This window comes from Gambusia affinis, linkage group LG22, assembly GCF_019740435.1.
Source record: "Gambusia affinis linkage group LG22, SWU_Gaff_1.0, whole genome shotgun sequence".
Taxonomy (NCBI): domain Eukaryota; kingdom Metazoa; phylum Chordata; class Actinopteri; order Cyprinodontiformes; family Poeciliidae; genus Gambusia; species Gambusia affinis.
This window is the reverse complement of record NC_057889.1, coordinates 12,296,806-12,357,753: the sequence shown is the minus strand read 5'-3', so window position 1 is coordinate 12,357,753 and position 60,948 is coordinate 12,296,806. Positions and strand designations below refer to the sequence as shown.

At 37.7% G+C, this 60,948-nt stretch overlaps 3 protein-coding genes and 1 non-coding gene across 5 annotated transcripts; all 4 read left to right on the top strand.

Annotated features, from left to right (window-relative positions):
- Positions 1-1,606: 1,606 nt before the first annotated feature.
- tdh (L-threonine dehydrogenase) lies at positions 1,607-7,636 on the top strand. Of its 2 annotated transcripts, none has more exons than XM_044106538.1 (9): positions 1,607-1,762; positions 3,091-3,285; positions 3,651-3,693; positions 3,833-3,903; positions 4,199-4,348; positions 4,591-4,763; positions 4,885-4,975; positions 6,230-6,499; positions 6,638-7,636. In XM_044106538.1, the coding sequence occupies exons 2-9, from the start codon at positions 3,099-3,101 to the stop codon at positions 6,775-6,777; spliced, it is 1,125 nt and encodes a 374-aa protein (XP_043962473.1). In that variant the 5' UTR covers positions 1,607-1,762; positions 3,091-3,098; the 3' UTR covers positions 6,778-7,636. The 2 variants fall into 2 exon arrangements, with proteins under 2 accessions (XP_043962473.1, XP_043962472.1); XM_044106537.1 differs by lacking the exon at positions 1,607-1,762 and adding an exon at positions 2,823-2,868.
- Positions 7,637-10,241: 2,605 nt separating this feature from the next.
- On the top strand, positions 10,242-34,831 carry pinx1 (PIN2 (TERF1) interacting telomerase inhibitor 1). Its single transcript, XM_044106528.1, has 7 exons — positions 10,242-10,391; positions 11,276-11,385; positions 11,688-11,780; positions 12,018-12,099; positions 12,474-12,563; positions 17,961-18,043; positions 33,198-34,831. The coding sequence occupies exons 1-7, from the start codon at positions 10,373-10,375 to the stop codon at positions 33,813-33,815; spliced, it is 1,095 nt and encodes a 364-aa protein (XP_043962463.1). The 5' UTR covers positions 10,242-10,372; the 3' UTR covers positions 33,816-34,831.
- A 2,737-nt stretch (positions 34,832-37,568) lies between these two features.
- Positions 37,569-40,827, top strand: sox7 (SRY-box transcription factor 7). The gene is made up of 2 exons (XM_044106875.1): positions 37,569-38,049; positions 39,028-40,827. The coding sequence occupies exons 1-2, from the start codon at positions 37,827-37,829 to the stop codon at positions 40,008-40,010; spliced, it is 1,206 nt and encodes a 401-aa protein (XP_043962810.1). The 5' UTR covers positions 37,569-37,826; the 3' UTR covers positions 40,011-40,827.
- An 8,738-nt stretch (positions 40,828-49,565) lies between these two features.
- trnal-cag lies at positions 49,566-49,648 on the top strand. The gene has a single exon. It is a non-coding gene; the product is annotated as a tRNA-Leu (tRNA).
- The last annotated feature ends 11,300 nt before the right edge of the window (positions 49,649-60,948 follow it).

Sequence of the window (60,948 nt, the reverse complement as noted above, 5' to 3'; positions counted from 1 at the left end):
CTTTGTAGATAAACACTGAGGGCAACTTTATTTTCACACAATTTAATTGGATTTCAAGTCTGCAAATGTTGGAACCTTAAAGTGTTTTTAATTTTAAAAAAATCTACTCACGTTTAGTAACAGAGCTAATCTTTCCTTTACAATTCTGAAATTAGGTAATTAAATTATAGTATTGTAGAGATCCATACTAACTAGGGAAAATTGGCCGTTTATCCCACAGTGTAATGGTTAAACATAATTTAAGAATAATTTATCTGTGCACATTGACAAGAAGTTGGCAATTATTCTATGTCGATTGTTATTTAAATCGTCATTATTACTATTATGTATCCATAGATTTTTCTCACCTTATGAGTTAGTTTGTAACTATTTTGTCTATGTAATATAGTGTATTTGTTGGCTCATTAGCACAGTATATCGAATAGGAACATGAATATTATAACATGGTTTTAATTACAAGTTTTTGATAATTAGGGCATTGTAATTGGGTCATTAAATTGAGATAAATGATAGGATTAAATAAGTGTTCTTCCTACTCCTTTTCAAACAGAAAAGTAGTGGTAAGCTAACTATTTTGTTCTTAGTTCTGTATGCATGGTATTTTCTGCCCTGCAAATTGCCTGTTTTTAAATACCTATTTGAGATAAATCAAATATTTGTTACTTTGAGTCAGCTAGAAGCACTTACTGCTATAACTGTATGCTAGAAGTCAGCTAAGGTGAAATTATTTGCTTGTTCCAGGTTGTAAATATTTATTTTGAAGCAGGTCAAAGAGAATTCAGTGCTGTAACGGCTGTTAATTAATGGAGATGCTCATTGTTGCTCTCATATCTTGTCTATCAACAATCGTCCTTAATAATAATAATAATAAAAAAAAAACCCCGCAAAACAACAGATTAATAATTTGTGTGCATGTTGGTAGCGATATTTTGTGAGATATTGAAGTCGTTTAAATACACGGTAATTGTTTATATTAAGCACATCCCTTCATTTGAGTTGCACTGTGACCTGTGCAATCCGGTGGATACATTGTGGCTACGCTGCATTTGTGAACAGACTGCCATACAACGTAGGCTATTAATGCGCAAGAAAGAACTTGCGCTGATCTGTATTGTAGATGTCTGAGTTTAAATGAATTTCAATAAAAACCTTTCACCCGTCTGAAACAGATACCTCTGTATTTAAAATATGTTTTAAAAGGTAGAATATTTTCATAAAAGGATTAGTACAAAGATCTGCGATAGCTTTTCATTTTAAACGGATAGAATATTCCGAGGAAGGAAGTGATATTTTTGTGTATTTGTCGTGTATAAATTCAATACTATGCTAAGCATAACTCCTAAGCTTCCACTTAAGTCTCGTCACTCAAAGAAAGTTATCCAGCGATTATATTTAACATCAACGCAACCTGCTATAGTTTTCGGTTTGTAAACATCACGGTAAAAGTTTTAGACGCGTGGCACCGCTACAGTAGGAAAATCTGATGAGGTTGCACAGCTAGTCAGAACACCGCACCTCCGAGCCTCGACCAATCGGAGTCAAACCCGGGCGGGCCCCCTGGAAGCAGATGGACGCTGATACATATATAGAAGAAGGCGAGGCTGATGCAACACCGAGCGGAGATAACACCCGAGCATCACGTCAGCGCGCAGGAGGAGCAACTCAAAGCAGGAAACCGCATCACTTATCTCGCTGTCTTTTAAAACCTGGTCAGTCATTTTTGTTTCTTCTGTTTTTTCCTTCCCATCGATTCTCATAACTGGTGAGCATTTTTTATTTATTTATTTTTGTCCATTCAAGCTGCATTTCTCCGTTTAATTTTAATTTATGCAGGTATTTCAAAGAATTGTACGAATTAGCATATTCTCTACCACGTGTGCTTTTTATCACAATAAGGTAAGCGTGCTCCCTCTAGGCTACATATTTGTTTTCTTAAATGTTAAAAATAAATAAAACATAATCTTATTGGGGAAAAGCCTATCAGCCTAACAGAAGGTTTAAGATGACTCAGACATCTTCACCCGGCTTTTCGGCCTGCTTTTTATATTCATTGAGAAAAGGAAGAAAATAATTTAAAATATTGTAACCCGCTATATCTAATTAAACGCTGAATATTGTGATACATAATGTTTTAAAACTATAAGTAAGGTAGCGAACGTTTATTAAACATATCAAAATGAGGCGGAGGAGGAGGTCTCGGGTATTACACAATTGGCTCTCGTGATGTCTACGTAAATTCCTGTGAACCTTACTGGAACTTGCGTGAAGAAAGTTGAAGAGCGAGTAAAAATATCTTGTTATCAGTAGTGTTATTCCTTGGAAGGTTGGGTTTTTTCATCTTTATTTGTGTCCTGTATTAGAGAGGCCCTTGTTTCGCTTTGAGGTGCTCAAGACAGAGTAGTTTAAGTGATTCCTAATGCGTTCCAAAAATATTTCTAAATCCGGTCATTGAGGTCGCCAACTTGTTCTTGGCACCGTTTTCCTCTGTCTCTGTATGTCGCTGTACGCCCTCTCTCTCTGATTGGCTCTTTCTGAAGGCAGGACAGTATAAATACTCTCAAGTTACATGCTTTCCAACTTTTTGGAAGCCCCCAGTTAGCACCCTGAAGTAAGTTCACGTCTGTCACGTCAAGGATGCGTTGCGCAAAAGTCGGGTCGATTAAATAAATGCAGAAACACAGGCTTGCAATGGCTTACACCATGAGCCATGATCATTACATAAAATATCTGATGAATAAAAATTTTATAAAAAAATAAAGGAAGGGGGGGGGGGGGGGGGGAAGAAAGAAATAGGAAAGTTTAAGAGTGAAAGAAGTTTTCAACCCAGCTGTTGCTACATGCTGCTGGTCAGCTGGCTGACAAGAAATGGTAAATAAAATTCAGGTATTTTGACGTTTTTGCTTTCTTAGGTCTATGATTGTGACAGAAATAAGCCAATCTACCCTATAGTTAGCATTATAACGGCAAAAAAGAATCAATTATTTCAGTTTCAATGCAGATCATGTTATCAATTTTTACTTCACTCTGGTATTTTACTGAAGGCAATCTTCTGTAAAAGTCTTATACCTATTTTTTTTTTTTATTCCACAGGTACCAACATGCCTGTTATTAGGAATCTCACCAAGGTAGCCAAGCAAGCCCTGCTGAGCACCCCGGGGTGCAGCTGCCAGCCCCTGACGGTGGCTGTGCGTACCATCAGCTTCTCTCCCCGGCAGGTTACATCGGATGCAAGCTTCCACTCTGTGTCTTTTTCAGAAACAGATCACCCCAAGGTGCTAATCACAGGTATGGGGCATCTCATTTAGACAGAATGTTGCTCTGTAATGTAAAGCATCACAATGACTTCCTGAAAAACAGTCTCCTTTTATTGCTCCTCAGTTAAGATGAGATTTATGAATGTAACATGTGAGCTCGAACAAGCTGTGCTCTGAAGGGACCTAAACAGTGGTGGGATTTGTAAGGGGTTTGGCAAAGAAAGCTGGAAGCAGCTTCTGTTTAAGCACAAAGAGTTGAAGTCAAGTGCAGCAGGAGGGTTTTCTTATGGCCCTCTTTTGCAGTTGCTTAAATCTCCATGGAAATAGGCGCTGGAGATCATTAGCTGCACCTCATTGTCTCAGTGCCATGTCCTCACATGACTGCATCATTTGCAGGTGGCCTTGGGCAACTTGGAGTCGGGCTGGCCAAACTTCTGAGGTCAGAATTCTCATTCGTTTTACCAATCAAACTCTGCAAATTGTTTCACAACTAGCTTCATGTGTTATGCAAAATGTAACAAAACAGTGCACCCGTTAGTAATGAATTTTATCTCTCCTAACTCTTAACTCCCTTGCAGGAAGAGATTTGGCAAGAACAATGTCATTCTGTCTGACATCAGGAAACCTCCCAATAATGTGTTTCACAGCGGTGAGTAAGCTTCAACTGTTTAACAGAGATGTTATTTCCTTAGTGTTTGGTCAATAGATAACTTCATGGTTCAACAAAAGTTCCTTGAGTGAGTGTGTGACTAATGCTGAAAACTTGAAAAAAGTCCTTTATTTCACAACATTTATCTTTGCAATCATTACAACAGGCTGTTGGCTTCCTTTAAAATGTTCTCATGTAGAAATGTTAAAACATTAAAAGCTCTTATATGAAAATCAGTGAGCGTAATCAATTATTGAATTAACATTGACTTTTTACATTAATCTGCCACCATCAGGTCCCTTTATCTACTCAGACATCCTAGACTACAAGAACTTAAGAGAAATTGTGGTGAACAACCGCATCACTTGGCTGGTTCACTACAGCGCCCTCCTCAGTGCAGTCGGAGAGGCTAACGTGGCCTTGGCACGCTCTGTGAATATCACTGGTGAGTAAACTAACATAACATACTTAGATGTGGTAGCTAAAAAGAAAAACTTTACTTTTCCAAACCCAATGAGGATTAACTATAATGCTATAAGATTAGAAGCAGGACATTTGAACCCAAAATATTGTACAAGTTAAATTGCTGAAAATACACACAATCCACTTTCTTGAAACATAATTTTAGAATGAATTAAAATGACTTCATTTCAAATAATGATGGCATTCTCAAATTTTCCTATTTAGGGCTTCACAATATCCTGGACATTGCTGCAGAGCATGGCTTGCGGCTGTTTGTCCCAAGCACCATCGGAGCTTTTGGTCCCTCTTCGCCCCGTAACCCAACGCCAGATCTGTGTGTGCAGAGACCTCGCACTATCTATGGGGTGTCTAAAGTTCATGCAGAGTTAATGGGAGAGGTGGGTGCTTTATTCCATATATCTGTTGCCAAATTATCATCAAATTATAATGTAATTTTCTACCAATTCTAAACTTATTGAAGTGAGCATTTTCTAATACACCTGTTTTTTGTCTTTTTAGTATTACCATCACCGCTATGGCCTGGACTTCCGGTGTCTCCGTTACCCAGGAATCATCTCTGCAGACTCCATGCCAGGAGGTGGCACAACAGGTAGGAATGATGAATGAATCTAAAATTAACTATGGGAGTTCCTTAATGTCATTATTTATCTCATCATTTGTTTTTTCGTAAAACAAAAACAAAAAGCTTTAAGCTCTACAAGGAGCTTAAAGAGATTTAAGCTCTTTTTGAGGCTTCATAAAAAACTTAGTTTTTTGGAATGGGTTGAAGAATATAGAATGATGATCATTTTTAGATAATAAATTTGCTTGTTTAGTTCCTCTATAATTCCTATTCCATGTGCCAAAGATTCATTGGGCAACATATCAGCACAATCCTGTTGCTCTATTAATGTAGCTGGAGAATGTTTGAGATGTAATGAAAGTTGTCCGCATATGTTATTAGATCCAACCCAGTCAGATTACCATCACAAGCTGTTGGGGAAAAGCACCGTGGGGCATGTACCAAACGTGACACCAACACGTGGAGCTGTCACAAGGCTAATAAAAAAAAAGTACATCTGACATTAGGGCCAATGTTTGTTTTGAATGGTTTTTATTGGTAACAAGTTAACATTTTAAATTGGATTTCAGAGTTTAAAAGAAGTGGCATGGATATTATATTAAAAAGTAGTAATTACAAATGCTTCATCTTCTGGGTTTTGCTAGATAAATCAATATGCAGATGACATGCCTGTATACTTGAAAAAAAAAATCATGTAAATTTGTGGTAGAAGTCTATAGCTAATGAGTGAATTATTATTCAAAGTAGTGGAACTAATGTTTTGGACAAAATTAAAGTGTCTCCTAGTGGGTGTACAAAGGGATTTTTTGTTTTTTGTCAGTGTACCAGATAAACTTTATTGACCGCATGTAAGCAACCCTAGTTGGTGGCAGACAAAATGACATTTGGAAATGTGTTTAACATACTTCATGTTATTAAAACATCACTGGGAAGTGAAGCATGAGATGAATAATGACCTCAGCGAGTGTAATACCGTTCACATTTAATGAGGTCTATTTCTGTATTCTAGTCCTTGTCATGTTGCAAACTTCGTAGGCAGCCAAATTCAGAGTTATTGCATTTTTATGGCTGTAATAATTTTCTTCTATCCTTGTCTGCATATTTCTTTTCACACAAATAGACAGCCACCTCAACCAAACTCTTTCTGTCAGCAACTGGAGCATTTATTTGTAAAGTGTCTTGCACTTTAATTTCTTACATGTTATTTCAAGATGACTAACATCGGAACTGCTAATATAATAATGAAAACAACAATAATGATTTTATTTTGTTCTTGTCCAGACTATGCAGTTCAGATTTTTCATGATGCAATCAAGACTGGCAAGTTTGAGTGCAACTTGAGGCCTGACTCGCGGCTACCCATGATGTACATCGACGACTGCCTACGCGCCACCCTGGAGGTGTTGGAGGCACCTGCTGACTCTTTGAGCATGAGGACATACAATATCAACGCCATGAGTTTCACACCTGAGGAACTGGCCCAGGAGCTCAGGAAGCAGATGCCGGAGCTGGAGGTCACATACAACATCGACCCAGTGCGACAGGCAATTGGTAAGAATCTTTAAACTAACATATTTTAGGAATTTTTGTGCAGATAGTGATGTTTTTTTGTCCTTTTGGTAAGAATGGATGCTTGTGTTCAAAACTCATCAACAAATTTTCTGTTTTATCAAAATCCTTTTTTTGCAGCTGATAGCTGGCCCATGGACTTTGATGACTCCAACGCACGGAAGGACTGGGGATGGAAACACGACTACGATCTCCCAGAGCTGGTCCAGACAATGCTTAACTACTTAGGAGTGGAAACGTGCATGGCTCATGCCAATTGAGATGCCCCATTAAAGTATATATATTTTTGTATATAATGTAAAATATTTACCCAAGAGAATAGAGAAACTTTGTCTGTACATAATTGTTCTCTCAATTCTCTGAGCAAAAAACAGAAGCAAAGGGCTGTGCTTGTCTTCTACATGGTTACCATCTCTACAGAATGTAAAGGTGCAGTACAAGAGAAAGATAACTTTCTGTTGAACATCTTGTTTGCTCGCCTTTCCCTTTTACTTCTTGAACATTTGGGTTACAAGTGAAAGGGTGGAGAGTCTGTCAGGTTGAACCGCTTGATCAGTAGAAATCAATTACTAGGAGATTGACCTGCATCTGGAGGGAGTTGCACATCATTTTTGCAACATTTTCTTATAATGATTTTCAAAAATGCTGATTGTACTATTTTTTTTTTTTCCTGGATCAGGGTTTTTGTTTTTCAGGAATTAAAATTAGGAATCCAAGTTGTATTTTTGATTGTACTGTATGTGAGGTGACTGAAGGTAAAGATCCGGGGAAATGATTATCTGATACTACTCCGTAATTAGTGTATTTTTCATATTCTGTTATTTATTCTTTCCCCGTTAAATGTTTGGAAGCTCTATTGCCCCAAATCATTTGATGCTCTGTTATGTGTTTCTCTTCAGTTTTTGTTATTTAATGTTTTTTTTCACCAGCGCTTACATTATTTTGACAAAAAAAGAAAAAAAAAAGAAAATGGTTAATGTGACTCCACATGGCACATTCATGCTTGGGAATAATTAGGTAGTGTCTGCAAAAGAGATTACTTATTTCTGTGTGTATGTGAGAAATTCTGTCAGTTCTTTCAGCCAGGAAAGAAATTTCACAATAAATATTTTCCATATATCTTCTTGTGTATGTGTAATTTTCTTTGGGGAGGAAGGTCATGTGAAAAAATTTGTCAGAAGAACAACTTAGTCGCACACTACATAAATAGCTAATCTTTGCAATTTCCCTCAAGTCATGTGCCCAACATACCAAATACAGTGGCTGACAACTAACACTCCAAATACACCTGCAGTATGGCATAACATTATGGTACCCAGGTCACACGGAAGGGATTCTTTTCTTCAATATGAATAGAGACGTTGGTCATAATTGAGCTAAAAACAAGATAATACTGAAATGAAATCCCTGTTAAAGACTGAGAATAGTCTTGTGATTTGTGCTGAGGTTCAAACAGTTACCCTAATCTGCCAGAGCTGAAATTAACTGGAGTCATTTTAACACATTTGTATGTTAGAATGACTTAATTAATGGCCAAACTCAAATTAAACAAAGGATTTGTGGCAAGATTTGAAAAACTAATGTCCACAGATACACCTTACGTAAACTAGTCTTGAACTGTTTTGCTGTTTTTAAATAAATAATTTGGGTATGTAAAATAAGTGTAGAAATAAAAAAATATAAATATTAAAAAAACAATCAACATTTTCCTGTCACTTCACCAGGAAAGTTGATAAATATCAAAGGATGTAAATACTTCTGCAAGAAACTGTATTCCTCACAGGCTGTACCATTATGTGCACACATTCTGTTCTTACTTACTGGCTAAAGTTTGTGTGGTCAAGGAAGCAAAATACACCCACATGCAAATGTAGATTTGTTTGTTTTCAATGGAAATGTGAGTCAGCCTGAGGGAATTGCATTTAAAGTTTTCTGAGACAAAGCATAGCAAACAAGGAAACTTTTTAAAATTTATTTTGTGGCTTAACCTGTTGAAACTTAGTTATGTAAGGTGTCTCTGAGAAGTATGCACACATACTTGGAACCTAGCTTCACACTGAGCTCCTCCTTGTTCCCTGTGGGCCTGGTATTTTGTTTGTGCATTGTTTAATAAAATTCCCACAGAGTGCTGCAGATTATGTTTTACTGCAGCCAAAAGTAAAGGACAGGAACACCATAACAGCTGACGTTCTCTGTGGGGTCCTGTCGCCATTGCAACGACAACTGTCTCTTACCCCACACATTCATGTAGGGGTGATTTACTGGAAAGTGTAACACTTACAGTTAGAGTGACCAGTCTGCTGAGTCATTCAGGCTAGCATGACTGTGATACTTTTTTCTCTTAGACTGAACATCACAAATATTTTATCAATATATGCAACTTCCTGACTGTATATCTAAATAATTAAATCTCACACTGGTGCACTTGACAGTCTTGGTGTATGAAGACAACAGCATTAACCAGTCAAGCCTGTGTTATGCAACTTTGCTCTAATCCCAGGAAATGGTTTAGGTGTAGTTTTTGTATTAGATAAGAGTTTCACACAAATCCAGTCCAATCCAGTTTGAACCAGTATGATCTGAAAATGATATTTGTTATTAGAACAACAGAAGAGGGGAATCACGTTTACTTTAATCCAACAAGGGAGACTGTGCAACTTGGATAGGATTTTGTATCCGGAAAGAGTGCGATATATTGCAGTTTTAAATTTGCAATATGTCAAACTTTTTCTTTTAGAGCAAAGAAGTAACTTTAGGACTCTAAACAGCAGTTATCTCAAGCACATCTAAACGGAGAGAGTGCATGTGTAAGATAGATCAAAGTGATAGCCAAGTCCCACCACAGGGTGTGAGTGTAAATGTTGTCTCCTGTTACTTTACAGACAGGAGCTATGTGTGTCTCACAGGAGTACAGGTTATGTAAGAGTGACTTTCATATTCAGTCTGGGTGTTTACTCTGAACAAAAAGATTTTGTTGCAAAAAAAAAAAAAATATAGAAGTGCAACGTCTTTTATGAAGCTGGTGAAATTTTTTTATTTTATTTTGGAGTTGTTGATTAAAAAAAAAAAAAAAGAATATATTGCCATAAAAGTGTAAGAAAATACAACATAAAACAAGCAAACTAAAAAGATTTACCTAAACAGTTTGCTGTCTGAATTCTGATTATAATTTCTTACATAAGATGTTGTTCATGCTTCATTCAATCACATCTCTACCCAATCCTTCGTAAGAAACAAATCCTTACCCTATTAAGGATTTTGACACAATATTTTGTCTGCCAGATTTTTACACAAGGGTGATGTGATGCGGTGTTAGTTTTCTGTTACATATAGTGATTTGGATGTATTTTAAAAAGTTACATTTTGGTCTCATCTGACACCTTCCATATATTACCATAGCATTAAGCCTCTCCACGTCTGCAGAATACTATTTCCTAGTGTTCTGTGACAAACATGTTAGGCCTTCATAGATGAATGGCATTATACTGAGTGTAAATAACAGAGTTGAACTGTTTATCTTTTCTGCTTTATTATTTAGCTGATTTCTTTTGTGTGAAACCAAGCACAAGTGGGTCTCATGCTATTATAGTTTCTAGCCTGGAGCGCCCTCTGCTGATAAGTGTCGATACAAATTAAACAGGAAAATAATAATACTTTGAAAAATTGACTAAGTTGAATAACCTACCGGATTTGATCTCTTGATTTTCTTATGTATCTTTAAAAAATTTTAATTATTTCCCTGTTACATATTTACTGTGTCTTCAGGCACCGTAAGCATGTACAGTAACGGGAAAAAATTGTCTTCAGGCATATTTCTCGGAGCCATCCCATGCGTCATCTGTTAAAGGACCCAGGATGTCCATGCTCGCCGAGCGTGCGTATATTTCTCCCAGTTTTGATACATTGTCTATGTTTTCTTTGTTTTTTATGCTATCTTTTATGCCTTCTGTTGCTTCCGAAACTATTTCCACTCTTCTATAAATTGGTGGTCAGAAAATATTCAGTTTTTCTTAGAAAAGTACTCCAGTTAGCATTAGCATTTCACAGTCGGTGATTTAAACACGTGCGTGCTACTGTACTCTGACTCATTAATAACGTTTCAACAGACTATTTACTCTACTAAGGTCCTGTCTGCCTTTTAATATTAAACTATGACAGCCCAGTGAGGCGTTTTAACTGCTTCCTTTAGATCTTACTATCGGCTTGTTGACAAACACCTGTTATTTTTTATTAAGCTATATCGTTGAATAAAATTATTAATGCCATTATTAGCACACTCCCTGGCTAAAAACATTGAAGCAAACCACACTTACAGGATGTTGAGTCCCAGTTAAGACATACAACTGTTTGATGGGATAGATGGACATTACCTGCAAGTCTCAAAATGAAAAACATCCATGCCGCACTTCGCCCAACAGTACTGACTACATGTTTTTGTTAAGGGTTGTATGTATGTGGTTAGTGTTATAGTTTTAAGAAACACTTCTATAACTGGCACAGGGTATTTGACACAGTGCAGCTATTCTCTTACATAATTAAAATGTGATACTTCACAATAGAGCTAACTTTAGCCTGTGGGTACCACACTGTGTATGATGCCTGTGGGCACTCTACTAAGTGCATGATGTATGGTGCCTGTACATGTATACATGTAAGTGTAGCTCCGTACACTTAGATAAGGAAGCTTGTTCTCATCTTTCATGCAAGCTCTTGTTGGCGGACTGTTGTGTAATCACATTGCTGCTGCTCCCTGTTCAGCCCGCAAGAAACAGAAGTGGTCTGTAGACCCTAGGAACAGCGCCTGGAGCAATGATGACAACAAATTTGGCCAGAAAATGCTGGAGCAAATGGGCTGGTCCAAGGGCAAAGTGAGTGAGGTTTCTTCACATAGAATATGTAAAGCAATTAACTCTGCACTTTTCTGTTTGGGATGGGTTTTTGTACAGGAGAATACTTGTGTCATAGACCAACAATTGAAATATAGTTTATTTCTTGATATAAAGCTCAAAGTCTTGACTTAATTGTAGTTTCAGATTTATGATAATGAAGTTGCATTGTTGTCTCACAGCTTGCAATATAATAAGTTATGTGTAATTGTAAAGAAATATGCTAAGATTGTACAATTAGGAACATGTGTTAGTATTCTCTCTTTATTTGTCATCCTTCTCAGGGACTAGGGAGGAGTGAGCAGGGATCGACGGATCACATAAAAGTCAAAGTTAAGAACAACAAACATGGCCTCGGAACAAACGCCAGTCATGAGGTCAGTTCTGTTAGAAATAAAAATGTACTTTTGGACAAAAATTTGCATGTACTAAGCATTTATTTTTTTAAATCAGAACATTTATTAATTCTAGGGCAAGAAAGGACAACAGTTTATTTTAAATATAACGTTGCATTATGACCCTGCTCAAATAAAAATTATTCGTTTTTTCATGTAAGTTCAAAGAAGTGTGAAGCTTGAGTATATATTGATCTGTGGTTCTTTTTTTCCCCTCAGGATAATTGGATTGCTCACCAGGATGAATTCAATGAGCTTCTGGCCCAGCTGAACAACCACCATGGTCAAAACACAAGTAACGGTAAGCACAGGAAGCATGGTTACAACGTTTTACTGCAGTAAGTGGTTTGCAGCTACATATATGAGAATCCAACAGGAATACAATAATTTTGGTAATCCTATTTGACTGCATTTACTCTGATTTACTGTCATACACTAGGGTAATTTATACCTTGCATACAAGACTTTAGACGTATCCTTAGCTTTTTCAACAGCAGAGGGTGCTACACTGCAACATTTTATAAAGTACAAGGATTTATGTGCTCACTTATCATGTTTAAAACATTAGTACCACTATGCTAGGAATCTTACATGTATAATAACTTCTCACTTGTTGATTTATTCATTTTTAGTGGGTTGATGTGCGTAACATAGTTTGTGTTTTGACATCTGTAGAAGTTCCTCCAAATGAGATGAAGAGCTTCAGTCTGGAAGAAAAATCAAAGATTTCTAAGAAGAGGGTTCATTACACAAAATTCACAAAAGGTGAGTATCTTCCTTTTAACCAGCTGTGTTTTTCAACTTTAAACAGTTTTAACTCATCTTAACTAATCTGTACCTGAAAGCTACACATTTCTTTTTACATATTTAAAGCAAGACTTCATACCAGTAGTTGATTCAGAATGAGAGCGAAATGGTGCTGCTGCTTTCATGGCTTTCTGCCAGAGCTCCCCTGCAGCATACACTTGACCTCTTATTAAAACTTATGCTGTCGTCTCAGACCACAGACGCTGATCAGAGTCCGGTCGGTATCTGCTGGGTCAGTTGACCCAGTGAGTGCTTTGGGAGGTTATTTATAGGCCTTCCCACTCCTTTCATTACCCTTTACACGTCAGGAAGTTAAGATTTGCTGGTCAAGGTCGGTACACTGATAGACTCGCAGCACGATGTGTGTTCAGAACTACTGGAAGGTAAAGCAGAAAACTATCATATTACACTGCATAGTATCATGATTACATGATTGATTAGTAGAATTTGCATTGTAAATAATGACCTGGAGTCCAGCATACACTTTACACTTTGAATGGGGGCATTTAGAGTTACATCAGTCATCTGCCATCCTAAAACTAAACAAAATATAACATTATTATTATGTTTTTTTGTCTTTGGACTTACTTGCTTGTGCTAATTAAAATGTTTTTAATTGTATACAATATATATAATAGCGAGTCACTGAGTAATCTGCCTCATCAGATCTGAACACTTGAAAAAACAAACATCTCAGTTTTTGCTTCACCTGGAAGAACCTTTAATATTTTACGTCATTCAAAAGCAACTTCCTGTTTCCTGTTTGGAGCATCTGGTATCTGCATTTACTCCCCCCAGCAGAAACAGAACTCTCCTGACCCATTAGATGACCCTGCCTGATAGGACCTGGCCCCTGTCTCTCCCCCACTTGCACCTTGTTTTTATGTTGCAAATGTGAAGCGAGTCAGAAAAAGGTGCACACTTGAGCATGACAATCTGACTGTTTCAATGTGCTTGTTTCTTTAATTTCTTCCAACATTTATATTCTGCTGCCATTTTTTAATTGCCAAGTTTTAGTCAGGTTAAGCTAATTCTGACTCACACAGTTCTATCATTATCTAATGTGACTTGAGGTGAGTATGTTTGCCAACTACAGGTGCATTCATGGCAGCTCTAACTAATATTTCTAATTATCATTCATGCAGCATAATGCATACATTGTTCTGCTTCTGCATGTCCACTCACTATTCATTTTTGGATATTTGCTTTCAGGGCCAACTGGGATGATTGGAAAATGTTAGTCCAACAAATTTAAAGACTTGGCCTGTCACACTTTATATTACATAATTGCTCAATCATTCTTATGTGAACTAAGCAGATTCACGTTACATGATTTCAGTATTTTTTATTCACCTATATAAAAATATTGGGGACACTTAAAATTTAAGACCTGTTTGATGTATTTTTCAGTAGTTAAAAATGCTACAGTTTTTTTTTCTTTTTTTTGCTACAGTACAATAATGTGCACAATAGAGTACACACTGGAGAGCTTGTTTAGATGTGAAATTATTTAGTTGAACAGCCAACTTTGAGAGTTTTCTTTTTATCTTTTTTATATTGGGTTTAAGCCAGACATGGAAAAAATACAAACTTTGGATGAAAATGATCAAATTTATTTAAATGTAGAGGTGCACAATATATTGAAATACAATTATAGCAGTTCTAGTACAGTTGCAATATTTGGCTGGCTATTATTACACTCAATGTTCCCAGAATAGTTTGCTTATTCATCTTTGAATTCAGGTATTCCAACCACATCCGTGACTACAGTTGTATGAATCAAGCACCAGGCATGTACACTGTCTTACAAACATTTGTAAATAATGGCTTGGGGTCAGGATCTCAGTAATGTCCTGCATTGTATAGTAGGGTGCCACCTGGCCATTAATACCAGTAGTGCAATTTTTTGCCATTTAAAATTTCATTTTTCACTCCTAGTTTAATTTTTATAAAGTGGGAGCAAATGACAATGTCAACAAATTGACCACAAAATGATAGGCCAGATTACAAAAGAGGGGAATAGAAGTTGCTGCTTGTACAGACCTGACCTCAGCCTGATGAATTGTAGTTTTCAGTCATTAGAGTGCTGCCTTTTAGCCAGGCTCTTTAGTCTGGGCTCACACAAGAAATTCTGGTAAAAAAAAATCTCTTTTAACACATTCCTAAAACTTATGGAAAGCTTTCCCAGAATAATTGAAGTTGCCATAACTTCAAAGACAACTGATGCCAGATCATAGACCACATGGATTAAGATTTGTATGTCACCCAAATTTACATATCTATGAAAGCAGGCGAGTAAGTACAGCATGTACAATTACAGGTTTCCTGCCTTATTGGCCAAGTTGCACTGAAACCTTTACTCATTAATGTTCGCATCCAACACAAACTTTGGTGACTACGATACTGAAGCTCTCAGAGAGTAGAGCAGATGTTGTTGTGATGGCAAATAATGAGGAAAGTGTTGAGGTTTTGTGCAGAAATTGAAGGGAAAATTTTTCTGTTTTGTTTACCAGTAGAGATTTGTAGTTAAGTAACCTGCTTTATATAGAAAAACTGACAAATGAACTGAAGTTGGGTAGGGCTCACAAGGAAATATGAAAGGGGGCTTGATCCCTGGTTTTCCATCTTTGCAACTCTGACTGCTTTGTGCCATCAAATAATTTCTCATGCATGAGGTGATCCAATCTCCATTTTTTTTCTATCAATGTTTTTGACATCTAGTTCTGGAGAAGTACTTTTGTTCTTTTTTTAGTGTTGACTCTAAGAAGGAACAGATTAAGAGGTACAACATGCAGGAATGTTTACACTGCCAATCAGCCTTTTAAGGCATTGACAGATTTGGCACCAGTCTTAATAATTTAACTGTCATTTACAATGTGACTATTATATGCTGTCCCTTCTCAGAAAGGGCTGAATTCTTTCCAAGCAACAACAAAGTCTCAAAGATTAGATTGGAAATTTGAGCGTTTGCATCTTAGGGCATATGTGTTGAGTTAATAAAAGGTCATATTTATGTATTTGTGTTCCCCTAGGCGTCAGCCACAATAATAAAAAAAAATTACCTTTTTTTTATTTTCTCCCTAAATGGAGGTGGACTGCCACTATAGTTGCCAGTAGCAATTTGTAATCACCTAAAAAGAGCTGCAGGGTAACATGTAATCCACCACGCCTCTTTGCATGCTTCTACAGACTTCTCCAACGCCAACTCCCCTTTTTGTGAGGTTGTTGCCAAGTAAAGGCTTGCTAATAGATTTACTGTTGTTAAGCTTGTTATGTGAGTGGCTGGTAAGGTCAGGTAATACTCTGATAGTTTTTAATTGTAAAAGAGGTCAACCAGTTTAGTAGATGATGCTATAAATACATGTTGTATCATGACTTGTTAGTTTATAACTTTCAGTGAAAATGTTGTAGCTTAAGTAGCAGTAGCCTTCCTTCCTCTTCCTCTCAGTTCAGGCCCTCTGTTTACTGTCCTGCCTATTTTTTCTATGGATATCTCGTTTATGCTGGTTCGCTCTTTGCCAACACTGAGGATTGATGGCCTTTGTTTGCGGGGAAAGGCACCGAAATCTCCACTGCTTTGGTCCAGGCTCCACAGCATAAACCAGTAACCCAGTTTTAATTGCTGCCTCCATCTATCACTTGTCAGGACAGCCAGGGTGGTTGATGCAGAATTTAACTACAATTTTTCATCCCCCCCTCTCTGTGTGGTGGCTTCATTGCTGCTTTTGGGTTTTTAAAGAGTATAATTTTTTGTTGTTTTTAACAGATCTTGACCAATTAAAAATCACACAAAAAATTAATTCAGTTTTTTTTATTGTGGAGGTACTTGGCAATAAATCTTCTTTTTGAAAGTCTGTTTATTTCCATTTAAATTGCACCACATTGCAAGGAAAATGAATTTGTGGGTTGAACAGAATGTTAAGTTTAGTATGTGGGTTGCCCCCATGAAAAACCTGCCAAGTCCTTTTCTGCAAATAGCAAACATCATCTTCCCGACTGGAAAAACAGGGTTTGCCATCATTGTTGGCAGTGCAGAGATTTCAAGATGAGATTCAGCAGCTAGTGTCCATCCCACATCTCAACTCCTTGGAACCAGACCAAGATGTCAATGCAAATAAAGACAGCGTTTGGAAGTAGAGAGGCTGAAACTGGCAACAATCCTGACCCCACTAAATTGGCTGGGTTGAACAGATCCTGAGGAATAGGATTCCATCCCACAGCATTGTGTGACCAAGTTGGTTACCAGCATAATGAGGAGGTGCTAGGTTGTTGTGGTTGTATGTGGTACTACTAAGGCCCCTGCTTGTTATATAAATGAATTGTTAATTGCCAATAAGTTTTGTTTCTTCAAACTTTAATAATCCAAGCCCATAAACACCACCACATTACAAACAGTTGCTGACTAAGCTGTTGGCAGGAAAAACTGGATAGTTTATTGTGGCCAGATAATCAACTCTGTTGATGCATTTTCCTTACAGATGTGAGATCATTTGCAAAAAATAAACTTTCTTTGCAACAAGAAGCATACTTGCAACAGAGAAATAGTTAAAACCAAGTTCTTTATAAGTTTAGTACAACGAAATTAAACGCTGTGTCAGTAAATGGGACTATGTTTATTTTAGTCTTGGCACTCAGTAATTTGATGTCAGTTTTGCATATCAGTTAGTGCATTGTAAACCTTGTTTGACTGGTTATTTGATCTGATGATTTCTACCATTTTGAACTTCTCTTTGCCCATTCACCTGAAAACCAGGAAATGTATACGTGTGCTCCCTTTTCCAAGCAGTGAGAAAATCAAATCCAGTATAATTTTTACGTCTGACCCAAGTCCAGTAGGTGACAAACACCAAATGACCTCCTTCCCATTTGTTTTAGTTTTCAGCATACTTTCTTGGTTTTTACCTCTTAAGTGTGCCCTGTGCTGTGAGTTTCAAAGTCAAAAGCAGGGAGATAGGGTCTTAAAAGCAATAAATAACCAAATGTTATCAGAGTCCCGCTGAAGGAAGAGGATGCAGCTGTTTGAACAGGACCCAGGCTTGAGACAGACGACTGCATGCTTCAGGAGCCTTTGAGGCCCAGTCTTGAGAACAGGAATCCGGAGACTTGGCGGACCTTGTCGTCAGTTTATTTTTCTTTGCTGTTTTATCCCTGCTGCCTAAGTGAACCGTGCACAACTCCTCCTTTCTTTAACCAGCTACCACATTTTAAGCACACACACACACAAAATGTGTCATATGTTCTTTAGTCTTTTCACTCTGTTTGTTTGTTTTTGATATATCCAATAAAATTTGCTAATAAATGCTGATGTTGAGTCCAACAAACTGTTAAATGTTTTACTTTCTTGTTTTATTTTAGGCAAGGACTTATCTTCCCGTAGTGAAACAGACCTTAACTGCATCTTTGGGAAGAGGACCAAGTCTACCAAAGACCAAGAACAGGTAATGTGTTGAACTTTGTTGTGTGAGTAAGAAGAAACTTATTTTATTTTTTGACTAACATCTGAGGATTTCTTGCTTCAAATATAATTGAGCATTTCTCAGTCTTCTACCTTAATATTCCTAATTAATTACTTCACTTATGCTGAAAAAAGCCTGTCATCTGAATTGAGCAGGCTGATCCATGATCTTTCTAAGCCTAATCAAAGTCAGGACTTGGAGGAAGACAGCATACCTCTAGCCAGGTGGCTCAGGCTTATCAGTCTCAGTAATTGCTGGTGACCATCAGTTCTGATGTCCTCAACATTTACTCTGGTACAGTGTGATCCCTGAGGTTTTGCAGGTCCCAGCTCCCAAGCTGCCTCTGGCTGAAGATTAGCCATGTTGCAGTGAACAGCTTTAACGCTGCCAAAGGGCCACTGATGGTGGCAAGAGCACTTAAATCCAGTTAAGAGATTTTCACTCTTACCTCTTCGTCCCCCTCCTTCACACTTTCCCCTTTTTTTACTTCTGCCTCAGACCATCACATCAGGTGGTTCTGCCTGCCAGAAGGTTTTATTAAAGTAAAAACCCAAATTGTGTTGAGGTTTGCAAAATTCTAAAGTGATGATGCTTACAGAAAAGTTCTTTTTTTTGCTCTTGCCGTCAGTGGTTGGACCCTTCAGTTGTCACTTTGCCATTTGATGCCACGGTAATAGTCTAATAGTTTTGAAACTTACAGGCTCCAGTGGGTCCAGCTTGCATTTTATTTTCCTTTGTAAATAAAAACGAAAAATGCATGAAATCTTCCTGTTTGTACATAACTTACAGGAGTTATGATACATTTTAGGCCTATATTTGCTTTCATAAATTCACATTACCTGATTTACAGATGGACCATGATACGTTAGATTGCTAAAAAATTTATGTATTATTAAAGGTCAGTAAAAGGTAAAACATGTAGGTTCATTCCCACACACATATTTTAAGTGTTTCTCCTTGTTTTGATGATTATTATTTAGTCACTAAAGATAACTCAGATTTTTGTTTTTCTAAAGAGTACTTCACATAGGAACTTTACAAGGAAAAAAAAAATATTTTCAATACAGATGCCTTTTTATATACTAGCTATTCTGTCATGTATGGATTCCACACCCTAAACCAGTAACCCAGTTTTAATTGCTTCCTCCATCTATCACTTGTCAGGACAGCCACAGTGTTTGATGCAGACTTTAACTACAATTCTTTATCCCTCCCTCTATGTGGAGAGAAGCAATTATTCCATTACAGAAACTGCTAAAACCTCCATTTATTATATTTAAAATATTAACTATTTTTTATTTATTTTTACTCATCTTACTAAGAGCTATTATGGAAGGTTAAAAAAGCCATTTGCTGCTCCAGAGCCTTAAGTCTCCGACTTAAGAAAAGTTACTTTCCTTAAGTCTCCGACTTAAGGAAAGTAACTTTGTCACTTTCCTTAGGATCTCATAAAATTAATTTTAAACCTTAAAACAGATATAGACCATTTGGATCATTACTTTAACATGTTCATATACCTTTATGTCAATAAATTACCAATATCTGTCTCTTTGGATGAAATAGCTTTATAATGAGAAAACACAAGATAAAACTTTGCTTTGCAGCCAGAGGAATTACAACTAACAATTATTGCACCACTTTTACATTTGTATTTTATGGTGACTTAAGCATTTTCACCCATTGTGTTGTAATGAATTAATATATTTTCATGTTGCAAACCAGGTTTGCTTCCCCAAGTTTAATCGACCGAGTACAGAAAGCCAGTCAGATGGTAAAATATCTACCTTTTAGACAGCAATACACAAAAAACCCTTTTGCTGGATTCCTTTGTTTATTTCAAGCACTTGGCTTGAAGAAATTGGCATCTTGAAAATCCATAAATTGTACACAAAAACCCTTCCTCTATTCCCCTGCAGGTGCTCTGCCATAACATGACAATAGGAGATGCTCCCTGGCTGATTAACATTGGAAATGCAAGCAATACACACCATCATTTTTTCCCTAATCGTTTGGTTATGGGTTCTTATTTTTCAGCCAGGTGGGACACCATTGACCACATTGAAAGCACCAGTAACAATTACAATGGTTTCCCACGAGCCCTGTGTTAAAGCCCAGCAACATGCGAGGTTGCAGGGAATAAATAAGAACTGTGATTGACCAATCAGGATCTAGGCGTTTTGCCTGATATTCTATGAATCTGTCTGTGACACTGGAATGAACCTTTGTCTCACACTCAGTCATTTGACATGTTACACATGTCATCTTGTATCAGTCATTTGACATGTCTATATTGAATAATTTTACTACTCCATAACATTATACTGATACAGATATGGGAGTTTTGGTGTGTTTGATTATGGTATTACACAAATGTCCATCTTGAATAAGCTCGTCTGAAGCTTCATGGACTTCTCCAGGCTTGCCCTCTTTCCCACTCATGAATCTCCCAGCTCTTCAACCACCACCCACGGCTGTCTCTCCAGCATCCCTTCCACCAGTCCCCCCACTGCGGGTGTTTTCCTTCCTCCACAGTGATGTTTCCTGCTCGTCCCTTATCGCTGTGCGCAACGCTCCATGAAACAGACAAGTGCACGCACACTCAACACACAGGTTTCTGTTCATCAAAGGCAACTCTGGATATGAGAGCATGCAAACATTTTTATTTGTTTTTAATACGTAGTTGCTGTTGCTTAACAATTATGGCATTACACCACACCTGAATTACTATCTGAAATTAATAATTAACCTTTGAGCCATTCTGACTCACTCTGACTGGTTGAAGCTTTACCCCTGACACCAAACATGTGAGGGGTAAAGTTTTGGAGCTATGTCTCAAACTTTTAACATCTTTTTGGAACACAGTCCAAACAGTCATCCAAAAATACTGCTAACCTACCAAGAATCCTAAGCAGACACTAATCAGGGAAACCCATGATAACTCTAGAAGATCTGCAAATCTTTTAAGAGGACAGTGATAGAGTGAAAGAAAGAGAACATGTTTTTAGATTATATATTCCAGTTAGCAATTATTTGTTTACAAAATTAGCTGACAATTATTTGAATAATTATTAATCCGATTAATTGTTTCAGCCCTATTCTGGTCAAATGAGACTAAGCCAAATGTACTGGCAGAGGTGCGATTTAATGTTTTAGCTTGAATCTCGGTCAAGATTTCAAAGAAAAGCTAAACATATATTTTCATACAATCTTCCTAAGTTTGAAATATAAGTCTGTAGTTTACAAAGCTGTTGGAGACATACTCCAAAAGACCAAAAGGTGATTTTTATTATTTAAAAAAATATGTCATTTATCGTCTTCCTTTCACTTCAGAATATTACATCAATTAGGTTGACCACATAAAAATCCAATGATATACATTGGAATTTGTGGTTATAAACTAGTGTAAAACAAAATGTAAAATAAAAAAAAGGGGGGGGGGGGTGAATACTTTTGCATTGCACTGCAAAATGGAAGAGTTACTTTTCCCCAAAAAATGAGATTTTAAGTATGTTTATCATACTTATTTATTGTAGACATTCAGCTTTGTTTTACTGGAGGAAAGCTATTTGCAATGTACAAGTGACTAACTTAACAAGATAAATTGCAGGCTGCTGCTTTCACCCACAGCTTCTCTTTTTATTGTCTAGCCACCTAAAAATGTAAGGTTGCAGCCATTATTTATGATGTGTGTTGGGGTATAGCACCTGTCCATCTACTTGGCTCTCTGTTATCCATCATCTATCCTATACACTCAAACCTCTTCCGTCTCCTGCCTCCTCTTGAGCTCCTCAACATAATTACTCACCACATGACAAATGACAGACTCTCACTGCCGAGATATCAAAAAGCCCCGGCCGTTTTTAAATGCAGGGACATTGGCACCCCTGTGCTCCCCGCGCTTATCGGCGGGCGAGCAGTGCCCCTGGCTGTCCTGCTCTCCTCCTTCCCCCTTTCTCCACCACCCCTGCTCCTCGTGCCCTCCTCAGGGGGTTTAGTTAGGGGAGCCACATGGAGGGCCAGCCCAGCTTGATTTATCTCCCTCGCCCCTCTGCCCAGCCACTCAGGCAGTCCGAAAGAGCCGACGAGGCTCCAACGGGCCTCGGCTCGAAAGCCCGGCATTAGCTGAAATAAACCATTCTGCCGCCCAGTGAAAAATGTCCTCTGATTGGCTAATTAATCAGTCAAAGGGGAGCGACGCGGCTTGTGGCTTGAGGGACCCAAGCGGGCGACCGCAGAGGGCCCGCTGATAAATAGACTCCCCGCCGATTCATACATCAACAAAAGTTAGTCATTTTTTATAGGCGCCAGCTCAGTTGAAAGGTGGAAACAAGCTGGAGTTTTTTTTTTTCACCTACATTTCATTCTTTTTTTTCTTTTTTTTTTGGAAGGAGTCAAAAAATAAAAGCTTTTAAGCTTTTTATTCAAATGACCTGCTTTTGTAATTGTGATTTTAATTTAATATTTAAAAGAAAATGAAGAAAATCTTTATTTTCCACATTTCAAATAACTCCATTTATGCACTAGTCTTAATTAACCATTACTCCTTTTTATTTTAATTTGATTTCAGTAAGGGCGCATCCACAGTTTTAGTCTTATGTTGATTGCTTATTCTGTTTGACTTCAGCAAAACGTTAGAGGTGCTCCAGCATTCACCCATTTATTATTTCTCTACTCCCTTGGTGTCAGAAAAGAAAAATGGTTCAGCTTAAATTGGTACCAGCCTTGTTTTGACGTTTGAACCTCCAGTCAGACGGTGGGTATGCTGCGCCCTGCTCTCGGGTCAGCGTGACCCTTGCGGCCTCTCCCACTCCCACTCTTGCTCAGGCACAAAGAACGGGGGGATCAGGCCTCATCGGGTGGCACCTGTTGCAAGCGTTGGCTGCCCACGCGTCGTCCACATGAAGGATAGCCCGTCGGCATGGGCTCCCCCGATACCGCTGTGTTAAGGAATATGGAGCAGGGGCGACACGGGTTGAGCATTTGGCAGACGCGTCACAGGGAGCGCCAGGGAGCCGATGGGCGGAGTAAAGCTGTGGAAGTTTGCTGACAGTGCAGAAGCAAAATCTAATTTTTGCTACATAAATTGTCTCCAACCGTACCACAGGTGACAAGGGTGGCAATTGAGGCGTGTGAAATGTTTTTGATAATTATAAATCTCAGGATGTCAAGAAAATGTCATTTTCTGGAAAGTAGTTTTAAGATCAGTCTAAAACAATTTGTGTCTAATTGTCAAGTTTATAACATGGAGTTTATTGTATTTGTTTGATAGGGAGGTTAAATCTGATCATTTCTTATTTATTCCAGACTGTATCCAGCAATAATAACAATAATGGACAATGAACACACCCAAGACTCCCGTCAGACATGCACAGATTGAAAGATGTTGGCTGAAGCATTAGCTTATAAATGCTAAACCTTCTCCAAGTCATCTGTATATCTTATAGTAAAATGGAAATATTCAGAATTAGGCCCTTTGAAAAATAACCATCTAAACCATCTAAACTGGTGTTATCCAATCTGTGCCACACTTATCCAATATGTGTGGCACTCATGAGTGAGGAGCCCCATAATAAGTTTGTTCAAAACTGATGGACACATCTTTTAGGCTGACATTTTTTTGATAGTCTCAACACAAGGTATTAATATTTAATTAAGCATTCTAATCAAAATTTATGTCAATCCTTCATCCCTCTAACAAATGAACTGGCATCAATTTTAATAATTTAATTGACACCAGTCAGTTATTAAAATTGGTGCCGTTTTTGTTTTGTTGTTGTTGTTTTTGGTAAGAAAAATGACCCGTGTCTTATTTTTTTCGATGAAAATAAACTATTTTCCAGACTTAGATAATGGAAAACAATAGATCTCAACATTTTTTGCCTTTATTTTAAGGAAGCAAAATTGTGACTTTTTTTCTTAATTATACTACTTTGTCCATTCCATTAAGAAAATATTTCAAGATATGAAGAAAGAAGAAAGGCTAATTTTATTCCTTTAGACAACAATGCTGATCTGATGAAAGGGTCTAACGGTGTAAACGTGCATCGCTGCAGCGTGGTGACTGCTATTTGAATGCGCTCATACATAACGGGCTGTTCGTTCACAGATAGCATCTAATTGCCGCAACCAAAAGTGATCCCAGTCTTGATCATGTTTGTTGACAGACCATTTTATTTTTACCGCTGAAAATACCAAGGCCACCAAGAACAACCCCTCCTCCTGTAAAATAAGCGCAGCACACAGTTGCCATTTACCTCTGTGGCAGTTCTGTGGTCTGCTCCCGGCTGGCAGTGCCAGCTCGCTGACACTTAGAGATTAGTGCTGTACCAAAACAAACAAACAAAAAGAAAAAAAAAACAAAAAACGATGTGTCTGTCCCACAGTTACAGGCCTATGCTACAATATGAGATCTGGATAATTACCTCCTAGTGAAGCTAACCGCCCAGACATTTCAGACCCTCTTGGCTGTTTACAGTCAGACCACCGTTTAATCACTGACTTCTAAATCTAATGAATCACAGCTGAGAGAAATAATAACAGCCTCTTCGCTCCCTGGGGTCGGAGTGAGGAACCCCGGTGTTCATGAAGGCCTATTGTCGGTGAGTGTTTGCAGTGTTGAACAAGCTGCATGCATAATGTTGTCTTCATTTGTTATTTATGATTAACGTTCCCGCAGTGGGAACAAAATGCTATTTTTGAACCCATATTTATGTTTAAACTCCACACAGTGTCTGCTTTTAGCAAAGTTTATAATGTGCGGCATATAGTGGGTTTATATGCTTAATTTGTTCCCGTTAAATTTGTGATTCGTAACCCTAATTTACAAAGAAGGGAGAAAAAAGATTGGAATTAGTTTAAAGGTGTAGACTTGCGTGTTGAACTGAGGCATTCACTTATTTGGATTAAGGCTTCCACCTGTTTTTCTGTCCACCCACGTCATGCCGATGAACGATGGGCTGCCGGACTTGTGCGCTCATCAGGGAGAGACAGCTGGCTAATCAGGCCCTGATCCATAGACCTCGAGTATCACCAAATTTATTATTGTGGCAGGACAATGAGGGCAACTCTCATGCAATTACCCACCCAGCCAATATCGGTGAGAAATTATTGAAAAAAAAAAAAAAAAAAACAGCAAGCAATGCAAATAGGCAGTTTTTCAGGAGATAAAAGGCCATGTGCTGCACAATCAAAGAGTAATTAACAAGATTTAAAAAGGTGAGTTGTTAAAATGGTTTTTGGTTAAATTTATGTGTTTCAGATTGAAGGAACTTTAATAAACTTGCTCTCGAATCTTGTGTTATAGTACAAAGTAACACAAGTAAATGCAAGCTGCTACCTTTTAGGGAGTCACCTTTTAATCTTTCTCTCTACATGTTTTATATTTTACTTGCTGTTGAAGTAGACTGCAGCTAACTATTCTGCCTTACATCTCACTCTACTGTTGAATTTGTTTGCAGACATTAATTCAGTGTTTTGGCCCCCTAAAGGTATGTAGTTAGGCTTGAACAAATGGAAAGAATCGAGATCAGAAGTAATGAATGCAAAACGTTTGCATCCTGTAAGTTACATTTCTTTTTGATGTAGATCAAGACACTACAAACTTTAGCCTTAGTTTTTATTAAAAGCGGTGATGCTTTTGTATATGTAAAGGACTTAAATTGCCTTGTTGCTGAAATGTGCTGTACAAATAAACTTTCCTTGCCTGCAAAGAATAAGCTTGAAAGTATTGACAGGCCCACCTACAGCTTACAACATTAGCCACCAATCAGGCAAAGCTGGGTTGTTGTTTGGGACAGAGTTTCAGTCCTGCCTTGTAAGCTGCTGATGTGTGTGTTACTTTTGATTTATTATTTTTTTGTAACATGTTGTCAAAAATATGCTTAATTGCCTTTTTTTCTTAAAAAAAGCAATTAAGCATAGTTTTTTTTTTCAGTTTTTGAACTGGAAAATGTTTTTCCCATGTGCAAAATAAAATAGATAGTAATTTTTATCTTAGAAAGGTATGAAATATGTCTTTTTAAGGCATAGACATTTTGCTAAGTTTTAGCAAAAAATTTTTTCCTAAACCTGTGATGTTTAAGAAAAATACAGGGATTTTTGACAGATGACTTGAATATCAGTATAAGTTATGCTGCGCTGTTTCCATCTTGTTGACAATTAATCGGTTGCCATATATGCCCATGTTATTCTTTCTCATCTGTCCTACCATCTGTGATCTTCAGCATTTTGAACAACATCATTGGCGTCCAGTATGAGAATCTACTGCTGTGAGACTGTCCAGCTGACTAAATATTATATTGGCACGAAAAAAGCAGGTTCATGACACTTGAAATAGATTAGCCATATAACTATGTTCTGATATGAACATAGCACAAGCTGATTCTGTTATATATTGTTAAAAATCAGTCCTATTCTTTATTAGAGGCTTCATGTTCAGAACAAAAATATCTTTTTCAAAAATTATGTATTTTAGAACTTGTGTGAAACTGGCTATGTAAAACAGTTTGAATTTAGTAAAACCACTGAAGAACCAGCACTAAAAACTGTATTTAGTCTAAAATACTTTAAAATTTCAATACCCATCTTCATTTCAAAGCATTCTTGCTCAGCTTTGTATTTTAAATGTTATAATGATATTCTGCATCTTTACTCGGTTATATTGCACTCTTTTTGCTGTCATAATATTTAGATCAATGACATACAAGGTAACAGATTTTGTATTGTACAAAAAAAAAATGCTGGCTTAGATTTTTGCACTCTTTAGATCACAATCAGTGTAAAGTGGGATTGCTTCCTCTGCAAAAGAAAAAAATAGCCCAGGTTATTACAAATAAATGTAATAATATTCTAGGATATTTTTTTTTATTCTTGGACTCACTGGAAAGAAAAGTTTCTCGTGCACTGAAGTGAACCTTTTTCTTCATTTTTCCTGGCTTGATTGACTTCCCCTCTGAATACATTGGCCGTGCTATTTTGGCACCTTGGCACATGTTTTGCCATTGGCTTCCCATTGGTTACATTAGCGAGGAAGAGATTGAACTGGAGTGTCTTGAAGGAGGCGTCCTGTTGAATGTCTTCCCAACCTCTCCTTTTCTTCGGGACCCTCTGTGGACCCCTCCCTGTGTTCCCTGCCCAACCCTATCCCCCGCCAGGGGAGTGAGTGGATCAGGAAGGGCCCGATAGCCAGCCAGACCGCTCCTCTGCTGAAGGAGCCTTATCTCAGAGCTGCACACAGTGCATTGAGCGCATCCTTTTCCTGGGGTTCTGCGTCTGGGTGGAGAGAAGTAGATGATGTGGGAGGAGAAGTACACACGGCTTGATAAGAGGTGTGTTCTCCAACCCTCTGCCACTCAACTCTGCCATTTTTGCCATTCTTCCTAAATTTAGCAAGAAGCTGGACAGATTTTTGCAAAGGTAATAAAATATAAGGCAGTTAAAATTGTGTATTTTTACAAAACAATATAGAAAACATCTTTTCTCATAATGCATTCACAAATGCTTTTTTCTGCAATAGCTTAGTCATATTAGCTGCTTGTATGTTTAAAGTTGTCAGTTTCCCTTTTATTTTTTACCTTAGATGAAGATAGGATAATTTCTCTCAATTTTTTGCTCGAAATAACTAGACAGTAACCATTACTGTGATTTTTAAAAAATGGTATAAATGTTTTAATATTCTTTTAAAAGATCAAGAAAATTTTTTTAATATTTTTTATTTACTTGGCTTAACCCACCAGGAATTGATTAAGTTATCAGGTTTTCATATTATTTTTCAACTTACATATTCAGTTCAATTAAAATATCTGCAGTTTGCCATTCATTTCATTTAGTTTATGTCCATAAACATTTTTAATGCCCGTAGGTTCAAAACCCAGTCTTTTAGTTGTAGGTATGAAAATGTTGACATCTTGAATACATTTACTCTGGACGTATAAACTCTCTTTTCGATTCTTACCTTTACCCATGATGATATGCATTTTTACTCTCTTATGTCATGTTTTCTGTCACCCCAAATGCTCTGCTCCAGCTGGAGAATAATCTGTACAGTCAAATATGCATAATTTATTTAGGTATTACATTAAGTATTAACATATTTCACATAAAGCATGACAAACTTTTATTCAAATACTTTTATGCAGTTTTTATTTCATTTAAGAATTTGTGAATTTCTTGTCCATTGTTCATCAGGTTTCAAATTAATATGCTGCTTTTTTCCACATCTGTTAATGTAACTGCAACTTTGAAAGGATGTCCATTGGTCAGTAGCGCTGTCCAAATTTCATTTGTCTACTAAAGTCAGTACTTGGGTTAGTAATAAGTAGTGGGTCAGATATGTGGAAAAAATATACATAGTATCTGTGTGTGTGTGTGTGGGTGTGTCTGGATGCGTGTGTGCGCGCGTGTGTGTGTGCGTGTGTGTGTGTGTGACTTCCCTGTTTAATTCCCCTTAAATAGTGCTAGGAAAATACATTGTGGGTTGAGTTGAGTATATTGGTTGCATTGCGCCTCTAAAGACCTTGCTAAACCCTTTCTGCCAATACCAAAAAACTTTGGTGATAAAAAACTATACTTGTCAGCACTGGAGACAGTTTTAATGTTATGGGATTCTGCAGCGAGTGGGAATCCTATGCCTTTGGGACAGAACGCTGGCCTTTCAAGATGTCAACACTTGCTCCCCAAAGGAAGGGGTTTATCATAGACTACCTCCACAATTCGGCAATTTAGAGGATGGAGTGATCTGCTTGCAGTTCTTACCTAAGACTCATTTGTGGGATCGGCCTTGGTATGTTGTTCCTGCCAAAGTACCCAGCACAACCACATCAGTGGACTTGTGGTAAATGCTGGTTCAAGAAAGGCATGCAATCCCAAACCAATGTGCGAGGATGAGAAAGAGCTGCCAGGCAGTTCTGGCAGAGTGTGATTTTTCCATGCATCATAGGTACAATGAATAAATGAATAAGTAGTTACATTTCTTTTCAATTCTTCAAACCTCAATTATGCAATCCATTCAACAGCATTAATTAGACTACTGCCTTATTTAGGTATTAATACCTAAATAAGGCATTGGCAGAGAAGTTTTTATGGGGATAACACACATACTCACTATTGCTGCTTAAATAAAAATTTTGTGCAATGGGAAATATTTTTACTTTCCAGCAGTATAAGATCTGTTGGAAAGAAGCATTGTTACTACATAGCAGAAGCGCATCAAACACCAATTTCCATACTCTTTTTGATACTTTTGTTTTAAAAATACAAACTTGAATCACAAATGAATCTGGTAATGCTTGCTGTCTGCTGGATACAAGACTATGACATTGCAAAGGATTATATGACTAACAAGTTTGAGCGAAAGACGCAACTGAAAATGGAGAAACCCCTCTAACGTTGCTGCCAAGTACTTTCCTATTAGCCTGTCACCCCCAATAGTTCATGCTAAAAAAATCTCCAGGGCTGCCAGTAATGCTGACTGGATCAGTATGTTTACATCCACTCTGTGTGTGTTTGTCCAGCCTGTGCACAGCACTTCTACCTGCTGTCATATCAGAGTCTAATGGAATCCCCAGGCTGTGAAGGAAGAACCAAGCTCAAGCCACCTTTCCCTGATGATGATGTTTCTCTCAGTCACTCTCCCCTCTTTCTTCCCTTTGCTCATTCAGCCTGTCCCTCTCCTGAGAGTAATTTCACAGGCAGCTCTAAAGTGGCCCCCAGCCATCTTCCCAAATCCCAGTTACATGCTGTTTGGCGCTGTCAGCTCTAAGCCTCATCTTCACTCTCCCAAGCAGAGAGGACGCCATTGTGCAGTAACTGGGAGTATAGATTTTTAGTGGGAAGCTGGAAAGTTTTGTTTAATGGCACCTCACCTGAAGGGCTTTATATTCCCCTTGTTAGAAGTTGTGGTTATATCTGGACAAGGTCCTAGATGGTGGAAAACTTTCTTTAGCTTTCGTGTTGGGTTCACCTACATTGGAAACCACTTTTTTCTGTTTTTAAGGTCTGCACTCTCACCGATGTTATTGGAATCATTAATCTTGTTGACAATTATAAGCTTTCTTTGAATTTATTTGAGAATCATCCTGGCCAAACAGATGAGTATTTTTATCTTCATTACATTACAATTTTTGATGAAGGGACTTAACAAGAAAGTTTCATGTACATCTCTCAACTTGGCTCTGCATTTGAATGTAGATTTGGATAACTTGAGCCATCCTGTCTATCTCAAACTGTACTTGAACATAATAGCTTTAAGGCCAAACCATGACATGATAGCATACAACTCAGTGTTTTCAGTTAATCTGTGTGGTGTGAAAAATGTCATCCACTTCACCATCTTAGCAGCGTCTGCATTGTTTAGTGCGACTCTCCAGAGGAGCTTCTGTATTCTTCACGACAAATCATTATGCATTGAGTAGGCCATTAGGAAAATGAAGACAAATGGGTCATATGGGCGAGGTGACAAATTGTACATGCTGTGGAGGTAGAATCTGGACCACGTTGTGCCTAACAGTTTTAAAATAGGCCCCGTTTAATGCCAAACCGAAAGGCTGCAGCGAGGATTTATAATCAGACTCAGTTTTCTCCTAAATATAGAACAGAAGATCATTGCATGCTATGTATGTATAAATTCATAAAAACTAAACAGCTTACAGAATTTTTGCTGTGCTTCTTTTTACATCTGAAATAAATGCTATAATCGTCAATCCCTTTAACACAGACGTTTATGGTCATAAAGTACATAATCATAAATGTGGAGAAATTGTATTTTACCCCACATGAATTTGTGGGGTCACAATTCAGTTTGAGGGCAAACTGAATTGTCCTCAAACAAACTGAATTGCGACCCCACAAATTCATACCAATAAGTTGGTATGAAGCTCTTGATTTAATATTCACAAGTTATAAGTTAAAAAATGACTTAAGAATGGTCCCTCTACTCTGTCAATGCAAAGCGATCGTGAAAAGTAAAGGTTGGAAATGGCCTGGCCATTGTTTTCCTATGAAATACTACTGGATTCATATATCCCCTCAGTGTGCTTTCTGGAATTTCTCCCAATGACCTTGATTTCTCCAGTTTTTCCTGTCCTGTTTTAGAATTGTAGGCAGCCTATAAAGTTGTAGTTTGGCAGTGGCAGCAGACGAAGGGAACAGAAGTATTCAGTCTGTGCTGGTCACACTTCTAAATATCGATCAATTAAAGTTTGAACAGAATTAAATTATAAGGCCTTTTATTGCTGGCAAAGATGCTGTGGGATTGTTTACAGCGCACACGATTTCCGATAAGCGACATCGAGCTGGCACATTACAAACACAGCCAAACGTTAGTGATTGGATAAAATCAAAGCCAATCATTTAAAACTTCAATAGAGTCCATGCCTCCAGTAAGCAATCCTTTCTCAATAAGAGTCCAGGGGCCTCATGCATAAAGCGCGCGTGCGCGCAAAAAACCCCATATTTTCCGCACAAGTCTACATGTATAAAATTTAACTTTGCAACAAAGTTTGCGTAAATATATGCACACTTTTTCGCTGGCGTGAAAATGTGTGGCAGCCACGCAAACTTTTTCTGTGGACAATATCAAACTACAAAGCATCAAAACTCATCTAAATACACTACAATCTGACTACATTCACTGTTATTTAGACCAAGAAGCATTGAACCCAATGTTTTGGGGTTTTTTCCCATGATTTTAATATTTTATTTTTTGAAGTAAACAATGAAACTAAACCACATTTATCCTCAGAAAATAAGCTAACACACACACACAATTTAAAGAAAGCAAAAATAAAAGGATGCGAAAGCCTCACTAGCAGGAACTGGTACCAGTCCAGCTGCAGTCATCCTTCAGTGGAGCCGCCAGCTTTGTGAATGCGCCTTTCTGGACAGAAAACATCTCTATTCTGTAAATGTACAGTTTATGCACATGATTCCACTATTTATAATAAATGTCCATTTTACCCACTCAAAGGACTCTCTGACTCTCTGGCTTTAGATTCCAGCTGAACGCTCTGCTGTTCAAACAGGCATTTACACAATCTCTTCATTTTCTTTAATTTGGATTTTTTTCTTTCTTTAAAATATATTATTTTTATTTTTGTGAGGTTACCTTATGTTCCCTGAAAGCACCTTTTAAATAACATATGTAATTATTATTATTATTATAAATACTTATACTGCTACAAACAAGGACCGTTGCCATGGTTATTGCCTCACGTGGTGGCAGACTTCCGGGTATTCATACTAATTTACATATGTATTTATGGAGGCGACAGGGCGCACCAGCAGCTGCGCTCTATTTCCCGCAAATTTTGATGTATAAAGAAAAGGTGCGCGGTTACGTGCGTGCGCACGGCTTTATACATCAGAATTTCTTTGTGTGCCACACTTTTCTAAAGTTTACCGTACGCAAAGTTTTAGTGTGAAAATTGTGCACTTTTTTATGCATGAGGCCCCTGACCTTTTGTTTGAAACAAAGCATAGAACAAGGTGCTGGTTTTTCCCAGTCTAGGTTGTAAAAGTGATCTGCAACTTTATTCAGAGAAACTACACTTTTATAATAATCTGAATTATATTATTTTGTTAACTAAGTAGGTTTTTGGATGCACATGCCCTCTTCTTAGGAGAATTAAGTCGAATTTAAGCTTCTGAAACATTTCTGTGGAATGAGAAATGACTTTCCTAAGAAAGTTCACGTGTTAGATTAGGTTGATTGCCAGCCCTGATTTTCTTCTCTTTTCTTGCTCTGGTGGTAAGCCAACACAAACAGCAGATCTGGTTTCATTTTGATTTGACAGTCACAGTTCAGCTACAACTTGTATCTCTATAACAGCTCCTCACCACTAAATATGGAGCTGTTGCAGAGGGACGACAGCTTGGAGCTGACTGCGAACAAGCCCAGCTGGATGTTAGGAACAATAAAAAAAAATGTAACTCTTTTGTTAACTGTGCTTATTTTAAGATTCTAACACCTATTGTTGCTTCAACATCCTTCTTTGGGATTTTCACTCACTTCACATCATTGGAGTAATCTTAGTATGATGATTGACAATCACTTAAGCTCCTTTGTTCAAAATGGTGTACCAGGTCTGGATGTACAGATTCTCTAAATAACTTTCTTTTTATTTGTGTCTTTGTGGTGTAGGGGAGGAGCAGGAGCGAGTCTCCATCTGAATCAGAGGAAGGTGGGACTAAGGCTTCTTCTGAACTTGATACTGAGTCAATAACCAAGACTGTGACAAGTTCTCTGAGCATGCAGGAGTATTTTGCGCAGCGCATGGCAAAGCTGAAGAAGGCTCGCGGCTCTGAAGGTTCAGCATCTTCTGTCAAAGCGGAGACTACTGAAGCATCAAGCCCTGCTGAGGAGCTCAGTCCAGTCCATAGCAGCAACAATGTTTCTGAAGAACCCAAGAAAAAGAAGAACAAAAAGCTAGAAGAGGAGCTAGTGGATGTAGAAGAGAAGTGCAGTCCCCCCATCGTACCAGAAGAAAAAGAAAACAAGGAGAAAGCTCTTTCAAGAAAGAAAAAGAAGAGAACTGCAGAAATCATTGATGAAAATGAAAACTCTAGCTCTGCCAGCGTTCTGGAGATGAACTGTGAAAAACCAAGTTTCTCCAAGAAGAAAAAATCTAAACACATAGAGAAGCAGCTTATAAATGTTCTTGAGGGCGAGGAAGATCACAGTGGAGTAAAGGAGTGTGAGGAGGAACTAGTTACTAAAAAATCCAAGAAGAAGAAAAGGAAGAGAGAAAATCAAGAATAGGGTGAAGTTTAGGTTTTGGTTAAATTTGTCCAGCTTCCAAAAACTTTTTACTTCTCTTGTGTTCTTGTTCTAATACCCACCTTTTTAAATATATTTGTAACCAAATGAAATCTCTAACACATGAACAACAGATGCCTTAGCAGCTGGCTTAAATGAAATTAGTTCTTCCTGATTCTTGTATCTCCTGAGTCATTAAATATGATTCAGGAAAAAAAAAAGCTGTTTTCACATTTATTCTTCTTTTATTATTTGCATGCATTACTATTTACATACACAAAACTCCATATTCTCCATGTCATGTGATCAATGATATGACATCTGGTGCTTTGGCATGATGGGCCTTTTAAAACGAGTCATTCTTTGAAATGCCTATGACATTATTCTAAATAAATATGGTCACACACATTTTGACTCTAGCCTAAAGTTAGATTAATTTATGAATAGCATGACTCCTGCAGAAAGAGAAAACAATATCCCATTGTGGAAGTTGAAACCATAGGTTTATAAACTGTAAAGGCCATGTTACAAAATCAGTGGAAGAACTCTGGTGTTTATTTTGTCACAGATGATTTGGCTGACAGTCACCATTTACCTTACAGATGTGACGCAGGATGTTCCGGTTAGTTTGTCTTCACAAACTCTTAACAAACCCGCCTTGTTCCAACTCCTGTGTGGGATGAGGAAAAGAAGATGCCAGTGGTGTCCAGTATTGCGCATTGAAAATGATGTCGCATTCTTTGTATGTTAGGTTTGTCTGTGTGGAAATGATCTGAATGTGTGTTTTGTCTTCCCTGGACAAAAGAAAAGGTTGACTAACTTTGTAGGCACGTCAGGTGTACTAATTCTTATTCCGTTCTCTTTCCATTTCCTGCTACAATCAGGTAAATCTTGTTGCACCATCTAGCTTAGAAGGAAATATAACAAATCTTTACAAAAAATGTCAGATTTAACATTATTGTTTGGTTTATGATGCCTTGCAGAGCATCCCAGTTTTTTTTTTCTTAATAAAAATTTTTTAAAAAGTATTGTGTACTTGAATATGCTTTCAGCCTGAACCAATATTTTGTAGAACCAACTTTTGCTATATTGTGATTGCAACTGCAACTTTATCTTCATTATACTTTTTACTAATGTTCTTTGACAAACCTCTGAGGCCTTTACAGAACAGTTGAACACACAGACATGGGACTATGAGTTAATTTTACGACTTCTGAAGCCAGTTGGTCTCGTGAGTTTTGCATAGGAATATCAGATTGATGGGGATTAAAAGTAAATGCATTAACTTTCTATCTTCTGTTCATCTAATTCCTTTTTGCACTCACCTCTTGGTAGAATCTGTCTCTCTTTCTCCCATGTGTTCAGTTCTGGCTATTGCAGCCCATTTTATGTCTTTTTACCTCTTTTTTTAAAGAAATTACCTACAGAGCCGTCTATCTCATCAGCCATTCATCGGGCATGTTAGACGTGTCTTTCAGGTTTTGATGTTGACCCAGAGCCATAAGGCCCAGATTTGAGTTTTGACACCACTTGCATCGCATTTCTTCACAAAATGCACTAGTTATGTTCAGGTTTGTAATTTTTGTGATTTGTATCTTTGTTTGAAAGGCAGCAAAGTTGCAACACACAAAGCACTGATTGTCTTCTTCCGTGTTTTACTGTTTTGTTTTTTCACACAAGCTTTGGTCAGTAATCTCAGCTTGAAATCTTAACCAGAATGTGTTTAACAGTCAAACCCCATTTTCACAAAACCCTTTGACTGACTTCAAGAAGCGTGATACTAATATGACAAACTATAAACAGGAATCTTTAGAACTGCCTTTATGCTTTTTCCAGCATCTTTGATCTTCCAATCACTTTTTTTATCCTCACTGTTACAGGAAAATATATATATATTTTCATATCAGAAAATAATTTCTAGGTAAACACCTAGAAACCAGTCTCATTGGTTATTTAAAAAAAAAAATCTAATATATTTCTATTATTCATCCATATATTCTAATCTGAATGATGATTTACAAAGAAGCTGAGGTTTCCTGCTTTTTTCAATTCTTAAAATGCATCAAATTTAACAGATGTATATATGTTATTGAGGGAAATCATGTCCATTATGAGCTAATTAATTTCTACTCACAATCAGACAATGCTTCTTCTGGGCTTCAAATGATTTATTAAAGAAGATTTAATTAAAGTACAAATGTTCTTTTTTGGACCTGATTTAAGATTTCATAAAATGTATCAATAATGTGTTCTGCTCTTAGAGGGAAATTATTGTGATTAGCTATTTCTGTATTTTTTTTAACCTATTTTAATGTAAGAGGGAAAGATAAAGTGGATGAGGAAACCTGTGTTATTTTACACAATAAAAAAAAAAGAAAATCTAGTTCCAATAATAATTTTTTTTCTATTACAGCATATAGAGACAACCTTTGTTGTCAGTGTGGTTGAGACGCCTCAACTGCCCAACAATAATGGGTAAAACTTAGAGGCATTTGTCTATTCAGGACTCCCAGTCTCTGAGTTTGTAATTTGGCATTTAAAACACAAAAGCATTTTATCTCCCGTTAGCTGTCTAATCGGAGAGTTTAGTTTATACCTAAACTCACCATAACTCCACTTTCTGACTTTCACTGGTAACACAGCAGTAAGGTCCAAGTCAGAACAGGGAGAGGAAGTGTGGCCCTATATATCACTGATGTGCCTGCATCGGGCCCAATCTGTGGCTTCAGGTGCCATATCCTTTTCCTGTGGGGGGTAAACTAAAACTGACAGCTTATTTTGACAAGTAAGGAGCAGCACGACTCTACAACAAGACATGGATTCCAAACTGAGCTGCATGTTAACCTTAACATGTCTTTGTAATCTGTGGTTCTCTCGTCTCCTAAGATTTTACCAATAAGATCATTTGTGACCTGATGTTGGTGGCTGTGTTTTGAGCAATGAGAGCGAGTGTGTGTGGGAGTGTGAGCTCCTCCACCTCTGCAGGCTGAGAGTATCCTGTCAACAGGAACTCCTGGATTTGATATGCACCCACTGTTGGCTACAGAAGGAAACTGATTAGTCTGCATGCGCTCAGTGGTTTTATTCATTTGCTCAGCCAGAAATGTGGCTCAGAATGACCATCACAGGCAGAAGAAAAGTATTTTGAATCTTTAATGTTAATTGGTTAAATTCGAAACTCATAAATTTTCTAAACCTGTAGAAATTAGAAGAATCTCACATTTTATATACTTTATTTGCATCTCTTTTTACACACTCCAAAAAAAGGAAAAAGAACCTAGAAAACCTGACGCCTAAAGTGCAATGGAAATCTCAAAATGTCACTTAACAACTGAAGTTTTCTGAAAGATGAGAAGATTGCAAAACAGGTTTGTCAAGTTGGTCATGCAAGGTGTTCCACGAAGACCAGAAAAGATAAAGTTCCAAAAATAAATCAATAAAACGAAATATATATATATTCTTTTTTTTTTTTTTTTTCCTGAGTTCAACGTGAATTCAACAACTTTTTTTAAACTAGGAAGCTTGAAGTAACCATGTGAGTCTTATGTTATGAGTTCTTCTATTAGTTGAATTAATATTTGTGTTAATGACAAGAGTTGTTGTGTTGTCAGGCTAGTTTAAGGAGTTACTTGTGTTGAAATGTTGCGTCCCATCCCTTCCCTTCCACTGGGTTTAACTTGCAATCAAGGAGGAGTCGAAAGTCCTGCGGGATTTCTCCTGGAACCTGCTCCTCAAATATAAAGCCTTCCCCCCATCCACTAGGAAAGACAGAATCATAACCCACATGGAGGAGCAGCTGTATGTGCGCATCTGTGCGTTCTCCTGAAATCTGTTCAGGCATTCAGGTTGAGCTAGAGCTTGAAGCAACACAGGAATTTAATTTGAAAAGTCTGTTTTTTTTAAAGGTAGTTTTTCACAGCTTTAGGTCAGGCGACAGGCAGACAGAAAGCGCACAACTTCGTTAAGAGTCTCAGACGCGCTTCTTAAGTTTGGAGAGGAGAGAGCGCGCCTCAGATGGCTGCTCTCATCAGCGCGTACTTCGAGTCCTTCGAGTGTCCTCCGGGAGACGGAGATGTCCCTGACGCGCATGTCTCGCACAGGACCCCCGTGGACAAGACGCCGGAGCCGCGGATCAGGCGGCCCATGAACGCGTTCATGGTCTGGGCCAAAGACGAGCGCAAACGGCTGGCGATTCAAAACCCAGACCTGCATAATGCAGAACTCAGCAAAATGTTGGGTAAGAAAAAATTATTATTATTATTATTATTATTATTATTATTATTATTATTATTATTATTATTATTATTATTATTATTATTATTATTATTATTATTATTATTATTATTATTATTATTATTATTATTATACATTTGACCTTCCTTTCTCTTGAGGCCTGTGTTGCTTTACAAAAGTTTTTTGCTGCCTCAACGCGACAAAAGTAGCAAATCAAATTGCCTGTCATAGCAAAGTTATGCGTAAAAGCAAATTATTCCCAAGTTAAATTCACCTTGAATTCACATCCCTGTAATTCAAATTAATTTTTAAAAAGTCGGATAATAATCAAAACAATTGTTTTGTTAGGTAAACTGGCACAGTGCGAAATGGTAAACAAATTTGACACTTCTAGCACAAATCAAAATCCAGAACATTATTATTAATTGACTTCTTATTAATTCGGTTTCTTTTTTTACGTTTTTAAATTTTATTTTGATATATTGATTTTTCTATTTGAAAATGTGTGAAGAATATTTAGTTGTAAGTCTGCCATTTTCAGTTATGTTTTATTTTATTTATTTATTTATTTATTGGTTTTAGCTAAGGCAACAACCAAGTTGTGTTTTATCACCAACTTTATTTTCTCTCATTTAGTTAAAAAAAGCCTTCGCAAAGTATCTATTATTATACATTTTAAATGTAATTAACTTTTCTTCACTATTCAACATAATTGCTAGTTATAAATATTTGTAGTTATATTGTTAATTTAAAACTTAAATATCTTCATAGAAAAATCAAATGTTTAAAGTAAGGTATGTAAAGTACATTAAAATAAAATACTTTTGTTTCTACTTACATTGAAGTGTTGATTTAAAACTTTCTTAGTTATTTAAATTATTGTGCTTTACTTAACAAAAAAACGTTTTACTTGTAATAATTCGACTGTTATCCAGACTTTAGTCCAAATAAAATTATTTATTTTTGATCTTTTTAAATGCAGGAAAGTCGTGGAAAGCTCTGACTCCCCCACAGAAAAGGCCGTACGTGGAGGAAGCAGAGAGGCTCCGAGTGCAGCACATGCAGGACTATCCCAACTACAAGTATCGTCCCCGCAGGAAGAAACAGCTAAAACGCATCTGCAAGAGAGTGGACCCCGGTTTTCTCCTAAGTGGGCTGGCCCCTGACCACGTTTCCCTGCCTGAGCAGCGAGCCCTCAGTCACCCGCTGGACAAAGACGAGGGCAGCTCTAATGGAGTCGGTGGCGGCGGCTTCTCGAGCTCCAGCCCCGCTCTGCCCAGCGTGAGAACCTTCAGAGAGCCTGCTGGGTCCAGCAGCAGCTTCGACACCTACCCCTACGGCCTGCCCACACCTCCTGAGATGTCCCCCTTAGATGCCATGGACCACGAGCATATGCCCTCGACCTATTACTCAACGTCCGGCAGCTCTTCAGTCTCGGTCTCCTGTCCAGATGAACACCACCAGAGCCAGACGCATATGGGCAGCCCACCTCCTTACCACACTGACTACACACAGTCCCAGATCCACTGTGGGAGCACACACTTAGGTCATATTCCTCACATACCCCAAACTGGAGGCACCGGTGGACTGATCCCTGGCCCGCCCCTGTCCTACTACAGCTCCTCGTCTTTCCCGCCAATTCACCATGGGCACCACCAGGGTCACCTGGGTCAACTTTCCCCCCCACCAGAGACTCAGGGTCACCTGGAGACTTTGGACCAGCTTAGCCAAGCTGAGCTTTTGGGCGAGGTGGATCGTAATGAGTTCGACCAGTATCTGAACTCCACTGGAGGTGGTTTCCACCCTGAACAAGCCAGTGGCATGACTGTAACTGGACACATCCAGGTGTCATCGACTACCACCACCTCCGCCTCAGTGTGTCCCAGCAGCACCACAGAAACTAGCCTAATTTCCGTGCTCGCAGATGCAACGGCGGCCTACTACAACAACTATGGCATCTCATAAGCCCGCTGGTTCACTCACAGACATAAGACTGATTAAAAACACAGACTGTAGAGACAGTTTCAAAGATGAACGACAATGTTGCAGTTTTAAGCATCTATGAGCAACTTCTTCCTGTCCTAAAAAACTGAACTGATTACTGAGCAATATGTTTGTCTGGAGCCGAGCGTGAACAACAAGCAGTCTGAGAAACATGAAGATACGGAGAAGGACACCTCAGGGACACAGACACAGACACAGACTACTATAGAATGCCACAGACAGTTGCTAGGAAATTTCTAACTTTTAGTGCTACAATCTTAAAAGGCTTGTTTATTCACCAATTAATGTAGCTGCAGAGGCATGTACAGACGCTCCTTAGAAGCTAATTTAAGTCTGTTGATGTTTTTGTTGCATAATTGTAATGCTGTTATCTATACTTTTCCATTTTGAATGTTGCCTTTTGTTTTGTCACTCTCATCAGTTTGGGAGTCTTACCTCAATAGTTGTAATTGAAAATGGTTTTAGCTGAGCATTTCTTATGCAATTCAATTAAGTGGTGTATAACGAAGAAAGGAAGGCATATTTTAACAACTTCTCTAGTAATATAGTCATATAGTCAACTTTTTAATTGAAAGATAATGGTAAATTTAAATGTATGCTAATTTAGATTAATGGAAGACTATGAAAATTTGATTTTTATATTATGACAATACCACTAGAGAACAAACCTTGTTCAATGTTATTTAAAGAAAATACTGGAAATAACTGATATATACTGAGATGCTGCCACATAGATCGAATAGATGCCTAGAATAAAAAATAAAACAATAAAACATTATATAGCGTCTACTTTTTTCGGGATCGTTTTGGGAGCTGTTGTAAAACCATCTACCCATGTTCAATATGGGCGTCACACCATGTATCTTCTATTTTGGGCTCTGTTGAGGTTTAAGCGACACTCACTTGCTTTTTCCACCCTCTCCGTCATGTTTCCCATTGGCTCTCTTTTTCCTTCATATTATCCCGCTTCAGAGGATTACTGTAAAACAGACGCATTCATTGCCACCCACCTCCATCTCAGCCCTCCTTTTGTTTTTCTGGAGTCTTATTCTGGGTGTTGTTCTATCGCGCACCGATCCCCCCTTCCCAACCCGTCGCCCCCACACCCACTTGCTCGCCCCATGGTGTATCTTGCTGATGCAGACCTTTTTGTGATCTGTTCAAAACTAAATAAAAAAAACAATATAATGTTTTAAACCCTTCTAATTCCTCCGTTTTTCTTTTGCCTACTTCGACCCTTCTTGCCCTCTCTGCGTTCTCTTGAAATTGTTTCTGTGTCAATAAAAGGAATTTGGGGGGGCTTTTGACAAATCCTGGAGTCTGGCTTGCTCTTCCTGCATTTTTTTGGGGAATGGTTGAGTCGTGCTTCTTGTAAAGAGGATGTGGCGGAGGAGCAGTGTTTCCTGACTGATAAGGGAAAAGCTTCTCTCCGTCAGGATGTTTGGGCCTGGTTAGGCCCTGCATTAAAAGAGCCAGATTGAGAGAAGGGAACCCGCTGTTCAGAAGGCAGGAGGAAGGACTACCGGGCTGATTAACATCTTTACCTACTCGTCTTCCACCGTTTTTTATTGCGAGGTTTGTGACAACATGGCCTTTTGCATATTTAACACAAGCACATAGACACTCGCACTAAATCTGCCCTTTTTAGGGACAATATCCAACCCAGATTTCATAGCTTTGACACTTTGCTGCGAATGTGATCATACTGTGTGGAGTGACAACATTCATCATGTAGCAGTGTTTGTGGTTGGGTAGTGCTCTCATTTCTGTAAGGCTAGACCATTACCCTGCGTACCTCAGAGGGTTTTAAACTCTGCTGTGGGTCAGTTTGAGTGTCGTCAAATTCTGAACATGGGATTCAGGCCGAGACAGCCACAGGCATTTGTGTTTGTAAAAAAGCGGTCTTTGACAAGCATCGGGCCCAAGAGTTGTCATTGCGTTAGCTAGGGGGTTGCAGTAGACTCCCTTGATGAAGAAAAAGTCCAACATCACAACAATCACAATCACATAACCTGAGGGTAGGACACAGTAACCCGGACAAGGACAAAAACTTAAGCATCAACTCTCCATCATCACATCAGATTCAGATTTAATTATAAGAAGCATTGATTAAGGATTAAAAGAAAGAGAAAACTACTTAAACAATACTGTTTTTAATTTAAAAATCATTTATTATTATTATTATTATTATTATTATTATTGTTAGACAAGAACAGTGATTCATATTTACTAACTCATTCGAGAGTGTTTAAACACCAACTTACTTGAGTGGAGTTAGAATAAAGCATAAAAATATAAACCTTTGGAATATTAGTTACTTTATAATGCCCCACATATTGAGACATTGGGAATCAAACTACTAGCTCAACGTATGATCAGCCTAATTGCTCGAACCATAGATCATCAAAACGCGTCTTCAGTGAGATTCCCAGGAGATTTATGTGGGCCTGTTTCAGGGCAATTTGTTCATCTTGAGAATATTACACTTTCGGGAAGTGAGGGCAAAACACTCAACTTGTCAAGCTCCATTTTTTCCTCCTTCAAAGTTGACTCATTGTCATATCAACCTGTAGACGGAGCTTGAAGCCAGAGTCGGGTTTTAGTGCTGCTTCAGCAGCTATAAATCAGCAAGAACTCAAGGAGAGAGCAATGTGACAACAAGTAGTAGCACAACACTTCAGTGAACTTCAGAAACGTAAAACTTTATACACACCGGCTCAACTAGGAATTACTGCCATAGTCCCCATTCCCCCATTACGATCACTACTAATTTGACAAATTGAATTCTTCACACATTTACAGATCATAGGGTTTACAATATTTGTGATTATGAGGATATAGGCTGAACAAACAAAAGAGGCTCTTCTTGTTATTTCTCTCTGATTGCTGCTTGGCTCAGCTCCATTCTCAGGTCAAGCCTGTGGAATGAGTCTGTCAGGTAGTCTGTTATGTTTCCTATTTCCTCCTCTGCCGTCATGTCACTTCCCTGTGCAAACAAACAAGACTGCTGGTCTAACACAACGCCATCGGTTCAAGTAATAGCCTAGCATATGTTTGACTCCTGTGCGTGTGTGTGTGTGTGTGTGTATGTGTACATGACCTGCAGCCACCACAGCTGTGTAATGTATTAGCCATGTTGATGGGACAGAAGTGAGTGCTGACCACTGATCTTGTTCTCAGGAGGGACAGAGGAGGCTCACTGTCTGGTTGATGCAGAGTCCATTGTGTAGCCAGGGAGGGAGTGTCCAGTCCCATCTTATTTGGAAGCAGGCTATTCCAACTATGTGACGTTCTTAATGTAATAACTGTAGGTCAAGAGGAAGTAGCTGATTCGAACTACGTGACTAAGGCATATAGCACTGATGGAGGCAGAGACTCCCCAAAAATAAATTTGGCCTTTTTGAGTGATGTAACTTACAGCCTGTTCTTCTACAGGGACATGCAGAATGTATTTTATTTTGATTTGATGTGCAAATAGAAGTGCATAATTGTAAAGCAAAAAAATAAATAAAATGATTATATTCAGTTCATCTGGCCATCTGTCGATCCATATCGATCCACCCAACCATCCAATTGATTAATCTGATCAGATTAATAGAGTTCAGTTGTGTTTAATTTAATCTCAGTAGAAATTAATGTTTTCTGTGAGGTCTGAGGAACATCAAGGATTGTGTGCGGCTGCAAAATAGCTCTGTGTGTCACCCTAAACATCACATTCTCAATGTAAAACATTATGATCACAGTATCATGCTGTTGAATTCTTTACTTTCAGCAGGGGCAGGGAAGAGTTTCAGAGTGAATGGAAAAATAAATGGAGTTAAATATCAGATAATTGAAGAAGACTGCAAAATATCAAGAAGTTCATCTTACATCAGAAGAACAATCACTGACGTTCAGGCAGAGCTGCAACAGAATGGATATCATGAAAACGTTGTGAAGCTAATGTAAAAATAATACTGATTACAATTAACCCATGATTTCATCTCTACCTGTTTTCCCCGCTCCCCAGGCTTTCTGATCTTATTGAAAGTCACTGAAAGTCCTTCCAAGAGGCTAGATATTGGAATGCACAATTTAAAATTGTGGTGCCTGAAATATTCCAGTCTACCAATAGTAGCGACCATGATGTCCCTTTTCATTGTGTACAGACTGACATTGTAATAATGTTGGGTATTCAGTTTAGGTAACGTTGCATTCAAGTTAAAATAGCTTCTTCAAAGTCCAGAGGACTGGAGCAATAGTCCTCAAAAACTGTAGCAATAGTTAAAAGTTCACACATTCTCCATCCAATAAAAAAAAAGCAAAAGATATTTCACAAAGACATAAGTAGGCAAAAAATTCAGTTGCTAGATGCTTAAAACTTCAAGTTGCTTTTGACAGCATTATCACAACAAAGCCATTTGGCACGCTAATCACGCTAAATGCAGTGAACTTTGCACCAAATTAAACTACCCGGATAAACACCCATCTATGTCTGCACACACTAAATGTTTGTTGGAGAGCATTTCCAGTAGGAGTGTGTTACAGCAGCATAATAACCTGTTTACAATTTGTACTTGGCCCTAAATGTGGCCAAAGGAGGAAAAGAAGGAAATCGCACACAGAGAAACACATTTCACAGCAAAGGGATTATGGGTGCAGCTATTCTTCATCTCATTGTGGCTCCAAACCAGGCGGAGTGTTTGGTGGCAGGCGCGTTAGTTGCCGGACGAAGAATGGACCAGACTCGTCGAGGGACAGGTGCCATGTGGCAGCGGATGTGCAGGGGACGCAGATGGGGACCCCTGGAAAACTTGGGGGACGGTGCAAGCGGCCAAGGGCCTCCCACCCCAACCTCCGCTGCGAATGCGGCAGCCGAACGGGATGCAGCACCTGTTCTGAGCAGATACAAGCGAGCAGCGAAAGCACAGAGGGAGGCCAGCACATGGCTGCCAATCCAGGAGAAGTAGAAGGCTAGATTTCTATTTAGCATTAAAGCTTTAGATGCTATTGGCAGAATGGCAGAAATACGCGCCGAGAAATGTACTTTAGCAGCTTTTAAACTGCTTCAAACCACACAATCTTTGTTAATGCATGTGTGCTGCATAGAAAAGTGCAGAACATGCCCTATTTGCACAGCCTGGCCTGCATTGCTCTCTCTCCACAGCATGTTGCGTTGGTCTATCGTGCGCATGCCGCAGCACTATTTGGTTGTTTTTGCGAGCTGCACATTCTCCCTGGGGTGGTGTAACTCTTCACCTCAATGTAGAGGAGGATGTTCCTATTGTGCTTCCTAATTGCAATGTGGTTGTTCCATTTAAGAGATAGCACATCCTTATGTGTTCCACGTGTGATCTCGGAGTGTGGGAATATTTGGAAGAGACATTCCGATACATGTTTTAATATGATTACCGGCACATTTTCTGAAGCAAAGCGTTCTTTATAGAACAGTCTGGCTAAAATTGTAAAGCACAGTTAAATTATCCGTATTTGGGCCATATTTTCAGAAGTTGTGAGTTAATTACTTGTTCAATTATGAAAATATAAGTAGGTGGCTAAACGTTAAAGGAATTTGTAAAATTTTGTTTATAATCTTAAGTCAGATTTTCAAGGTCAGCCTCCCATCTTTTGCACTACGTTGTGGCCACATAAGTCACACTGGCCCAGGGCTCGCTGGCAGAGTTTATGCAGCACGCATCCTGAAAAGCAGACGGTGTAATGATTTAGATGAGTGATGGTATAAGTTCAGCAGTGTGCGAGAGAGCCCCTTTTAACAGCTACTGTAGAGGATAGACAAAGCAAAGCAGTAGGCCACCTGATGACAGCTGGGGAGACACAAAGAGAGCCATTGTGTCTCTGGTGTTTCAGCAAATATGATTCATAAAATAAAACTAGTGCCCTCGCAGTCGAGCCAAATATGGTTAGATTGGCTGAGCACACACATGATTAAATAATTTTTATGTTAATTTTTTTAAAGGTGAAAGTATTTTTGTTTCAGATTCCGATTTGGAAATTATTATGTAACAGTATGAGAATAGAATCAGGACATTAGTCAGAGCCACTGAAATGCAGAAAAATGTCCCCTGTGACTTTTACACTATTGTGTAAATAAATTGCAGTAACTCAGTTAGAACTGAGTCAAAATTATTTTGAGTATTAATTATATAATATATAATATAATCTTTTGAGTATGCATTGAATTATAGCTAACTTATAACCACCCAGTTACTTGTACTTGTGCTTTATTTTTTTGTTTCTTAGTGCTATGAACAGATAGGTTCCTGTCAGATTGATAAGATATTGTAAAATGTGCAAGAAAACGAAAAATTTTAATGAATCATAATTGCATATTCCCATGTTTAGCTTTATTTAGAAAAATGGTCTCTCCCTTTTGTCATTTTTGTTTATTTTGTGTTGCACCTAGTTTTAAACTGTGGTATCCATTGTGTCAGTAAAAAGTTATCCATAACTAAAGACTGATTAATTTATCTTACAAAAATCTAACTATTGTTAATAAATGTATGGCAAAGAAGATTGAGTACGGTATTTTGCTCCAAGATTATGCACAGAATTGTAAGAAAACTATCTTCTTATATTCCACTAATCAAATGTTTTTGTTTTAATCTAACAGTTTTAGCATTTTATGTAAATACTTACTAAATAAAGTACATCATAAAATAATCACATCACATCATTCATATGATCATATCCTTGGATCAATGATCAGACATATAAGGTAATATACTTGCTATTTCTATCAAGTGTGTGAAACCTAAAATGTGTACATATTATGATTTCATTTATTTCAGGTCAATCTTGACAAGAAAAATGTACACAAAACAAATGAAGTCATAGTGAGACTAAATTATTTAATGATACCAATTTCCCCCACTTAGTGTTGACGCTTATGTGAGAATTACCTTTAAACTCTATTAAACTGGTGTTTTAAAATTACATTTCACCCAAATCTTTCAGATATAAAGTAAAACACAAAAAATGTTGCATTTATTTGTTGTTGTTTTACAGAATGTAGTTTTTTTTTTGCTAGATTCACTTTCAAACAGTAAACCAATGCGAGAAAGAGGTATATATTGTTTGATCGGCCAGTCAGGATGGAGGACCTGATGTTTGTGAATTCAAAATTATTTTATACTTGTGTTTACAGTTTTTTATCCTTATAAAATCCACCTAATTTCAGAAAAGAGGAATGGGTGTCTGTAAACCCTAACAAAATTTCATCCTCCTTACCTGCATGTGTTCTTAAAACAAGGTTCAACGAGGCATCTGCAGTTCTACCAATTTAATTCAATTTCACTCAAAATTGTTGCTCCTCCTATTTACAAATATTTGTTTAAATATTTTTCCATTTCCATAATGTCTTCATAATTACTCAGAGAACATTTTTCAGGAATTAAAAACTTGGCATGGGTGTAAACGGTTTAGGCTGAGCTTTATACATATTCATGGATATTTGAAAAAAGGAACCGTTATAACGCTAAAAGCATTTTAAAAGGATCCCTGGAATTTAATTCTACCTTACTCATGGTAAAAGAATATCTGTGTAAAATGACTGCTGAGTGATGCAAGTTCCTCCAGACATGAACAACAACCTTCATTTACTGCTGGTTAATCATATATAAAGTACGTCAGTTATGACACACAGCATTTCCCGTGCCTTGATCTGAGCTGTTTACTCTCAGGGGTTCTCCGTAAGACTCCTACTGGCTGACCTTGGCAACAGTCAACCCTGGCATCATTTCCATTTCCTGCCACCCATTTCTCCAATCTTACGTTTTAGCTCTAATATTTGGGATGTTGTGAATGTCTGAGTGTGGAGGAATCCCTTCCTGCTGGATGTTCGGCCCTATTTCCTTAAAGACTCGACATCAAAAACGAGACGCATGGAAATGACTCACATGACAGTCCCAAGGGTTCAGATTCTTCAGCTAAAGTACCATGTTGACAGGTTCAAAACAGGATATGAGCTAGATAGGTCTATGTTTATTACAGATGGCAGGGTACTTAAAGAGCAGTAAAAGCTGAAAGCTGAGATAAGGCAAAGTCACGTATCCATCAGGGGCTTTTGAAGCCTGATATTACAAGTCACAGTTCAGATGTAAATTACAGTTTGATCATTTTTCACCATGTTATTGAGCCGATGTACGCTTAAATAACTGAATTTTTCAGCGTAACAACTGATCTATTTATTGTACCCAGAAAAATAGCTAATCAAAGAGTTTGCTAAATTCTGCTCTACAAAATCTCTTTGCATAATTCAGTCAAACAGAATTGTCTTTGTGATTCTACAGTGCCTTTCAAGACTTTGAAAAAACACAATTTTTGCATGTGTTTTATTGAGATTTTTCAACAACAGCACAACATAAAGTACCACATAAATGTGGAAATGGAAAGTTACATTTTCCAAAAGGTTCATAATAAAAAAATATACAATATGTGGCCTTCTCATTTGATCAGCTCCCTTCAGAAGTCACCTAACTGCTCAAAAAAGAGCCCACTAGTAATTGAAAAATGCTATTTTCAATGATACTCAGTCCAAACTCACCATTCCCACAATAAAACATAGTGACAGAAGCATCATGCTGTGGGGTTGGTCTTCTTCAGTTAGGACAGGAAAGACACTATCCCTTTCTCAGAGAGAGCTCAAACTGCTTTGGAAAGATGGATGGGTTGAAACTTTATCTCCAAATATGTTTAAATGTGGCTCTAAGTATTTTTACATATTTAATATTTGTCTTTGAAATTATTTTGGAAACGCAACTAGCCATTTAGTGTTATCAATATCTACCTTCTCACCAAAAGGTTAACTGGCACTGAAATGAAAGTAGAATAACATGAACACACTTGGATATTTGAAACAATACCAGTGTAAACTACAAGTATAAGAAATTGGTCAGATGTGCTTATTTCTAGTGTAGACACTTCTTATTAGCTCCTCTCTCTTGAGAAGAAATTCTTGTAATGGCACTTGTGCTTCAAGTTAGAAACTGATCTATTATAACAAGTACAATATTGTTTCTAAAACACACACTGAATTAAAGCTGAGTTGCTGTTGTCAAAAAAGAAGGTATGCGACTTAATTATATTTAACAAGCCTTCTGTGTTCTTCTCATTTGAATAGAATCCAAAAAACTCTTTTCTCACTTCACGTTTCCAGCACCTAGTGGACATTAAAGGTATAGCAGCCAGAATAAGGAAATGACAAGACTACCGGTACTCTACAGCAACTAACAATTTCCCTTCACATATTTCCGGGGAATCTTATTTGTGGATTCTTTTGCGAGACACAAATTTCGTGAAATTAGATATTGTCCAAGCTTTCAAACCTGGTACCCTATCGATTTGTTGAGTTTTTCTTATTTTTTTATTTATTTTAGCTGCAGGTACAGATCCTTGCAGTTACTACAACTATTGCTGGAGTCATTTGTACCATACAACCAAACACAAGATAAACAAAAAAAGGTGACAACGGTCACTTTATATACTTCATTATCCTTTGTCAAACTTGTTGGGCAGCTTGTCAGGATGGCCGAGCGGTCTAAGGCGCTGCGTTCAGGTCGCAGTCTCCCCTGGAGGCGTGGGTTCGAATCCCACTTCTGACAACACAATTCTTTTCTTGATCAATGGTTTTTGATCACTTTGTAAGTGTAGGCGCTTCATATATAGACAGAAAAGAATTGTATTTCATTGTCTCATAATACACTTAAAGATATTTGACCATGTTTTTTCAGCTATTTGGGGGCTGCTGCATCTCATTTACTGAATTTTCAGTAGTACCGTAATTCAAAAATGTATTTAGTGTTCAATTTGGATTAAAAATTCTTAATGTGGTTTATTTTTAATTGCAATCATCTGAGTCATTTTCAGTTTCATAAATTAGATATTTTTAGGTAAAACCGGATATTTTCTGTATAACCTTTCAGTGGTAATTTTGCAGATTTTCGATGAACTATATTTTACACTGGGTGTAACAGAAAATGCAATGTGAATAATATCAAATATTGTGCATTAAATATGCTGAAATATGGTCATGGAACACAAACAAAGGGGATTAATAAATCCAACATGGACTGAGGCTTAACAGTGACTGGAAGGTAAAAAGTGAGCTGAGCTAAAGCTTGTCTGGTCACACTGTCATAGATTGGATTGGTGTAGCTTTGTCTGCCACTGTAATTATTAAACAATTCAAAACAAATGAAATTGCCTTGGGATGCACTTTCATTTGATTACACATTCTTGGTCAAATTCAGAAGATGATATCTCTGTTATGATGTTTAATCTAATTGCATAATATTACAATATCGGACTGATGATGCAAGAGTGGTGTGTTTGCCTTGCCGGGACTCTGACTTAATGCACAGCGGGCTGCTCCTTAATTAGCTCTGATATTTAAACTACAACCAGGAGGAGGGATTGCTAAGCTGGGGAGTCACTGCTCACGTGTGAGCTCCAGGGCTGACAAGCTTTGTGGTGTCCTGCTGTGACTGTGATCCGAAATGCTTCCACACATCGGAGGGCAGACAACTGTCAGCATGAAAGATTACTCAGCATATTGAAGTTCATTTTATAGGTTAATAGAAATCATTTTATTTAGTCGTTAATGGACTTAGACACTTTTTTTTTTTTGACAAGTGTCAGAACAGTAGATATTTTTTCTATTACAGCCTGACATCCAGTAAAAGTACAAATCCTGTTTGTCATAGTTAAGAATCTTAATTTGTTACATTCTGAGTTAACAGGAACTCATCAGTCATTTTATTGTAAAGAGTGACGGTGCTTTCCTCACAGCTAACACCATATCCTGCATTTCCTCTTGACTCAAAGGGACTAAAACTTGATGACTCAGCTGAGGGGATCACTTTGTTTTTCCCAAGAAAACAAAGTGAATTAGAATTAACTCTGGGTGCACTAGTTAGGATTAACTGAGTTAAATCCCCCACCATTAACCATTAATCTCCTTGGAAAACAACACAGATTGTGTACACATTGGGTGAAGAATGGAGGCTTGTGTGATGAATCATTTCTCACAAGTGACACCATAAGGAACGGTTGACTGTAAGCAAGAGAAATATGTAACGTATTCTGCAGCAATTTTTTCTCCTTGAAATGCCTAACTAAAACTAAGTGTTTCCACTTTTAATATGACACATTATGCTACTGAAAAACGAGGACATCTGTTAGGAGAAAATATAACATCAAAAGTGATAGTTCCATAACTGTACACCGCATAAAATTGACACTTCACTGAAGCGCCTTTTAATTTAAGAATTTAATCTTTTTGAGTTCACAACTGCAGTCAATTTCAGATAAGCCAATTATTGATATCGTTCATATTGGTGTGGGAATGTGACAATATATTGCAGTCCCCATGTGTCCGGACCAAGGATATCCCAAACTCTGTATTTTAAACAGGGCTATGTTGACATATTATATCCAAGGGGAGACAACTGAAATTCTTTCATTCAAAAACCACAAGAAGGGAGCATCAAGAGAAACTAATCATTTATCTTATTTAGCCTCCGATTTTTCCAATAAAAGAAGATTTCACCTAACCACACAGCGCTGCATGTGAAGGAATAAAAATACCACATCAATATCAATGAATAGCAATAGGTAATTTAAACAATGTGATCAGAATATCAACAGTTGCTCACTCTGTAAAGTAATAAACAATGTAGTTATATCATTCAATTTATTTAGTCATTTTGAAATCAGGTTTATGTTTAGTTCACTGACAAATCACCCAAAATTAATAAACTGCTTGTTTGCTTCACTGAAGACCTCAAATGATTTTCCAAATAAATGTATGAAATAGCCTTTAAAACTGGCCTCTTTCCCCTGTAACGTCTTTTGCTTCTTGGCTGTGTAGCCAATAAGAGTAGAACTGACATTTGAATACAATAATAGAATGTAAAAGTTTATGATGAATGTTACAACACCCTAAATGAAAATCATTTCAATATGACGTAGACAGGGATTGTGAAAAAAGACATTTAGGGCATCCAGTATGCTGTTTTAAATGCATGTCAAAGCAGAAAACATTCATTGTTGGTTTAAAAAACAAAAAAACAAACAAACAAACAAAAAAAAACATAGATATTTGCTTAGTCATTATGTGTGAGTGAGCATCCATCTTGATCCCTAAGCAAATGTTTAACTGGCTTTATGCAATGGTAAGGTCCAAGTCATGTGTCCAAAGCCTCAGCAGATTTCAGTTCAATCTCAGAGTGATTAGCAAGGCTTTTCAGTCTATCCTTAGTGTCCCTTTGCATCTGATTAGCAGGCAGGCCAACGTCTGCAGGAAAGCTTTTGGACGGGTTTGCAGATCAAATGCTTGCAACACTCCTGGTGTTTCTTTAGGAACTTCCATCCCACTTTCTATAGCTTTGGGACTATATTTCATTTTTGCCTTGTATAATTTACTTGATTATGGCTGTATGCAATGTAAGTATTCTTCTTATTAATATTCACCTTATTTTAGCTGAACTGCTCCATTGCTTTGATATTGCTGTCAGTTTTTTTTTTCTTTGCAGGATGGTAGTTTAATTTTGCTGGTTAGAACTTTTTCCAGACCTTTTGACCAACACAAGACCTGAGATATGTAACCCATTAATCAAGGGGTCCAAAGCCTTGTATATTATTAGGTAAAGACAAAGGAAACTTTTACATTATTAATTCAGCGAGTAGAAGAAGGGACTTTATTAGTTTTGCAATAGATAATTTACAAAAAAAAAAAAAAAGTACTCGGCTCTTTTGTTTCTACCACCATTCAGAAATATGTAGATTTTTTCACATTTGAAGGTTTGACTCCCATTAACTTCACAGACCAGGACAATATTATCAATGAATATTAATATCTATGTGGTAAAGATAATCCACTACTGTAGGTAATGTTGCGGCATTGAAACATATGACAAAGAATATCCTGTGGACAAAAACAGGTCACATTTTATTTTTGACTTCTAAGATTCTGAATTAACAGAATAATAAGCCTTTTGTTCTAGATATATTTTAAATAAAATGCACGAGTTGCTTATAAATGTGAAAAATTCTAATAAAATGTTGAAAGCATGATCTAAAGGCATTGCAGTAAATTACTTTTCCTGGCCACGTTTTTCCACAATGATTTTTTACTGTAATAAAGCGTTGCTAATATATAAAAAAAGAGGTTGACAGACACAGCAGTTCTTTATGAATGTCAGTCAAGCTTAGCCTATTTTACCACTTCCCAAATTTCTTGCTTTGCATTTTATTGTTAACAAGAAGGCATTTCATTCCTTCAGAATTGTCCTCAACCCTCTAAGTACTGCCACAATAGGAATACATTGTGCTTAGTGATATTTTTACTATGGTTAGTAATCCCTGGATTTTTGTTACAGGAGAATCTGGCAAACAGTCTATTTTTGTCAGAGAAGGAGACAATCACCAAGGTAATGTCCACTTTCACTGCTTGTATAGACGTAAGCTTGTTATTTAAAGTCACTTGGGGGATTTATTTGTGGCTTTATAGCCATTATCCGTGCCTTCATTTACCATTTGATCTCTGCACCAGTCAGTACAATCCTTGTGTAAGAAGCATGTCCTTTGCATCCTGCTTAAAATGGGAAAGATAATTGTAGATTACGACTATTTTTATCTGTCAGCGCTGCAAGCCAAGCCAATAAGGAGCCTGCTGTGCTTGAAAATTAACCAAAGTAGTCTGTGGAGTTTACTTTATGATGTCATTATCAACATAGTGTACTGGTCTGGTAAATTTCTACTTTTCTGGTTGCCCACCCTCTATTTGGGAAGATGCTTAGTAGAGTAGTTGGAGATTTTTAACAAGAGCACCCAAAATGCTGCAAGTTTCCCTCTCAATAGTCTTTGAAAACTTATATAAAAAATTGTGTTAAACTGATTGTACCAACAGTCCAAAAATGATCTTCCCGTGAGAAAATTCAGATATTTGGAAAAAGAAAGATAAACAACAAGAAAAGTTGTGACAGACTGTTGTTAAATTTATGAGATTGGTCATGGTACAATTTAAATAAGGAGGCTGTGTTAGTTTTTTAAAATATATAAGTTAGATAAAAAAAAAAGAGAAAATAATTTACAAATTTACATATTCGGACATATTCGATTGCACTTTGTCGATGCTTAATTTCCAGGGAAATTATTCAAAATTAATCTTCAACATATCTACATCAGCATCTACACCGCTGCCATATTCTACCTCCTTGACATAAAATTCTGGGTGTATTAGTATTTTAGCTGAAATAATTGTGCCCCAAAGGCTTTCACTATATTGTTACCTGCTGGTTTAGTTTTCAAAAGTAACATTTTTAGTTAATATATCTGACCCCTTACTGTCTTCGTAAGCATGTCTTCGAGTTTTTCATGACTTTCTCATCTTTCTTTTAGTGTTGGATTAAGGGGAGTCATGAAGAAAACTTGTGGACTTCTCTAGGCTGCTTGTGAAAACCATGCCAAATATCCATCAGAGTTTATCAAACCACCTTCTCCTGCTCTTCTGACATCTCAAACCCAATCATCAACGTCGCGATACGCCAAAATGTCCCATCGCAAGTGCAGCTTCCACTGCTTCAATGCAGTTGGAGGAGAAGGCTCTCACAAGTCCTCTCACTCTTTAGATCATCACACCACCCGGCTACCAAAGATACCGCAGCATGGCATGGGGGCCTATCATGAATTATATCAGGAATGCGGTCTTTGCTCCGCATGTCGACACGCGCACACGTTAGACGATGTAGAGAACCAGCTGTTGCCTTTCTACCATGCACACCCACCATATCATCATCAACTCCCACACCAGTATGTTCTCAGTGGGCCAAGCAGACATGAAGAGACTCACTCAGCCTATGACTGTCACCTACATCACCAAAATAATAAAAAGATTGTGCTGGTGAAAAACAGCGACCCTTCATTTAGGAAGACCATAATATTGCATCGTAGGGGCCTGCGCAGCTTTGGTCTGTTCTTGGAAGAGGTTTCTGAACTCATGCAGTACCACATCAGGAAGCTGTACACTCAAGAGGGCTGCAAGGTAAGATGAACTAGACAGGGCGACTCCAAGTTAGTTTTACTTTTTATTGTAGTTTTCCTTTACTTTAATTTATTGTTGAAAGTTTTTTTCTTTCATTTAGTTTAGAAACAAAATGCTCAAATCCAATGATCATAGTTATGCTAGGAATATATTTTGCTTGCACTGTTTTGGTATCATAAAAATAAAAGAAAAAAAATGATGCAATGTTAAAACCATGTTTATGAGAAAGACTGAAAACTAGAGTGAAGCTAAGGGCTGCAGCGACAGAACAAGCACAGATCTAAATCCAAACTGCATGCTAATCAGATCCACAGGTCAAGGCACGAGCAATGCAAGTCAATCATTATAATCCTATGTAACTTTTTACATTTTAAGGCTTAGTGAATATGTCAAAATATGCCATTAAGCAAAAAGGATAACATCTCAAATGAATTCAGATCAGTTTGAACACTTAAGATAACCTGAAATATTATCATATAACATCTTTCACTTACTTTAGGCAATGGATGAAAATGTTATTATAGCTTACAGTAAATTACACAAGAACCATATTTTGATCCTGCTAAGTACTATTTTTCCCCTAAAGTATATAGTAAGTAATTTGACAATAAGCAGGTGTTTAATACTTCTAATTACATAAAGAAAGGATTTAAAAAAAACAACCCTGCTTATGAATTGACCCTGAAGTATAATTTGTGCTATTAAGGAATGTATTCAAAACAGCTCTTAATCTGGAGATGAAGCTTTTGTTAAATAGCAAATACTATCCTCCCTTGGTATGGGCATAATCCAATCCAGTTGACAGTGTTTACTTAAATTATGCTAGTAAATAAAATCTCATACACAAAGAGAGAGGGTAGTTATTGGTGTAGTAAGATAGGCATAAGTTGCATTAATAACACCAGTGTCTTAAGAAAATATTGGTATTATTTATCACGTGAACTAAGTAGCTTTTATGAGTCAAGTAGGGTAGGGATTATTAGTGTGTGTGTATGAGGGAATAAAACGGGGATATTCCTTCACACAGCCATTCAAATTGTGGATATCTCCCCAAAAGCCCATTAATCTTTGTCGAATCAGAGCTATTTTTGAGCGAGGAGAAACAGGTCAATGTTGAAACTTCGCTGCTTTGATACCAGAGGTGTTTCAGAAATGTGACTTCCATGGTGGCAATTAATTATCTTCACCTGGGCTTTGTGTGACCACAGATGAAGCCATTCATCTACCTTCTCTGAGACTGGATTTAAAATTTGAAAGTGCAAAGTCATCAAAACCAAATATACATGAGCAAAATGAAAACAATTCAATATTTCAACCTGATTGTTTTGTTTTTGTTTGTTTTGTTTTTTGCCATTTCCCTGCTGCCAATATAAAACCTTGGCAGCAGTATTTGATGCTGAAAAGCGTACATGGAAATAAAGCTAGCAACTGGTGAAGTGCTATGTGTGTGTTAGACATTGTACAGCTTCTACTTTCAAATTTTATATTTGTCAGACAATTTAAAGAGCTATTAATCCAAAATTGCACTCAGTTGAATAAATAATAAAATAAATGTTAACAGAACCTATAAAAATATTCTTATGTCTATTTATATCTATTATGCAATAAAATAACAAAGCAATATTTTTTAATGAAGCAACACATTTCTAAGCACTGATAAGGTTTTTGTTTTCCTCATTTCTTAAGGAGAAGGATGTAGTGACAGGAATCAAGCTAGATATCATTAAGTCAAAAATAAACAATGATCTATTAAAATCAATCTTAGTATGAACAGGAAGTCAGAACAGTTAAGAGAATATTGTGTGTATGAACACTTGTTTTCGAATTTCTGTTAAAAGGCACCTGGGAACATCCTATTCGATATATCAGATGTGTGACTCCTTAGAAGGCATTAGAATAAGTCAATTGTGATAAAAGCATCACAAGTCATTTTATAAAATAAGCATTCAGCTTCATTATTAAGATTGAATTACTTGCAAAACTAGACATTTGTTATCAAAATGTAAAAGATGTGTTGAAAATCTGAGTTCTCAAAGCTAATTTTAGGTATTAAGTAAAAGTCCTAAGAATATTGTTAACATTTTAAATACAACCTAATTGCACAGATGCAACTTCTGTGTGAGTTTTATGTCTTTATTAGAGTTTATTAAATTTTCTAATAATTTGAGGGTTTTAATCTCATGATCAAATAGATTGTGATATTATCTGGAAACAAGTGGAATGGCATCTTAAATTTACCAAACCTACCTCAGGAGCAGCATGTACAAGAAGAAGCTCCAAATTTAATTGGTGGATCGGTGTTGTCTGTCAAGTTTAAAATTAAACAATGCTTTTCTCTTGCAGATTGACAGCGTACAGAGCCTTCTGCAGTGCCCAGGTGTTCTCGTTTGTGTGGGACGGGAGCCTTCTCACCCATTAGTCATGGAGGATTTTGAGAAAACATCAAGCTGCAAACTTCCGAAGCTAAGTGGGAAGTTATGTCCCACAGAACGCACTGACGGAAATGAAAGTAAGCAAAACAATTTTGTTTGTTCACAGAACAATCTCTTGACCCAATATGTGTTACGTTAAAAGTTACGTTAAGGTTAAGTTAAAGGTTAAGGTTAAGTTAAATGTGTCTTCAGTGCCTGATACATTTCATTTTATTATCTGTTAGATTCTATGTCATCAAAGGCAAACAATTCTCTGACTTTTGGTAAATGACCACAGATGCTAAAGAGGACTAATTATTTTATATGCTTCTTCCCTACTGCTGTTTGATTAATTAAGGACTCACCGCAAAGACAAATATCATTCTCCCAAACCTGGGAGTTGACAAGAGAGCCACCAAGCACTCAGTATCATCTGACAAATCTGTACCAGATGGAAGAAACTCTCCAGACTTTGTTAATTCCTGCCCACCTAGTGGCAACAGAGTGAGAGAAGATGACATAGAAAAACGAGTTTGTGTTAATAAAGATGGAAGTTTGTCCATGGAGATGAAAGTGTGCTTCAGACTACCAAATGACGAAACGTTACACTGGTCTACAACAGTAAAAAAGACAGCAGAGCAAACCTATGACCACATCAAAGCCCACAACGACCCTAATTTAGCCAAAATTAGCGATGTGAACTGTTCAGAATCAGAAATCATGTCTGCTGATGAGGCTTATTTCACACAGTGCTATCAGGGGCACAAGGAGAAACCTCTCTGTCCTTACAGCTGCAGTCACTGCCAGGGTCATGAGACATGGAAAAATTTACCAGGGGCACATGGTGCAAGACGGTGTAGTCATACTTCTAGTTCAAGTGCATCCTCACGTACAGTAGTTTCTAGAAAGACAGTGATTGAAAAACAAACCATGTCGAGATCAAGTGAAGAGCTTGCAGACCAAGTGGTAGAGACATGCATTATGGAAAGTATTGAGGCAGCTGAAATGGTGGAGTTTTGCACCATACAGAGGGAAAGGTGTTCACCAAAGTGCAATGTGAAACTATCCACTATGGAGAATGGTGAGACCACTGGTTTATATAAGTTCCCAAAGAACGTTGATCTCAAAACTGCTCAAGAATCAAACCAAAAGAAGGAAGAAGAACCTGGATCTGCTACATGTGCAGGGGATGTTGACGATGGGTCATTTTCCCAAATTTGCAACCCTGACAGAAAAGAGACTAATGGAAGTGATGTGTTGGATTCAGGGTTGCCTTTTCCAAATCCACCTCAAGTCCCAAAAGATAAAGCATCAAAAACATCAAAGAAACGTAGCAAGCCAAAGACTTCAAAACCTTCTCATATCTGCCACTGCGGAGAACCCGAAGGAGTTCAGATCAAACCAAAAGAAAAAAATACAGCCAAAGATTTAGAAGACGGTGAGATGCAAAAAGTTGAATTGAGTGCTATGTCTGGAAAGTCACATGCAGCTTGGAGTTCATATAAATTAGAAGAAATTCAGAAAGTCGACTATCCAGAAGAGGGGAGAGGATCCAAAAGTGCCATGTCAGTTAATTCAAATGCCTCAACAAACTGCAGTTCTGCTGTTCCAGATGTTTCAACTGAAGGATTTCAAGCATATGATGACAAAGAAAAGAAAGAGAGAATGTCCAGTAGTCTATCTGTGAAATCTTTTAAGTCCATTAAATCTTTTAAGGCTCCATCACCACAACATCAGCCAGAAGATGATGTGGAAGAACAGGCTGAGGATGATTCAGAGCTGAGGACACAGAGTTCACTGTCAGCTTTATCCAGTGTGTCTGCTGAATTAAAAAATATAGTACAAGAAGAATCAGAGGAGGAGGACAATCAGGTTACAGCTGAAGAAAATGAAGACTATAGTGCAATATCAAGGAAGTATAATGGTTCAAGGACTCCAGAAGATAAAACTGAGGAAAACATAGAAGACAATCAAGTTGAAGGAGGGACTAGATCAAGTTTAATCTCTGCTGCTTCTGGGAAGTCAATACTCAAGTCAGTATCTCCAACATCCAGGACATCTGTGAGAGCAACCAGTCCTTTGTCAGCAAAATCCAGAGAATCAAAGACCCCTGAGCTTTATGATACAAAAAAGGCAGACATCGAGGAAAATAATAACACTGAAGATGACAGTGAACAGAGACCACAAAGCAAGCTGTCAGTCAAATCTGAAAAGTCTGTCAAATCAAGTAGATCTGCAAAATCAAACAAATTAAATCAAACAAAGGATTATTATTGCAACATTACAGAAACACCACATACTTCTGGAGCAAGAGCATCAAGTGTGGCGTCAGAAGCATCATCTGGGTCAAAATCTGTGATAACAACTGAACAAAACTATTGTGGAGATAATGGGACAAGTGAAAGAGCAGGGAGTGTCAAATCTGGCCAGTCACACACCTCTGTGGTATCTTTGAAATCAGAAACCTCTCAAGTTTCAACAACTCACTCTGGTCATTTGTGTGATGAAAGAAATGATCTGTATGCTACTGCGGGGAGATCAAGTTGCATGTCAGATAAATCCATTAAGTCAAACATTTCAGCAAGATCAAGTAACCTGAAAGTCAGTGACGAGTTGAATAAAGACAATGTGGCAGATGAGGAGCAGCGAGGATCTAGTGCTATGTCAGCAAAATCAAATGTGACAACCGAATCAACCTTCTCTAAAGCTTCAGAAAAATCTAATCTGTCAAAGCAAAGTGATGCTGTTGTTGCAGGAACTTCTGGAGATCATACTGAACAAAGAGAAAGAGCTCCACGCAATAAATCAACCCCATCTGCTCAACCCTCAAAATCACAAGCTTCTGCAGCATGTATAGAGGAGGATGCCTCTGAAGTTTGTTGCAATCCCTCTGACAAAATATTTAATGAAGAAGAGACCAAGGGGAGATCAATGAGCTCAATGTCGGTCCAGTCAATTAAGTCAAATATCTCTTTAAGATCAGGTAGAACAAACTGTTCTACTTGTACTCAAGCTGCTGATGCCACTGAGTCATTTCTTCAAGACAGTGAGGAAACGAATTCTGAAAACAGAACAGAAAATTGTACATCATCCAAATCAGTTGAGTCACAAACAATGAGGCCAGCAAGTGCTACTTCAACAAAATCGAGAAATTCTACTAAATCTACCAAATCAAATACTTCCAACATATGTTCAAGCAGAAGGCCTGGTGAAGACACCACTGAAGAGGCAATTCCAGAGAGAGCTCCGAGTGTACTTTCAGAAAAATCAACAAAATCAAACATTTCAACTATTTCTAAACGGTCAAAGGTTGATACAGGTTGCGTGGAGGTTGTCTGCCCTAATGAAAGGGTTGTTGAAGGAGAGAATGAATGTAGATCAGTGTCACCACTGTCAGTTGACTCGATTGTTTCGACTAAATCAAATAAGTCGATGCACTCAGCTGGAG

Excerpts from the sequence above, each read along its gene's own strand:
- tdh (XM_044106537.1), top strand. The coding sequence starts at position 2,838 with ATGCTGCTGGTCAGCTGGCTGACAAGAAATG. Across the intron at positions 3,694-3,832 it reads GGGCTGGCCAAACTTCTGAG|GAAGAGATTTGGCAAGAACA; the intron begins GTCAGAATTCTC and ends ACTCCCTTGCAG. Across the intron at positions 4,764-4,884 it reads ATGCAGAGTTAATGGGAGAG|TATTACCATCACCGCTATGG; the intron begins GTGGGTGCTTTA and ends TTGTCTTTTTAG.
- pinx1 (XM_044106528.1), top strand. Across the intron at positions 12,564-17,960 it reads TTACACAAAATTCACAAAAG|GCAAGGACTTATCTTCCCGT; the intron begins GTGAGTATCTTC and ends GTTTTATTTTAG. Across the intron at positions 18,044-33,197 it reads CTACCAAAGACCAAGAACAG|GGGAGGAGCAGGAGCGAGTC; the intron begins GTAATGTGTTGA and ends TTTGTGGTGTAG.
- sox7 (XM_044106875.1), top strand. The coding sequence starts at position 37,827 with ATGGCTGCTCTCATCAGCGCGTACTTCGAGTCCTTCGAGTGTCCTCCG. Across the intron at positions 38,050-39,027 it reads AGAACTCAGCAAAATGTTGG|GAAAGTCGTGGAAAGCTCTG; the intron begins GTAAGAAAAAAT and ends TTTTAAATGCAG.